At 37.7% G+C, this 60,948-nt stretch overlaps 1 protein-coding gene and 2 long non-coding RNA genes across 4 annotated transcripts; 1 reads left to right on the top strand and 2 right to left on the bottom strand.

The window, feature by feature from the left end:
- Positions 1-1,424: 1,424 nt before the first annotated feature.
- On the bottom strand, positions 1,425-7,726 carry LOC117660573 (uncharacterized). Its single transcript, XM_034408737.3, has 4 exons — positions 7,662-7,726; positions 5,154-5,297; positions 2,863-3,360; positions 1,425-2,376 (listed from the first exon to the last, which is right to left on the bottom strand). Exons 2-4 carry the CDS (start codon positions 5,286-5,288, stop codon positions 2,116-2,118), a joined length of 894 nt encoding a protein of 297 aa, XP_034264628.1. The 5' UTR covers positions 5,289-5,297; positions 7,662-7,726; the 3' UTR covers positions 1,425-2,115.
- Positions 7,727-7,760: 34 nt separating this feature from the next.
- LOC117660574 (uncharacterized) lies at positions 7,761-14,006 on the top strand. 2 transcript variants are annotated; one of them, XR_009621575.2, is made up of 3 exons: positions 7,761-7,919; positions 8,996-9,161; positions 13,898-14,006. It is a non-coding gene; the product is annotated as an uncharacterized LOC117660574 (long non-coding RNA). The 2 variants fall into 2 exon arrangements; XR_004589706.3 differs by lacking the exon at positions 13,898-14,006 and having other exon boundaries at positions 7,763-7,919; positions 8,996-9,214.
- A 41,787-nt stretch (positions 14,007-55,793) lies between these two features.
- Positions 55,794-58,651, bottom strand: LOC148115470 (uncharacterized). The gene is made up of 2 exons (XR_015732571.1): positions 58,407-58,651; positions 55,794-56,783 (listed from the first exon to the last, which is right to left on the bottom strand). It is a non-coding gene; the product is annotated as an uncharacterized LOC148115470 (long non-coding RNA).
- Positions 58,652-60,948: the final 2,297 nt, after the last annotated feature.

Raw genomic sequence — 60,948 nt, 5'->3', positions numbered from 1 at the left:
ATTTTGTTTTTGGCCATAAATAAAATCTGTTTTTTTTTGCAAGCCTCGTCTTGAGTCTCTCTCTTTGGCATTCTGGTGACTCAAGTGTATTTTGGGACCTTACATTAGCAAGGAGGAACAGGGGCAGGATGACCAAGAGGAAATGAGGATTGACAGAGCTCAGATGATGAGCAAGGACCATCCCCTCCTGATCCCCAAGCACAGAGAGTGGAGAGAAGGCCAGAACAGTGCAGGCCAACCCAATGACTCAGAAGGAGAGTGCCCCGCCCCTTGTCAGGTGTGTGACAAGGCACACCTGGGAACTGAGATTTAGGGAGATGCTTTGGGGAGGGGAGTTTGTCAAGAATAAATGCTGAATTGGTAGAGTTTTGTGTGCTGTTGCAGACATTTGGAGTTTGCAGGATTTCTTGCTTCTTCCTTGCTTCATGGATTCATTGTTTGCTTTGTGGACTCATTTCCCTGTTCCCTTGCTTTGCTGGACTGCAAGCAGCCAGAGGCTGCCGTGTAGGTGCATGTGCTCTTTGCTCTAGGACTTGCCAAGAATGTGGGAGCATTTGGGGGAAAGTTGGAGCATTAAAAGGGAGTTTGAACTCTCGGCTGGCTGTGTGGCCTTCGTACCTTGTCCTGGATCATCACAATCCCTAGGGAAGATTTCCATCGATCACTTTTAGGTGCTCCAACTCAGGATCAGCCTCAGTTGTGCAGCACTGCACCAGACTTAGACTTCCCAAAAGAACTTTCCCCTCATTGCCATTTCTGAATGCGATCAAGGCATGAGATCATGACTTTAGCAACAGAAATTGTGGGCTCGATTGTGGTCGTAAGTTGAGGACAATTTATCACCCTCACTTTAGGCTGATAACTATCTATATTCATCCTTCCCTTTAGATTATTCTCATAGGGTAGGGTGGAAACAAATGTATTCTCTTATCTTCAGCTTCTATAGGCTGTCCATCTGCTTCAGTTTATTAAAACCCAAGTAAAGTCTTGCCCACCAAATTTCCTCTGGATATTTTGCAAATCCCAGGGATAAAACCCAGGGATAAAACTAAACAAAAGCCAATGAAAAGCCTTCTTTCTTCTATTGAGCATGATTTCCTTAACATCAAATGTGTGAGCTTCAATCTTCAGAATTCTCAATTCTGGCCAGTTGGGGAGTTGTAGGAAGCCCAAGTTTGAATACTGCCCTAAAGGATATGGTTGGATACATTTACTCCAGGTGCAAACAGTTGATGGAAAAGCAACATTGGGAGACCTACCCAAGCCTCTGGTTGAGTGTCAGGAGCTAAACCAGATCCCTTTCCCCAAAAGTTAATTCCCTTTGTGATAGCCAAAGTTAAAATAAATAGAAAAAAAAAAACCTTCAAAATCTATGGAAGCAGAGACTTGTTGTCAGCAAAAATAAATAGCTGATGTACAGAAAAATCTTTTTGGTTTCCTTTTTATTTGGTGGAATTGGGCTTACAGAGAAGGGTAGGCTTTCAGGGACCATTTCTGGTGGAATTGATGATATATGAAATTAAATAAATTAAGATACAAAAATAAAATTAGTTGCTGCTGAATTATGTATTGCACATTCACTTTCATCTACAGCATCTCACTTTCCATCTTTTACATTTGAACTCTATTATTATTATTATTATTATTTAAAAAAACATGTTACCTTTCCATGGATGGAGTGTATATAGAGGAAAGGAATCTTTCAATCTGGAATCTCATATTATTTTTAACAATTAAAAAAAAAATCATCCTTATCTGAGAACATGTCCAATCAGGACAACAAACCTCTCTCCCTTGTTAACTGATTTTTTGCCTTCTTTAGCCTCTGATAAAGAAAGAGCTTTTTTTTTTCATTTTCACTGTTGTCCGTCCACTGCAAAAATTAATATAAATAAATAAAACTGCAAATAAAACTCATATATCTAAGTTCTTTAAAAAACATCCCCTGAGATTCTATAACAATTTCATAAATGAAGATTTAAGTATTAATTATAATTAGGCTGTAATAAGGCAAACTTCTTTAAAACAATGCCCGTGACTTCTGTCTCACTGGAGTCAACACACTGGACAGATGGATTTGCTTCCCTTTCTAATATCTTCCCTTTTCATCTCAAACTATCCCAGTGTATTGCCACTAGGGCTGAAGTTAATTAAGTGTTTTGAAGTAACAATTAATTTACCATATGTCCGATAGTATGGAAAATAGCCATTGGAAGAGGAAGGTAATTGATTCCGGCTTAATATTTCTTCTAAGAGAAAATTCTCAGAATCACCAGAATCTATTGTGGAATTAGTGGATAAAAGGGTTTCAGTGAAATCAAAATTCTCAAGACATTGGCCAGTATCTTCATTTGCTATACTGCTTTCCTGAAAGTCCTAAAAACAAAAAAATGGACAAATTGTCAAAATGGGTTTTATGTGAACTAACAACTAGTTCCTAAAATGTGTCTTAAAATTGAAATGGGGCAGCCTTTCAAAATATCTATAGAAAGAGCAGGATTACCAAACTATAGGTGTCTAACCCGTGTTGGAAGAAGACTTCTCAATTTTTAAAATGAATTGAAAGGATTTGTGATAGTTATAAAAATATAAAATATTGTAATGACTGCTAAATTTGAAAATGAAGAATTATCTGTAAAAATAATTAAATGCCTTAATTCCAATTCCCCAAGTGAATAGAAAGTACACTTTCCATATTGGTAATTTTCACTTTTTCTTTGAAAAAAGTAGTTGTAATACAATTTTGCAATTTTGCTGGCTGTAAATTCTAGAATAAATTTAATAATAAATTTATCACCACATTGGGAAAGTTACTCCACTGGATCAAATATAAATAAGTTTTGCCATTCTCATGCAACTTACTGTATTAGCATATTCAGTCTCAGCATTAGAGACAGCTTCACTCCTTATTTTTTCATCACTGTTAGTGGTAGCCTCTTCATTCTGCTCTCTACTTTTAATTTCTTCAGAGGGATTTGAGCTGGTCAAATATTCTTCATATGTTCGATAATATGGGAAATATTCAGTGTCGAGCTCTCTTTCATTTGTGAACTCTTCTTTGTGTTTTAACTTAAAAACACAGCAATTGCTTTGAACTCTATCTTCTCCTTCTGGGCTGTTCTGGTTCACTTCGGAGTTGAGGCAGGAAGGGCTTTCCACAAGATTGGTATCAGTTCTATAATAAGGCATGTATTCAGAACAGGTTGTTGGGTTGGACCTGACAAGGTCATTAAAATGTGTCAACTCGATATTGAAATCCTCAGCACCATCTTCAGTTGACAGTGGTAGGAGTTTTGAAGTTTCTGGATGGATTAATGTTGGAGGGCTTTCATTTCTTTCCTGAAGACTGTGGACGCCATTCTAGAAGATATTGACAGATGAAGACAAAATTCTGTAATGTATTATTTCAAAGTGTGAAGGATAATCAGTGGGATGGAAAATGAGTTTAGGTATCACTTTCCCCTTAGAAGCCATTGGGAGACCTAGTTTAGTTTAATGATGAGTGCCTTCCTATAAATGCAGAAATGACTTGGTTCACTAGTATGGATGAAGGCTCCAACATTAGTTGATTAAAAAGCCAATTTTCCTCCAGCTTTTATCAGGAATCACAGAATCTAGAATGCTTTACTTGCAATATATTACTGGTGCAGTTATTTCTCTTCAGTGGAATCCTAAATATTCTATTGATTGGAAACTGAGTGGTATCAAACATGATCTACAGGTAGTCCTCAACTTACAACAGTTCACTAAGTGACCATTTGAAGCAGCAGTGGGTTTCATATTTTCTTACCACCGGTTTGCCGCATGTGCGCACGCTCGCTTTGTGTGCACACTTGCTTGCTTTGCTCACACATGCGCCTTCCACCCATGTGCTCCGCCTCAAAAATGTGCCTAAATAGGATGGCATAGAGCTGGGGCAGGGGGGCGGGGGGCAGGCCCACTCACGATTTCCGCTACCGGTTCTCCCAAACCGGTCCAAACTGGCTGAATACCACCTCTGATTTGAAGTTACAACGGCACTGAACAAAGTGACTTATGTCCATTTTTCACACTTATGACCATTGCAGCATCCCCATGGTCACATGATTTACATTTGAATGCTCAATAAGTGACTCACATTTATGATGGTTGCAGTGTCTCGGGGTCATGTGATCACCTTTTGTGACCTTCTGACAAGTAAAATCAATGGGGAAACCAGATTCAGTTAACAACCGAGTTACTAATTTAACAACTGCAGTGATTCACTTAACAAATGTTGCAAGAAAAATCGTAAAATGAGGCAAAACTCACTTAACAAATTTCTCACTTAGCCACATAAATTTTGGGCTCCATTGTGGTTGGAAGTTGAGGACTACTTGCATTTAATTCTAATGGAATGTATAAGAGAAATTGGAATCTTTATCTTTCCTCTCACTCCTTTATTTAGAATATTGTGCAAATGTCATCTAGGTTTATAATGTTGGAGAAAGAAAGACACAGAGAGATAATACAAGAGAAAGTACACTGGAAAATTAAAGCAAAAGAACATATAATACTTCCCACTCATTCTGAAAAAAACTATCATATTTTGTCTGTTGATAAGTTTCAGTAAGTTAAGTTAATTCAATAAGTAGGATGCAGCATTTTGTGCAAGAAAGCAATAGTTAGAATAGAAATGGAGGAGGGGTTAGATTGGCCTCAGTGACACCCCAGGTCATTCTCAGCCACAGGAGATCAGGAAGTGACTTTGCACCAGTTACTGTCTTTCAACCCAGCCTAACTAGTGTGGTGGTTGTGGGAAAATTGAGAGAAGGAGATAGCAATAGCACTTTGACTTATATACCGCTTTATAGCCCTCTCTAACCGGTTTACAGAGTTAGCATATTGCCCCCAACAATCTGGGTCCTCATTTTACCGACCTCAGAAGGATGGAAGGCTGAGTCAACCTTGAGCCTGGTAGGATTTGAACTGCCAAATTACAGGCAGCCGGCAGTCAGCAGAAGTAGCCTGCAGTACTGTAGCCGAGGCTCATATGCTAAGTATGCTACCTTATACTTCTGAAGAAAAGGCAGAGTATAATTGTAACAAATAAATGTTTAAAATGCTGGTAGAGAATTTTTTTAAAAATAAAGACCTTCTGCTTCTAATACTGAGTCTGAGAACATATCTCATACCTTTCTATTCTCAATTTTCTGCCATGGAGAAATTCCATTTTTTGTTTGTCTCTTCATTAATTTGTATCTCATTTTTTTGCTGTAGGCCTTTTCATGTATCATCACATTCGCTTCTACATTATTCTCCTTTTTCATCCTGACCAGCTTTAAGATGGACAAAAAATATCAAAACAAAATAATTTATTTAGAAATCAGTACAGCTCTAAAAGCCCGGACATTGGATATAACAATGTATTGCCTAGTATCAAAGGTCTTCCATATTGGAGCCTCCAGGATATTTAACATCTTTGTATATTCATCCCAATTGAATAGGAGCTGAAGTGGGTTTCAGCAGGTTCTGACCAGTTCTGGAGAACCGGTAGGAGAAATTTTGAATAATTTAGAGAACCGGTAGTAAAAATTCTGACTGGCCCCACCCCTCCATCTATTCTCTGCCTCCCAAGTCCCAGCTAATTGGGAGGAAATGGGGATTTTGCAGTATCCTTCCCCTGCCACACCCACCAAGCCACACCCACAGAACCGGTAGTAAAAATTTTTGAACCCACCACTGAACAGGAGTGTTGAAAGGATTATTTCTGCTATTCTATATGGGGTTGGAAAAGGGATTATCTAATTGTAAACTTTATATCAATTGCACAAAATCTCTGGACTGAGTCCTTAGTAGAGATCTAGGAGAAGAGTTGATCCCGTAGCTATAAGTCTTTCTTACAACCACACTTGTTTGACTAACAATTATTTTGGAAATTGTGAGAGAATAGGATGGGAATATATGGTGCTGAACTTATTTATCAAATTTCTAAGCCGCCCAATTGCATAATGATCCTAAATAGCTTCACAATATTAAAAAGAGAAGAAAGAACGTCATTTTAGAAAAGAATACAATTGCTCCGTGGGAATAGATTTAAAAATATCACTTTTTAAGCCATCCAGTTGAGAAGGTCATAAGTGACAATATTCTATTGATGGACTCTGCTCCCAGAGTTAAGCATGAACCTCACATAGGCGAGGAATATTTAAGTGATATAAAGATTTAACAGTAGGACTCCCTCATGAAATAGAGAAGGAGAACAATGTGGTCAAACTAGAAGGCTTGTTAGCATCTAAATAGTAAGTCTCCGTGTGTGTTTGTGTTTGTGTTTCATGAAATTAAGTCCTGCTACTTCAGCCGAGGAATGTTTCTGGATTCAATTCTCGATCATTACTTGCAAAGCAGAAAAATATACAGCTGTTGTTAACTCTAAATTAATTTCATATTTCCATTTGTTGTTGCTCTTTCCTTCATTGTTCTTAGCTTTCCAGTGCTCAGTTCAATCATCCATGGAAATGGTGGTTGCTGAATGCAAAGCAGTCCGAATAGCATATTATAGATTTCCATTTTTCCATCAGGTGTGCATAAATCTATTTATGGTACCGTATTGCTCACTGATTTAAAATAGTTTTACCCATGCCTATAAACATTATCCCATAACTTTTTCCAGGATACTTTCTTTGTTTAATCCAGTTTGCAATTTTTCTCTGCCCTACAAACAATTTTAATATTCTGAAGGGCATGCAGGAAAATTAGCAGGGGTGAAATCCAGCAGGTTCTGACAGGTTCTGGAAAACCAGTAGCGGAAATTTTGAGCAGTTCGACGAACCAGTAGCAGAAATTTTGAGTAGTTCGGAGAACCGGCAAATACCACCTTTGGCTGGCCCCAGAGGGTTGGGAATGGAGATTTTGCAGTATACTTTCCCTGCTACACCCACCAAGCCACACTATGCCCACCAAGCCATGCCCACAGAACTGGTAGTAAAAAAAATTGGATTTCACCACTGGAAATTAGATTCTTTGGTGCCTTCCTATCCATCTCAAAAGTGCACTTGCAATGAAAGCAAGTCACAGTTTACCACAGTCAAACATTACCATTTAACCTAGCAGATATTTAAATCAGTGTTTAATGAGCTCAGTGTTTGTAGCCATTATGTTTGCATATGAGAGAGCTTAAATGAGCTGAAGGCTAAGAAATGTGCATAGCTCAATCCATCTTTAAATTATTGATGAAGTTTCTATATTATTTTCTAAGTGGTAACAAAATGAATCTGATCTTCTTTCAGCTATAATAATAATTTTAATATATAGTTGTATTTTACAGGAACATTGAAAGACCGTTTTTTTCCTCACATAGGATTATATTTGAAAATTTTGACTTATATCCATTCCTAAACAACTCTTTATTTTCCCTACCAATTATAATTTTTGGAGCAGTATTTCATTGAAGGCTGTTTCAGTTAATCCTGTAAAGATTTTAGTATGCAGTAAAAACTCACACTTTTTAAAGTTTATCATGAGACGAAGAAGTTAAAAGGGTATCTCAGCTCAAGGGGTTGGGAGGTTTAGAATCTAATCACATAACTTCATTTCATTTCTTATGAAACTTCATTTCATTTCAACCTTAATTGTGTGTCTCTAAATTTTGTCCGTAAATCATATGCTTTAGAGATAAGTAGATAGTCTCTTTCCATGCTTACCTCCTGTTAAAGCTGTGAATAATGGAAAGTTTCAGCTGTGATATCAAAGAAGCAGTTTGTACTCTTGTGTGAGGTCATAAATAAGATTCCAAGGGAGTTCTAAAATGACTGGTCTCAGTAAGTTGAAATAATGTTGATGGAGTTGACTGGTTTTATTTCCTTATCGCTTTTATGAGCAGCAGCATTTTTATGCAACATAACATCATAAGCGTGTAGTATGATAGACTTGCGTGGCCGGTGCAACATATTCATATTGGTGTAATATATCATAATGCAATGTTACGTACATATATGTATAGAGGATTGTGTGTTGTTAGTATGATTTATTGGGTTAGGGATTTTTCTTCTTTCACTGTGAGTTATTGATAAGTATTTATGTTGCCGGGGGTGGGGGGGTGCACGAAGGGAGGCTCAGCCAACCTCATTGTAACGTGTTGTGCTTTGACAATAAAGGTTGAACTGAGGTTGAATTGAATTGAATTATAACAAGAACTTTCCAATGTTACATTTTTCTACTTGAACCATTATTTATTACCATATTGTTCAAGACTGGAGATTTTAGATCAGGAACTCATGGCATCACAGCATCGTCACAGGATGTATTTGATGAGCTGGGTTCAATGTCAGCGTTCCAGAAAAAAACCCAGCTCCAACTAAAGACTCTGAAGCAAGCATTTTCAAAGTTCTATTTACTAGCATAGGCAAACTGGCACATCTGGGAAAACCTGAATCTGAGAGGTCTGGGTTTTTCCTCAGTAAATCAAAACCCCCAAAACTATCCCCTCAGTCCTCAGTCGATCACATGCTCCAATCAACCACCGTCCCATCTCGAGACATTACTCCGACCACTCCTTCTCCAGATGCAGGATCGCCCTGACCTTGATCGACAGGAAGAATGCTATTATGTCTTCAGACAACCCCTCTACTAAATCCCCGCTCCTACTTTCCCACACATGAGAAGGTGGCAGCATGGAAGCTTCCGGCCTAATATGGTTTCCAAAGCTGACATTCAAAGTTTCATAGACAACTATTGAATAGTAGACAAGATATATTTTTTTAAAAAAAAACCTTTAATATTTTGCTAGTATTTAGTGGTTGTCTGATTTGTGCAACCCAGATCTTAATATTGTCTTAATAAAACACACACCCATACACACACATTGCTATGTGACTACAACATGCTAAATAACCTCGTCCTATTACAACTTTGCCCTGGGATTTTTCAAACTAACCGTAGAGAGCTGTTTCCTATTAATACGGTTGTGTGATAGCAAACTTCCCACTCTAACCTCAGTTAGATCATTATTTCCCTCTTTTGTCTTTCCCCCCTGCAGAAAGAAATCACACAACATATCCCCAAACCATGACAAACAGCTAAGATGTTATAGATGTTTGAAAACTCAAGAATTAGAAGGCCAATCTAATCTCTGGGAACCCCAGTGATAAGGGCAGCAATGAAGAATCTTGACAATTGAGTTTGAGTGAAATCAGCAATTAATGGTAACAATCCCTGTAGTCATTTTTTTTTAAAAAAAAATAGTGTTGGGCCATCAGTTGTTTTGGACCTTAAGCGCGTCTCTTTAGATATCATTCTAGTCTTGCTATATGTTCTGCTACCTTTAGACTCTGGTGTGGAGAATGCTAAGTGGCTGACCTCTAAATTTTCCTACTCCTGATCTTCTTGGAAGTTGCATTGCTAACAAAGTGTTCTACATAATGGGGCTACACATGGCAGGCTGAAATGGAAACCTTCCTGATGTGATTAGCAGGTTCCATGGAAATAGATGAATGGGGGAGAGGAGAAGGTTAATAATAACAGTAACAGAGTTGGAAGGTACCTTGGAGGTCATCTAGTCCAACCCCCTGCTCACGCAGGAGACCTGTACTAGGGATTCAAACCATCTTTCTGATCGACAATCTCAGCATCTTAGCCACTGAGCCACCTAATCAGTTCTTTTTCATGAAATCCAAATTGGAAAAAGGATTCAATGATATTAATTCCCAACCTCATATTTGAAAGAAAATACTATGAGTTGCCACTACCAGGCTGATTTTAGCATAGACAAAAAGACATAGAAACATCAATGTCCAATTTTCTTCTCTCCTTATAAAATCCTCAGTCTGTATGTCTGCATTTATGCAAGTGAAGAAGCCTGTTCTAGCTTATTTGCAGCCAAGAAATGGCAGTAGGGAAAAGAGAGCAATGTGCATGCACCAACATTTGCAACGCTCTCTACATGGGGCTCCCCTTGAGGAGCACCCGGAGGCTCCAACTGGCGCAGAGTGCGGCCGCGCGGGTGGTAATGGGAGCGACATGGCGTTCCCATGTAACACCTCTCCTGCGCGAGCTGCACTGGCTCCCGGTGGTCTTCCGGGTGCGCTTCAAGGTTTTGGTTACCACCTTTAAAGCGCTCCATGGCTTAGGACCCGGGTACTTGCGGGACCGCCTACTACCACCAATAGCCTCCCACCGGCCGGTACGCTCCCATAGAGAGGGGCTCCTCCGGGTGCCGTCAGCCAAACAATGCCGACTGGCGGCTCCCAGGGGGAGAGCCTTCTTTGTGGGGGCACCTACTATCTGGAACGAGCTCCCCCCAGAGATACGGAGGATCCCGGATCTGCGCACCTTCCGCCGCGCCTTAAAGACCTTATTATTTCACCAGGCCGGCCTGGCCTAATTTTCCCCCTCTTTTATAAAAGATTTTTAAAATTTTAAATATTTTTTAGTATTTATATATTTAATTTTAAATTGGTTTTAAAAGTTTGGGGTTTTAAATTTGTCGGGGCCAAAATTATTTAATTTGATTTTATTCTATTTTTTAAATTTTGTATTGTATGTGTTTTTATTGTTTGGCTGTGCACCACCCTGAGTCCTTCGGGAGTAGGGCGGTATAGAAATCTAATAAATAATAATAATAATAATAATAACATTATTTTCTTTGATTCCTAGGGAGCCTCCTCATTACACCATTTTATTAGGGCTATTGTAGCTGCATGAATCTGTATGACCACTAGCTGGCAGGAAAGAATCTGAGTTTTCTGTAACTCTTTACTGCCATCTTTTATTTATTTATTTTATTTTATTTCCAATTTATATACCGCCCTTCTCCCTGAGGACTCAGGGCGGTGTACAGCCAGAATTAAGAACATGAAATACAAATATTAAAAAACAATTAAAATATATATAAATTTGGCCCAAAAATTAAAAATCACAAACCAATTTAAAACTTTTTAAAATTTCTTCTTAAGCCAGCCCGGCTTGCTGGAAAAAGTGGGTTTTAAGGCACTGAGGTCTTGGATTCTCCTTATCTCTGGGGGCAACTGATTCCAGAGGGTAGGTGCCCCCACAGAGAAGGCCCTCCCTCTGGGGGTCACCAGCCTACATTGTTTGGCTGATGGCACCCTGAGGTGGCCCTCTCTGTGGAAGCGCACGGGTCGATGGGAGGTCGTCGGTAGCAGCAGGCGGTCTCGAAGATAGCTAGGCCCTATGCCATGGAGCGCTTTAAAGGTGATGACCAACACCTTGAAGCGCACCCGGAAGACCACCAGGAGCCAGTGCTGCTCGTGCAGGAGCGGTGTTACATGGGAGCGCCATGCAGCTCCCGTCACTACCCGTGCTGCTGCGTTCTGGGCCAGTTGGAGCCTCCGGGTGCTCTTCAAGGGGAGCCCTATGTAGAGAGCATTGCAGTAGTCAAGGCAAGAGGTGACGAGGGCGTGAGTGACTGTGCACAGGGAATCCCGATCAAGAAAGGGCCGCAACTGGTGAATCAGGCGAACCTGACAAAAGGTCCCCCTGGTTACAGCTGTCAGATGTTCCTCCAAGGACAGCTGCATATCCAGGAGGACTCCCAGATTGCGAGCCCTTTCTGTGGGGGCCAAAGACTCACCCCCAATAGTCAGTGATGGAGTCAACTGACTATATCGGGATGCCAGGAGCCACAGCCACTCAGTCTTGGAAGGGTTGAGCTTGAGCCTGTTCCTCCCCATCCAGATCCGCATAGCCTCCAGGCACTGGGACATCACTTCAAGGGCATTGTTGGGGTGGCCTGGGGTGGAGATGTACAGCTGGTACTGGTGGTATCTCACCCTGAAGCCATGGATGATCTCACCCAGCGGCTTCACATAAATGTTGAACAGAAGGGGTGAGAGGACCAATCCCTGCAGCACTCCACGATGAGAGGCCTCGAGGTCGACCTCTGCCCCCCTGCCAACACAAACTGCGACCGGTCGGAGAGAAAGGAGGAGAACCACCACAACACAGTGCGTCCCACCCCCGACTCTTCCAGCCAGTGCAGCATGATACCATGGTCGATGGTATCAAAAGCCGCTGAGAGATCTAACAGGACCAGAACAGAGGAGCAACCCCTGTCCCGAGCCCTCCAGAGATCTATTGGCTGAGAAGATTTTTGAAGTCCAATATCATAATCCTAAACATATAGAACAGAGGTCTTCAAACAAGGCAGCTTTAAGACTTGTTGTGGACTTCAACTTTCAACTATGCTGGCTGGAGAATTCTGGGAATTGAAGTCCACAAGTCTTAAAGCTGCCAAGTCTGAGGACCCCTGATATAGAATGAGTACATACATTTAAGGGTTATACAGTCAGCTTCCTCTCCTGCATTTTCTTTCTGAACAACTTTCTCTTTCAAGCAGCTGCACAAAAGTGACAGAAATGAAAGTCCTGAGCTGATTTTTTGAATTTAGCCCAATAGCCAGATAAAAGCAGCTGATGATTGCATGGGTTCTAGGCAAAAGAGAAAAATCAGAAACGATGGATAGATTTCCTTTGGGCAAATACAATTATTGGTTGTTAACTTTTTATAATAAACATAACATTGTTGTCTGTCTTTAAACAACACAAAAATATAAGAAACATTGAACAAATTATATTTGTAAATGGAATAAATCAACACCTGTTTTCTCCAAAATTATAATCTACAGGTTTATAGAATAATGTAATAAAGGTCATTCTGCAAAATTTGTCAAGGAAGCATAAGATATCAATAGTAGAGCACCTTCTGAAATTCTTCAAGCATCCTCTTGTTCCTTTCAAAACATGTTGTCACTAAGTCTCTAAATCCAGGTGTTTTTCTTCAGGATAGATATATGGGAGTAATCTCTTTCTAACCAGCTGTGACAGCTTTTCTGTCTTAAACCATTTGTTTAAAACAAAGGTTTTTCTTATTATCTTACTTTAAAAATATATGGATGTAGGCTTGTCATTTTTTATAGAACCCATAACATCTGTTTTGCTTTATGAGTTCTTACATAAATCTTTTTTTGAACAGATATTTTTCTTCTATATGAAATCCATCATTTAAAGCACTTGCAACCTATAGAAATGTAGGGGAAACTGGTTCTTGTGGCAAAACCTCATAGTGTCTGTCACAAAGACATTTTAAGCAAGGATACGTTGTGTTCATTCCAAAAAGTACACATTGTAAATGAAGCCTAATTTGAGAAGCAGGTCAGATCCTACACAAGGAATGGCATGCGGTAACATTCATATGTACTAGAATCTGAGAGAAGGACAATTTATACCTCCATTTCTTCCTCATCATAAACTTCCTTTCTTGACCATAATAAGTATGACACTAGTTGCTAACAAGACTGATATTGTGAATATCATGACATTTTACTTAACTGATATCAGATGATATATTTTGATTGTCTGTCTGTCTGTCTGTCATATATATTTTACCTAACTCATGGGTGTCAAACTGGTGGCCCGTGGGCCAGTTGCATCACAAGCAGGCCACACTCACCCCAGCTCCGCGAATGGGAAAAACATTGTGAAACATCACAGGACAGCAACGTGACACGGCAAGTTTGACACCCATGACCTAACTGGTATCAGGATGAATAGGATGGAATTCTAACTCTACAAAATGATATGAGCAGCTTACTTAAAAAATAGATTCAAACAACTGCAGTTACAATTTACACATACACATCATTCTATTCCTTTTTAAAGTAAGCCGTGTTATGCAAACTACAGAAAAGGAGTGAGGTATTATAAACCCTAGAAATAAAAGTATTCGATAGAAAAAGAGACATATAACTATATTTAATTTACACCCATTCATCTCTGTCTCATTATCCTCATTATCTCTGCTTCCACAGTGTATTGGTGGAATAATTGTCTTTTGTTCTTTAAACTTCTTATCTCTTTCTTTTGTAGGGCCTTACCACCTCCATTCCCACTCTCAAAAGTTCTTTGTCCTTTTCATTTTCCAGATCCATTCATTCTTCAGATATTATGAAGGCCCAGAGTTGCTTCATTGGTGAGAATGGATGCCATATAAATGCAACAAATAAATAAATATGCTTTGCAATTCAGTCTCTATTCACTCTCTCTGTGTGATTAAATTGCCTCTAGTTTCGGCTTTTGTATCAATCGCAAACTCCATTCAAAACTCTTATCAACGGATAATCAGTATTGACTTCAACTGCTAGAAGTCAATACTGACTCAAAAGCATGCTAATTTGGATTCCCAGCCTAGCCAATAACCTGGTCTCCTATCTAAGTACTAAATATTGAGTTGTAGAGTTTGGGGATCATCCAAAGTTGGGTGGGTACTGTCATCTCTTCAGGCATCGAGAGAATAATATGCTTCAAACAGAGAGTGTTAAGAAAAGGAACAAGTCAGTACATACTACCTATTTAAATGTTTTTTTTTTAAATGCAAGGAAAGGCTGGATTAGAGTTGTGGTTGAAGAACTTCATGAGAGGAATTATGGCAGATCTATTTATTTGTCAACACCGCTCAAGTATCAAGTTTAAGAATATTGCGTGCACAAAGCCAGCAACCAAGTATTCTGGAAAAAAATCATCTGGCTCTATTGTAATCTTTACAATCTAGTAACATTCTATTGTGTCATGCCAGTGCAGAAGAAAAAGGGGACACATGCTTTTGTATTTTCAAAAGTGAGAGAGGAAAGTTACCCCATTATTTTTGTCTTTGCTGGTGGAACCTGACATCAAAAACACCTACCAATGACTAATCTGTTCAGCCTACAAGCTCTGTATTTATTCATTGTTATACAATGAATAAATTGCATACATATACATATAAATATGTATCCCATCTTTCTAATAATGGCTATGAAAAACCTTTGAACAAGGTGCTTTGGAATGTGCAGGAATGTGAATAAAGCATCTCTTTCTGAATTTTTAAAGTAGCCATGAGGACTTCCCAAGTCTGGGAGGAAATCACCCCATGGTTTTTCTAATGAATCATACATACTCCTTTATGTTTCAGAACATCTTTCTATAGTCTTTTTTCTAAAGAACTACTCAGAGCAACTTGAATCTGATTTTGATGTACAGACCTCATACATAGATGAAAACTTTGGGTATATTTTTGAAATCTTTTGTGCCATTTTGCCATAAAAGTATTATAATTTGAAAGATATTGGGAAACCGTTTCTTTACTATATATCTAAGTAACTTTAGCTTCTACTATGGTATATATTTAGGAAGGCTTTATCCATAACCCATTTGAATACTTCCAATTGAATTAATCTCTAAAATATAGTAATTCACTGTATCTTTAAATATTAAATGTGTAGGCAAAATATTCCCTGAAATGGTGCCTTAAATTCTATTGTCATGTTTGACTTTTTCCATGCTGCAATAAATTCCAGTAATGTTTTCCATGTTAAATCATGCTATTTATACATGCACTTTAACAAAGAATGCCATTTTTATCTATACAAGTCTTTTTTAAAAAAAGAAACTGAACTCTGTCTGATTATCGTTATGTTTTTATGCATCAAGTTTAATTTCCATAAAGAAAGCTGAGGCACAAAGTTGTTGCCACAACATGTTAAGGTTCTCAATGAGAATTAAAGGAGGCATTCTGGACTGTTATGGAAATGGTTTCCTGGAACACCATTTGCTGAATACCAGATGTTTTAAGGGGAAAACATTTATTGTTTAGATCACATCCACTGCCCATCAGTCGTCTACCTGTTTGTCTTGCAAAACTAAACATTCAAAGCAAAACACTGAATACTAATCCAGGACCTCTAGTATTATCAGTGTAGCCACTATACATTTGTTCAGTAGCAGCCTACAATATAGTGGGTTATTTTTTTTATTTTTTTTAGGAGATGGGAACTTTCCAAGAGTCAAATGTCCAGAATGAAGTTGGCTTTTTAACATTTACAAAGCAGGTAGTTTTCAAATAGCCACATTTTTAATAATATTCATTCATTTCATTTATCTTAAAAAGTGTTATTGGGTATATTATAATTTTGCATCTTAATTTATTTTTACGGGCAAACATAAGGAGAGATGCTTCTTAGGTTTTCAGAAATTAAAATGACTAGTATTACATATCACTCATCTCAACTTTAGAGTATGAAGGGGCCACAAGGAGACCCATTCAGGCAGAAATATGGCTTGAGACAGTCCCAGCCTATTTTATGTCTAGTGTAAGGTAGTTACACAATCCAATCAAATTGCTTTTATACCAAAATCAGTAGTATAAATCCGCCAATGCATCACTAAATTCTTAAGTTTCTCTATGTGCAAATCAATACTTACACAATAATTATATATAGTCTTAATTTGAAAACAGTATATGAAATAAATCCCTACTTAACCTGAATCTCTGTTCTCAACATCCATCTAAATTTGTCAAATTAACTATCAGTTAGTGTAGCCAAATTAACAAATCACATACTGGCCCAAACTGAATATTATCAAATGACTGGACAGACCACAAATACAATTCCAAAACTTTATGCTCCTTAAACACATAACCTGACAATTTGATTGTATTATTGTATTATCTAAATGATGGTAATAAATAAATTGGTCGACAAAAAAAAAATTGAAACACTAAACACAGAATTTACAATGGAAACCTCTATATAATTAGATTGTTACATTAAAAGTTGACAAGGGGTTGCAAGAGAAATTATTGGACTTGCTTTCAGGTATGAGGCTAGTAGAGGGAAGATCCCCCCCTCCCAAATATCAGGTGCATCAACTCATTTCTTCTTCTAGTTCAGTGTTTTGTGTCATGGTGTTTTCAAACAGATGCTTTTGAGCTGCTCACAAGCATGTTTAAGAGGGGGTTGTTTCCCAGAAGATAGTATTTAAGGTACAGTATATGACAGAAAAATTGTGTTAAATTTTTCCTGTATTATTTTCTATACCAGGTTACTTGTGTTCAATCTATTAGGATTTTCCTGGCATGTTTGTACACATGATTATTACTGCAAACAATTTAGAAGGCTAATATCCAGCAAACACAGGGTACTTACATACTGTTACAAATTCTCCTCAGTTTGTTATGCTTGAATGAATGCCCGAAAGAGTCTATGAAAGGAAGCTGCAAATGCATCAAACGATCTTTCATCTTGAACATTCTACTAGACCAGTTGCCTCCTGGAAGAAGAAACAGTTATGGTTGCCCTGACAGATGACCTCTTGCAGAAAAAGACAAGGAGTATGTTTCTGTCAGTCCTGCTTGATCTTTTAATAGCTGTGAATTCCGGAAACAGACGACTACAAGCTGAGTAACAGATCGACAGTATGACAAAGGGAATATTAATAAACTGGAGGGAGGGAGGAAAGGAAGGAAGGAAGGAAGGAAGGAAGGAAGGAAGGAAGGAAGGAAGGAAGGAAGGAAGGAAGGAAGGTTGTTTCAGGTATCAAAAACAGCTATAGTATTGCCATATAATCTCACAGGTCCAGAGCAGGCTCTGAAATGGCAAAGCCTTTGTGTAAATACTCACTGTATATCTCAAAAGCAGATGCTACTACAGGTAGTCCTCGATGTACAACAGTTCACTTAGTGACTGTTCAAAGTTACAACGGCACTGAAAAAAGTGACTTATGACCATTGTAGCATCCCCATGGCCACATGATTTACATTTGGATGCTTGACAACTATTCACATTTATGATGGTTACAGTGTCCCAGGACCATATGATGATCTTTTGAGACCTTCTGACAAGCAAGGTCAATGGGGAAACCAAATTCAATTAACAACACTGTTATTAATTTAAGAGCTGCAGTGATTCACTTAACAAATGTGGTGAGAAAAGTCGTAAAATGGGACAAAAGTCACTTAATAAATTTCTTTACCAACATAAATGCTGGGCTCAATTATGGTTTAAGTTGAGGGCTACCTGTACTAGGGAAAAAGCAAACATGCCAAGACTTAATGGAAAGCAAAAGAAAACAGCAACAGCAAAGATTGTTGATCATAGAGCATGGGTGTCAAACTTGCGCCATCACGCTGTCATGTGACGTATTGTGAAATTTCCCCCTTCGTAGAGCTGGAGTGGGACTGGTCTGTGCGTGATGCATCCAGCCAATGGGCCACCAGTTTAACACCTCTGTCATAGAGGATGAATCCTATTACTCACATGTCCAGAGTGATGCTTTAAACATTTAATCAGTGTTTGTTGGCTTTCTATTTCCAATGACTTCTTTGCCTCCCAGGTCCCTCATTCAACCCAGCCTCTGATCTATGCCTGGGATTCTTTTCCATCTGTAAGGTTGGCCCAAATAAAACGAAGGGGGCTGATAATGTTAATAAAATTATCTGCCACAATGTCCTACCTGTCAGTGACTACTTCAGCTTCAACCACAACAGTACACGAGCAAACAATAGATACAAACTTAAGGTAAACCGCTCCAAACTCAATTGCAGAAAATACAACTTCAGCAACAGAGTGGTCAGTGCACTACCTGACTCTGTGGTTTCTTCCCTAAACCCCCAAACCTTAAAAGCTAGACTGTCGACTGTTGACCTCACCCCATTCCTAAGAGGTCTTTAAGGGGCATGCATAAGCGCACCAGCGTGCCTACCGTCCCTGTCCTAATGTTCCCTTTTATTTGTATCCATCTCATGTATTCATAATTATTTTCATACTTTTATCTATTATCTTATATATGCTTGACAAATAAAATAAAATAAAATAAAATAAATAAATAATGGCTGTGCTGTCTTCTATGCTGTATTTCATGTTTCTTGTATGATTATCGTTCAGATCCTACTCCAAACAAAACTTTATGAAAGTAGGCATTCTGTGAAGATCAGGGATAAAGCGCAAGCAGAGTCCTGATGACTTGAGGAAAATACCTCACGTCTTATTGCTGTCAAGGAGATGCATCTATACAAGCTGTTTCATGTGTGTGTTTCTGGCCTCACATAGCTAGGGGTGAGGGCCAGATGATAGTTGAGATAGAAAAATATGTGTAAAAACATGTTACTTCCCCCCTCCTCACCCACTCCCAAAAAGACATGTGCAAAATCAGAAGAGATTTATATACTCCCCTGTAAGATTTAGAAGACATGTTTCCTGCATTATCTGACTATAATGTATTGCAAGCATTCAAATGACATGGAACTCAAGATATATGGATTGTTATCTTTTTTTATTAACTGCATTGGAAATAAAACTGAAGGGAACCATAAAATTACTTCTACTACTGAGTCCAGTCTACCCAATGGGAATTATGCCAATAGTGAAGTAGCAAAGACAGCTGCCTTGGGGCCTGGCTCCCCTTGCCTCATTTCTTGCCGCACAATGAATCTGTTTGCATAGGTCTCTAATAGTGTGCTGCCCAGTGGTGAAATCCAAATTTTTTTACTATCGGTTCTGTGGTCGTGGCTTGGTGGGCGTGACAGGAGAAGGATATTGCAAAATCTCCATTCCCACCCCACACTGGGGCCAGCCAGAGGTGGTGTTTGCCAGTTGTCCGAACTACTCAAAATTTCTGCTGCCGGTTCTCCGAACTACTCAAAATTTCCACTACCAGTTCTCCAGAACCTGTCAGAACCTGCTGGATTTCACCCCTGGTGCTGCCCCACTCCCTCACACACACACAAGTAACCGTGGTTTATGAATTTATTAATATTCCCAAACAATTCCCTTCATCAAAAAACCCAGAACTGTCCCAAATAAGTGCAGCCACGAGCAGACCAATGTTTGTCCATAGAGCAATGTCCAAAAAGTCCACAAAGCACTTGAAAGTTTCTCAAACAAAATAAATCCGCCAGGCAAACTTAAGTCCACAGCACAAGAGAGCTCACGAGTATAGAAAAGTCCAGAGTTTCCAAGGCATGATTCAAGTCAAGGCATGGTATCAATCCAAAGTGAGTCAGGAATCACAATGACCAGAAAACACACAGCTAGGAAACAAATGTGTTGTTCTCAGCAATGCCTCCCTCTGTCTGCTGTGCTAAATAGCCAGTCTCCAGTGGTGCCAATCAAGAAAGATGAGGCTTTCTCCTCTCAAGTAGTCTGGATGACCTTCTCTGTTCCTGCCTTTTCTCTGTCCTATGTGTTCTTGGATCAGGTGCAGAAGGCAGTTCCTCCTCCTCCTCCTCACTGAGAGCTGCAACTGCATGCTTTCCCCAGCTGGAGCCAGCCCTTCCAGATGGCTGCTTCTCGGAGTCATCAATTAACTCAGCTCCTGACCTGCCCAGAGCTGGTTTAGCCTCCCCTGAGCTGACATCTAGAGAGGTATTTGTTGAATTGTCCAGGGGAAGTCAAGTCATCACACATAGGATCTCTAGCAGAGGAGTAGAGCAGAAAGGAAAGAGTGAGTGAGAGAGTTGCTGTCACAATTACTGCTGCTATATCACTCCCACACCTGCTATTTATTTGATAGTGACTCAGTCAACAGGAGCTGCATTGCTCTTCACAGACTCATCTTTTTTCTTATACAGGTAGAAGTCAACTTACAACAGTTTATTTAGTGACCGTTCAAAGTTATAGCAGCACTGAAAAAAATGACTTATGACCATTTTTCACACTTTTGCAGCATCTCCATGATCAAAACTCAGATGCTTTCACAACTGTCATGTATTTATGACAGTTGCAGTGTTCTGAGGCCATGTGATCAACCTTTTGTAACCTTCCAACAAGCAAAGTCAATGGGGAAGCCAGATTCACTTAGCAACCATGTTACTCACTTAAAACCACAATGATTCACTTAACAGTTCTGGGAAGAAAGATCACAAAATGGGGCAAAACTCACTTAACAAATGTCTCACTTAGCAACAAAAATGTTGGGTCAACTGTGGTCATAAATCGAGGGCTTCCTGTAACTATATAGATCACCTGAAATGGGGCAAGGCAGGCAAATCCATAGGGTGAAGTCAGAACACTTGGACATCCCTGTGGCTTCTCCAGCATTCACCATTGGCCACTGGCATCTTTGCTCCCAAGCCTCTCAGGCTATGGGGTGGGGAGGAAATAAACAGCAGGCAACCTTCCTTTTGCTTTCTCATCACTGAGGATCCCATTTTACCTTAGGTTCCAGAGTGTTTTTCTTAAAGGATGAAGATTCATCCATTCCCATCTAGAGGAAAGAATGAAATATTTCTAATCTAGGTATGCATCAGGGGTGAAATCTAAACATTTTCCTACCGGTTCTGTGGGCGTAGCTTAATTGGTGGGCATGGCTTGGTGGTCAGGTGACCGGGTGGGTGTGAACAATAAATAATAAAAATAATAAAAAGTACACAAAACAATAAGAGGTACCAAAAACCAACTTTCGCACTTTACACACACACAACAAAACGTAACACAACTGACTCACACACAATGCAAAAGCAGCTGCACTTCACCCAAAATGGCCCCTGCAACAAGCAGGAACCTCACACAGCCACAAAAAGCTCAAAAAACAACTTTCACACTTTACACATACACAACACAACACAACACAACACAACTGACTCACACACAATATAAAAGCAGCTGCACTTCACCTAAAATGGCCCCTGCAACAAGCCACAAAAAGCTCAAAAACCAATTTTCACACTTTTTCCGCACAAAACGCCACATACAGCTTTGTGAGATTTTGTGTGTTTGTGTAGTTAGAGTGAAACACTTTAGAAACACACCAAATCTCAGAAAGCTGCACAAATATTTTATTTTATTATTTTATTTTATTTATAAAATATAGATAAAAACGGCTAAATTTAAAATTTCCTTAACTTTAAATTGCTATGTCTAAAAAAAAAATAAAACTCTTTAAAAAAAAACCAATTAACTATTTTTTTAAAGCTCCCCCCCCCAAAAAAAACCCAAAACCCAGTTACTTACCAAATTGAAGGCACAAGGCAGGCAGATTCAGTTGCTCACCGATTGGATTGATTGCAGGCAGGCAGATTCAGTTGCTAGCTGATGCAATTGATTGAAGCAGTCAAAGCAAGGCAGGAAAAGCGAGTGAGCCTGAAAAAAGCAACAAGCTGCCAAGTGGGCAAGTGGGGACCGGGTGATTGGGTGGGCATAGGTGGGGCAGCCAGGGATTTTTGCTACCGGTCCTCCAAACCACCTGCTGCCATCACTGCTACCAGATTGCCCGAACCGTTCCGAACCGGGAGCATTTCACCCCTGGTATGCATGAAGAAAGATGCCGATGTTCCTACCAGTACCCCAGGGAATCCAACTTTACAGTATATCTATGGAGACTCTCAGTCATCCAGGTCATGGTTGTCCCAAGATGCTTTTTCAAGAGGCAACTAGACTTTGTGGTTTTTCTTTGAAGATGTTTCACATCTCATCCAAGAAGCTGAAGATGAAAACTTTTCATTTTTCCTTGGATGAGAAGCAGAATGTTTTCAAAGAAAAAAGAACCAAGAAAGTCCAATTGTTTTTTTAAAAGCACCCTTGGGACTAGTGGAGGTAGAGAGGGAGAAAAGAGCAATAAAAAAATGATTCCAGGCTGAAGAGGCAAAGGGCAGTTTAAGATTAAGACTCAGTGGGCAGAATGATCCAATAGCCTCTAGAGAAACCCTTCCCTTTTGTGTGTTGTCTTCTGCCCCAGGCTATGCTGTTGCCTGCAGGTTAACCAGGGATAAACACATTACCCTCTCTGAAGAATGTTGATGAATTGTACGGCTGGTAAGCAGGGATAGGAGTGATTTCCTTGCCTGAGTTTCCTTTTCTTCCTTTCCTGGGTTACCACAAATCCAGGCTTGCAAGAAAAGCCCAGTCAGGATTCCACATGCAGAAGAAATGGTGGAGGGAAGAGAGTGGACGGGACTTTGTGTACAATCACTGCCTGATGGCAGATCCAGATCGGATATTATGGCATCTTTCGTTTTGGAGGCTGCTGTTGTGGTTGTTAAGCAACCCTTTATTTCCCCCACCACCAGTCAAAAAGGTTCCAGAATAATTCACATGTAAACAGTGGGAAGGGAAGAGGTTGGCTGAGGAGGAAATTCAGTGTACACACACACACACACACACACACACACACACACACACACCACACACAACCTTCCCCATTACGGGCACACACATGTTCTCTTTCTTTCTCTCCCTCCCTCTCTCTCACACACATACCCCACAAAAGCAAGGAGTGGGGGAGGGAAAAGGCAGTAGAGCATCAAGGTTTGGGGAAAGAAGGCAAGGCACTGGGAGTAATTTCTGCAACATTGTGAGCTGAATTTTATCTTATTTCACCACTTGGCAGATGTTTTGGTTTGAGTGGGTAGTAAATGTGAACAAGAGGAGAAAAAAAGAAAACCCCAAAATAAAAATAAATGTGGTAGACATTGATCGTACTTCACCTCACACCCTTCAATCTTGCCTACAATCTGCCGGCCAAGCTTAATTTGCAAACACAAGTTTAATGCTTTCTCAAAACAGTGATAGGCTCTCTTTCAGAAACCATTCAGCTGAGAGGTACCAGGCACAAAGACTTTGGCCAGTCCTCTGCCAGTTAAAACCCCCACCCAGGCATTCACCTGTACTATGTCAACATCTAACCCACCCACTCAGTGGTGGAATTCAATTTTTTTTACTACTGGTTCTGTGGTGAGCGTGGTGTGGCTTGGTGGGTATGGCTTTGTGGGTATGGTAGGGGGAAAATACTGCAAAATCTCCATTCCCACCCCACTCTGGGGCCAGGCAGAGGTGGCATTTGCTGGTTCTCTGAACTACTCAAAATTTCCTCTACCGGTTCTCCAGGACCTGTCAGAACCTGCTGAATTGCACGCCTGCATCCACCCAATACACACATCTGTACATTAAGAGAACAGTCAATAGTTTTCCTATGTTGGATCAACTGGGCAATGAAGCTGAGGAATCTGCCATTCATTGCCTTTGAATTCTTCTTTTATTTCAAGCAATAAGGTCAGTGCCATGCCCACTCTTATTGCTGGGGCAGATTAGAGTTTGACACTCAGAGAAATTTATTCCAGCATGTTTTTCTGCCAGTTGAAGGACTGGAGTGTGACAATGATAACTAGCAGCCCCAAGTCAATACTGTCAGCTGATCTTGATAATGCTTTTGATGGCCTGAAATGTCAATATCTTTCATTGTCAGATGGAAAAAAAAATACTGATACAGAAATTTCAAATTACTACCACAAATCTACCACAAATCCTACCACTTTAAGAGCAGGATTCTTGAGCATTTCTTCTACCTTTAACTGACAAGAATGACTAATAAACTTTAAGATTTCTATTTTTTCCTGTTCCCTTCCCACTGTTTACATGTAAATTATTCTAGAGTCTTTTTGAATGAGCATTCATTTATTTATTTAGCATATGGCATATCATAGATGAACTAGCAATATACTGTATATTAACTTTTCACCTACATTAGTAAAACACAATAAAATATAAATGTTAAAAAGATCTGTGTTCAAATACAAATTCGACAGAGTACTACAATAAAACAAGAGCACCAACTAAATATATTTCCAAATAAGACAAAGACAGTTTGATCTTCTTTAACCTTTCTTTGTAGGAGAAAAGTGTTATATATCTCATTATTCTTAAGTATTTTCAGCATCTCTCCATCATTGTGAAACAGAACATTAACAAGATTGGCTTCTAAAGATTAGCTTGATCTGCCCAAAGGTCTGGACCAGATTAAAGGATGTTTTCACTTTCCACTATCAACAGCTAATCTTCATGCCACATCTTAAATGTTTTAAATCCAATTCAGTTAAAAATGTAGCTTGTTTCTCAGTATGTTGAAAAACATGAGCTCTGAGTGCCTTTAACCTGTTGTTGGAGATGAGGATGGTGGAGTTGTTTGCTCTTTTTTAAAATGAATGAATGAATGAATGAATGAATGAATGAATGAACGAACGAACGAACGAACGAACAAACAAACAAACAAACAAACAAACAAACAAACAAACAAATAAAGTGTCTTTACCTGTATTTGATGGCCCTGTCGATTCTGTTTGCATTTGAGGATTCCTCTGCAGCTTTGCTACACCTCACTTACCAAATGTTCAAAACCTTGAAATATTTTGAATAATGAGATGTTGTATATGGAGCTTCAATTTGCCATGAAAGCAACTGATGCCTGCCACAGTGGAATGGGAAGCCTAAAACTGTTTTTGATTGCTGACATACAGTATAATAAACATTTCTCTGTTTCTGTTCTCCAAACTTTCAAAATGTATTCTGTGGGACAGAGATGAGCTATAGAAGCATTTTGTGGAATGGAGTATCATTGAATATTTTTTAAAATCTCAATCCTATAAAAACATAGTTGAATAGCTTTTGGCCTTTGTACCACAGATTTTTTTTTTTAAATGTAGGCCTTCATTTTACATTAGGTTAACATTTCTAGATGTTAACGGATACCAATGGGAACAGCTTCTAACAAAACAAGGTAGCACTTGTATAAACCACCAATGTTTACATGCCCTGGTGCAATAACAAAACCTGTAGCATTTCTTGGTTTATTCATAATAGAGTCTGTATTGGGGTCCTTTAAAGAACTGGCTAAATCCAGAAATATTTTGTTACATTGTTATGTTTTCTCTCATTGCAACAGGAAACTGATTACAATTTGTAGAAGCTTATAAAAACTTTTGCGGAGGCCGCATTGAGGAAGTATGAAATGGAACTCTTCAATTATGCATGTATATGAATCAATATATAAATGTATACAATATACATATGAATATTATATTTCAGGGATGTCAACTATTTCTGGATGAGAATTTATAATATCCTTTCTAATAATAGTTACGATGTCTTCTAACTTGAAGGGATGTCTCTCTTAAAGCTAAATTTGGATTAGGTTGAAGTTGAGTTGATGATCAACTTGATTATCTCCCATATCTGGCTTAGTTTAATCCATTTATTTAGTTCACACTGATGATGTGGTGGCTCTTCCAAACTTCATGGAATTTGCTTTTGCAGACCTGTGTATTTGTATGTTATGGATAGGTTATAGTTCCAGCCTGATAAAGCATGTTGCATCTATCTGGCAATATTCCACCTTTTTGCTAATAATGACTATGGACACTGACTGACCTAGTCTCTTTACTAAAATTGCAACCTCTCTGAATACTCTTCTTTGTTGTACTGGTTTTCTGTGTTGGATGGCAATTTAGAAGGACCAATGTACATCAGCAGAGAATGAAAAGAAGAAAAGCCAGCCTGACTTGGCATTCCTTCACCCCAAACAACCCTTTTCAGCAAGGATACACAGGGTTTCAAATACCCTTCTGGTGCAGATGTAAGATGGACAAGTACCCCAAGAAATAGCAATAGCATTTAGACTTATATACTGCTTTATAGTGCTTTATAGCCCTCTCTAAACAGTTCACAGAGTCAGCATATTGCCCCCGATCTGGGTCTTCATTTTATCAACCTCAAAGGATGGAAAGCTGAGTCAACCTTGAGCCGGTCAGGATCGAACTAATGGCAGAATTAGTCTGCAATACTGCATTCTAACCACTGCACCATCATGGCTCATATGCCCAGGCTATCTTTTGTTTACTCAAGAACCTGAGTAAACCAAGATGCACTGGACTATGTGGTTCTTCTTTGCAGTAATTTCTTTGTACATAGGAGGGACTGGATCATATACAAAATCTGAGAACTAGATCTGTCATCCAGAAGGCAACGAAAGGCTGATCATTTACTTGATACACTTTAAGGGAGTTGAATAAATTGTTCCAAAAGCATAAGGGGTTTCCAAGGAGGTGCTATAGTTTTCCTTCCCAAACCTGGCTCCAGAGTCAGCTGAACTACAACCTCAGCTATCCTGGTCTGGAGTTTCAGATAGGATGCCCAAATCAGATTGGGTGGTCATTTTTTGTTTCTAACTTTGGCTGTACCCAGAAGATGTTCAACTTACTGGTCGAAGAACAAGGAGCTGGAAGAAGAGGAGGAAAAAAACCCCAATTAAATTCAAAAATGGTATACAGGGTGTTTTTGTTTGTTTTTTGTCTCATAATTACAAGACGGATCCTCCAAAATGATTTTGTTTTGTAATATTGTGGAAATGAATGTTTCTCCAGCATAATCCCATATAGTAAAATGTTTAATTATATTTACACAGCTGTCCATTATAGGTATGATGTACTAAGTACACCGCAATCAATGAATAACAAAATGGCATTCTTCCAAAAAAACAAATTCAAAGAAAATAAATGAGAAAGAGAGGGTGAGTGAGTGGCAGAGTGTAGGCGGAAAGACGATTCCACTGTTCACCTCTTTGGCAAGTGGACCAAAGGAACTCTAACATCAAAGAAGTAATTACTCATCTGATATCAATTAAGGTGGGGGTGGATAGAGAAAAGGAGGAAGGATTCCTTTTTTAAACTTACAAGTAGATCTGTATTTATGACTGTCAATTCCATTAATGAAAATATTATTCTTAGGAAACGAGATATGAACCTGGCAATTAAGAAGTTACCATAATAATTGCCATTTAAAATTGGTGTTCTTTTGTGAGACAACCAAATAAATGTGGTCATGTTTATCTGAAATCCATTGGGACCTTAAAGTATCATTTTCCTTAAACTTGTTTTCATTAGTATCCACTAAACTTAATTTATGCTTTGCCCTTAGGGTCCATGACAATGAAGATGAAAGTATTATAAACACCCCAGAACAAGGACACCGAGATGGAGGAGAAAGATGTCACCTTCATTACTAATTAATCCAAATATCATCCTAAAGGAGAAGGAGAGGGGGAATTTTTATTTTTATTTTTTTAAAGTGACTACTGATTTGATATACAATTGAGTATAATATTATGGACCTAGATCAGTGCTTCCCACCCAAGTCCCAAAGGTTCTTTTTCAAAAGGCAACTGGGCTTTGTTTTTCCTTGAATACATTTCGCTTCTCATTTCAAGAAGCTTCTTCAGTTCTGACTGAAGTGGATAGCCATTCAGTCAGAACTGAAGAAGCTTCTTGGATGAGAAGCGAAACATCTTCAAGGAAAAATAAAGTCCAGTTGCCTTTTGAAAAAGAACCTTTGGAACAACCATGATCTGAATGACTGAGAATCTCCATAGAATCTTCCCACCCAAGGTTGACTATACATATATCTGACACTTTTTGTCATTTAACTTCTCTAATTCATACTGTTTCCAGTGTACTGGAAACTTTTTTTCCAGTGTACTATCCCACTTTTGCAGATCATAGCCTACATCTTTAATTCTCACAGTATGAAAACATACATAGGTGTAAGCAGTTGGGGCCCTTCCTTTTCCAAAACCATTGAAAACTTTGTAGCCCACCCATCTCAGGTAAGTGTGGAATCACAAAAACATCAAAGAGACATGGCATGTTTTCAGAAAAAGCATCTTCACGGGTCCAAATCTTCGCATTCTTGGGATTTTACATTCCCCCTTCTTCTTTTCCTATTTGTAGGAAATAACACCTGTGAATAAAAAAGCCATCTGCACCATTTGGCTTGTGATCTGCTCATGTCAATCTATTCACTGACAGGAAATACAACTTAATTTGCTTCATGCATTACAGAAATAGTTCTAATCCAGCCTTAGGCACAAAGCCAGCTGGATGACCTTGGGCCACTCACTTTCTCTCAGCCCTAGGAAGCAGGCAATGGCAAACCACTTCCGAAATCTTGCCGAGAAAACTGTAGGGACTTGTCTGATAGTTGACAGGAATCAACGCCAACTCAAAGGCAGCAAAAATAGCTCTTAACTATTAACTCAATGCCTAAAGCCCATCCTCTGCTAAGAGAGAAAAGAAAGAAGCCTTTAAATATTAGACCTTATGCTACAGCATCTGTTTTCTATCCATGTAATTCATAAATGTACCAGAGAAGCAAATTGCTTTGACTGATTGGTGAGGTTGCTGAAGTGATTCTCTTGCCCTTGGCCTGAATGATATGCTGCATCAACACCTTGAAGGAAGAAGGGATAGAATCCTGCCTCCTTATATCTATGTAAGTCCCCTTTGCTCGGTTACTGTCTACCCTACCCAAGTCCTGGACAACAACATCTTCAATCCATACCATTGCTGGTAGTCCTTGACTTACAACCATTCATTTAGTGATCATTCAAAGGTACTGAAAAAAAGTGACATTTCTTATGCTTTCTTATGTTGCAGCATGCCCGTGACCTTGTGATCAAAATTCAGATGCTTCACAACTATCATGTATTTATGACATTTGCAGTGTCCCAGGGTCAGCTGATTATCTTTTGCAACTTTCTGACAAGCAAAGTCAATGGGGAAGCCACTTCGCTGTGTTACTAACTCAACAACTGTAGTGATTCATGTAACAACTGTGGCAAGAAAGTTCATAAAATGGAGTAAAAGTCATTTAACAACTGTTTTGCTTAGCAACAGGAACGTTGGGCTCAATTGTAGTTGTAGGTGAGGACTACCTGTTTAGAAAATGGTTCTCCAATTTTGAAAGGAACTATAACTGTAGGGATGCGATGGCTCAGTGGCTAAGACGCTGAACTTGTCGATCGAAAGGTCGGCAGCTCAGCGGTTCGAATCCCTAGTGCTGTGTAATTTGATGAGTTCCCGTTACTTGTCCCAGCTTCTGCCAACCTAGCAGTTCGAAAGCACGTAAAAATTGCAAGTAGAAAAATAGGGACCACCTTTGGTGGGAAGATACCAGCATAATTTAGTGATAGTTTTGCACAAGAGCTAAAGCTGGACACAACCAAACCCCAATTGTCCTGGATTTTGAATGCCCAAGAGACTTTTTAAAGTCTTTTATAAGTCTTCCTATCACCTAGAAACAATCTATCCTCAAATAGCATAACATTTGTTTTTCCAAAATAAACCATTTTCAGACGTCACCAGTCTTAATCATCTTGAAGATGTTTATAGACTTATTTTTGCTTAATGTTTATTTATCAGGCACAAATGACAATCTATAATACAGGCTTCAGAAAAGGAATGAAGACATACAGTATTCACATTTTTCCTACTTCCTTGAGACTTTTCAAAACTTGCCTGAAGTAGATCTCTAAGTAACCACTAATGTTTCTAGATGCCTGTATTTTCATTGAGCAATAGCTTTCACTTAGATGGCTTTCATATCAGTCCTAACAGCAGTACCATTGGAAAAGTGTCACATCCATTTTTAGGGATCATTTTAAATTTTCAAAATCGTGTCTGTGTCTTTCTTTCTTACACACACCCCTGCATTCACGCACATGCACACATAAGGTATATCCTTCTAAAAGTAAAACATATATTAAGTATTCCTGGGTGAACAAAATTATAAACACCTACACTAACATTCGATTCTGTTGTTAAACAGTCTATGCATCCTAATACGACAGTAATTCAGGATAGATACATGTTATTAACATGTCAGCCTACACCATGAATCATAATTTATAAATATTTATAAAATATATGTCATAAATCTGTAAGAAATCATGACAGCTGCCCTTCCCAATAGGAGAGAGGAGAGAGGACCCAATATAATTCTTCACAACATATTTGGAAGTGCTAATCTATTTGTGTCAATTGGCATTCAACTCACTGATCTTTATATCAAGGACAAACTGACCCAAAGCTACTATTTTGAATTCCATCATGAGCTGTCAGTCAATCACTTGAATTATCCACAATTTTAAAGTAGAGAAACCTAAACATTTAAAAACTGGGCCAAGCCTACTGTTAATTCTTAAATATTTCTTTTATAATTCAAAATTTAGCATAAAGCTCTAGGCATTTGGGTCTTTGCTCCATTAAATCCCCAGAAGTCACCCATTTGAGCAGTGTAAGATTAATATTTACCTGCTTTTTTTCATTAAACTTTAAGAATGTTGTGCTTAATAAAAGAAGTCTTAAATATCTGAAGACTTACATAGTTATAAATGACCACCCAAATGCTAGAAGTCCTAGACTTTGATCTCAAGTCCCAATGTGTGTTTTGCTTCTTAACAAAACTTATTCAATATCAAGAATGTAAAACCTGGCTGAAGAACACAAAGTCTATGAGTAACCGCCCAAGAGAGAGACAGAAGATGGAGATTTGTGGCAAACAAAAGTCTATTGTTGGTAAATGCCTTGTGGGACAGCACTTGTGTTTCTATTATGTGTTATCTTTTTAAAATAATTACGTACTAAAACACTGAGGACACAAATACACAAAACCAAGTTCTCTTCTCTTTCCTTTTCTCTGATATTAACTCACAAAAGAGGTCTAAATATTTCTATTTATGGATATTTGAAATGGAGGAGAAAATCATCAAAATAATTCCTTTATTCATTTCCTTTATCTAATCCTAGGTATCTGGTGTCAGAACACCTGGCCTCAGTTGTTGTTGGAAAGCTCCACATCTGCCTCCAATAAGACCACATCCATATTAGTAGGACATGAAGGGTGGGGCAATGGGGGAGGTCATCTTGAGTATAAGCATTAAGAGGTATATTGTCTAATGAGTTGGGGATAATAAGGAATAAACTATCTGGAGGATCAATGACAGGTGTGAAGTCACTGCTTCTGGCTTGTCGATCAGCTGTTTGCCTTGCTCTTTCCTTAGACACAGGATGTCCAACCTTGGCAACTTTAAGACTTGTAGACTTCAACTTCCAGAATTCCCTAACCACCCATGGCTGGCTGGGGAATTTTGGAAGTTGAAGTCCCCAGGCCTTAAAGTTGCCAAGATTGGACACCCCTTCTTAGAGGATGGTAACAGTCAGTTGGGGGGGAAAGAGCAGCTTAGCGGTTGCTCCCTTTTAAGTATTGGATAAGCCTATTCCCTTCCGCCTTCTCCTCACTGGAATATTTATATGGGGCTATTGGGAGAAGCAGCCCAGTTGTTTGGGGTCTAATGCAATCAGTAGAGGCAGTTTGATGTAGTGGTTAAGGCCACTTGTAAGCATCCAAGACTTACGTTCAGTTAATAATGTGAAGAAATTAGTCTAAACCTGCAATGCTAGATGTACTTAACCTAGAAAGAAGCTTCATTTGACTCAGACAGTTTACTTGCAGAAAGCAGTTACTGGATAGCAGGAAAAAACAAATCAGCCCCAGACACTAATCTTTCAGCAATGTGACAGAAGCATTTTAAGAACTTTTAGTTCGATCCCGCCTCCCACCCTCAGGAGCTTTCCTTTCCATAGCTGCTCTACTAGTCTTCTTTCTTTTTTTCTTTTTGGCATAAATCTCATTCTTATCAAAGTGCCAGAAGATATATCTCATATGCTAACATCCTTCAAGCAGCAATTGTCCTTTCTACAGGGTCAGTAATGAGACTCTTAACCACAGTCACTAATTGTGTTCAGGGGTGGGTTTCACTTACCTTTGCTACTGGTTCGCATGCGCAAAGCGTATTTGATGATGTCCGGGCAGGTGGGCGGAGCCTCCTGCCACTGCTGCTACCAGTTCTCCCAAACCGGGGCGAACTGGTAGCAACCAACCACTGATTATGTTGTCATAATTATTAACAGTTATATAACAATCATTGTATTCCTTTGTCATTGTTTATTTTATTGTTCTATTATTTTACTTCTGGTTAATCTCTTTTCATTTTTCTTCCTTTTTATTATTATAAGCTGCCTAAGAATAGCCCACAGTGTGATAGGCTGCAAATAAATTTAACAGATATAATTATGACAATTATGTTCTGTGCATCCACTTTCATTCCATAGAGTTCATTGATCTAGCCCAGGGGCATCAAACTCATGTCATCACGGCGGGATCACGTGATGTATTGGGATCTTTTTCCCGCTTTGCTAAACCTGGCATGAGCATGGCCAGTGGATTACACACCCTGCCCGCAGACAGTGATTTTGACAGCCCTGATCTAGCCAAAGTCAGAAAAACAGAATGGAATTTTGAACGAAAGTGGGTTACCTTTGCTCCAGATAAGGATCTATCATATGATGAATCGGACCGTCAACCTTAGCAAGCATTAAGAGAGGTCTGCGGGGAGTCGCATGTTTTTGGTTTGTGTATTCAAGTAGTCACAAATGCAGGAAAAACAATTAGTGACATTTAGGATGAGTAGCAAAATTCAGAAAATGCAACAAATAGGAGGCTTCCATGTTCCTATTAAATAAGAAACAGACTGGTTTTCAGGAAAGGAGACTCAGAATTCTGAGATATCCTATTTTAAAGAAAACAAAAACCAGAAGAACTGTCCTGTTTATTTCTTTTCTGGGCATGCCGTTCTCTGTCTTTCTGTCTCAGAGGTAACAGTAAGAGATTCCAGATTGTTATAATATTCATTCATCTAGCAGGGGAGAAAAAGCAGATGGTATGAACATGTGGTTCTTTATTTTAATTTCAGAGTATTAAAGGCCTAGCTACATAGTCATTGGTCAATATGACACTTTAATTTCTATTATTGCCCTTCAGCTTAGTCACTGCTATACTGTATACCTAAATGTTAAACTACAACCAGTAGGTTATCTGTGTGGGCCATGAGTCATTGGTGGCATTCTGCATGCCATACCTTCTCTACTATAATGTGGCACCATATAATGTGCCAATACCTACCACAGCTGTTTTCTAATCATCTGTTACTTTCCCTAGCACTCCCTTCACTTCCTCCCAAACCCCATAGGACCTTTCCTTTGACCACAAAGAATTTGACCCACACAGTTCAAGCATGTTAATTTAGTAATAAATCACACTGTATTCAGTAGGAGAATTATTCTCATGTAAATTTGTATAGGATTGCAGCTGGGGTAGCAGAAAGATGTCGCTCAAAAAGGAGTGTTGTACACACAAATCAGTTACAACAAGGAATAGTTTGAGACAAGATTTCTAGTTCAGACAAGCTAAATGTAGGTTTGCCCTGAGGTTTGTTTTGCTTTAAACTGTTTTGGTTCCCCACCTGTTTGTTTTGGTTTTGGTTTGGTTTTGTTTATCTTTTTTGGAACATTGTAGAAAGGGAGTCTATTTCAGTTATAGGTTCTATTCTATATTTACGTTTTTCTCATAATGGGAAAATTCTACCCAGAAGAAGAAAAAAGATCCAGTTTGTTTGACTAATACTGCAGAAGTGGGGAAGAGAAAGAATTACTGAATTGGTGCAAAGTAGCTGCACAATTACTTTCTGAGCTAAGGGTTCACTAAGAAGATTCTTTTCCACTGCTGACAGACTACATCTAAATCCATTACAATAAGCACTCCTTTGATTAATGCAGCACAAAGAACAGGGAGTGTTTTGCTTAAAGCTAGGCTAGAAAAAAAAATTTCTTGAACATATGCTAAAATGAACAATTCCTATGGCTTAAAATAGAAAACTGAATATTATGTGATTGGGTATGAACATTTACAAGTATATTCATTACACTTCCACACAGCCACTACATTCAATGTCGTAATTTACATGATATGGGCAGCAGGAGGCCCTTAAAAGCTAAAGCAATGACAGTGAGGGAGAAGATGTTAAAACTCAATGTCTCCTGAGGAAAAAAGAGAAGCCAAGTTCAGCTATTTACTAGGAATTAATGAAATTCCTCAACCAATTGGAAGTTATTCTGCTAGCAGAAAATGGTTGGTCATAATTATTTTTTACTTGCAGATTACGTTACAGCAGAATAATTTGTGAGGAACTCTAGCAGTTTGTTGCTTATCAACCGTGAGAAGTATTTGAAGAAATGTGTCTGTTCAGAGAACTAATATTGTTTTGGGTTTTCTTTGCAAAGTATTTTAAAAGAATCTTTTATGAAAAAGAATAGCAATCGTTTCCACAGTTTGGCATTATTAATTTTAACTAGAACATTGAGAAATGTATGGGCCTGACCTGAGCATCTTTCTGCTTTTATGTAACTTCAAAGAACAGGAATGGAATAAATAACAGGTACAACAAAACCCATACAGCAAGGGCCTCTTTTCCTACATCTCACACCTTGAATATGTTTTATAAAGCAAATACATTAATTACACATATAAACATTTAATAGGTATTAAGAAATTTGCTGAGAGTCATATGTAGGGTGTAGGATTTGGTAATTTTCTATGAATCAGCTAATTGTAAAATTACTAACCAGATCTTTGCTGAAATGACAAGTCCATTGAAAGCTCTTCTGTAAGTTTCCAAAGGAACTGATGCCCAAACTTCATTTGCATGCTCTTAGTGACTCAAAACTACTCTGTGGGAGTTGTATATCTTCGATCAATCCTTTTCTTCCTTTTCTTATTTTTGGGGTTTGATTAAATCTGTTCAAAGTAGCATTAAGGAAAGATCTCTGATATTATCCAAATGACAAAACTTTTAGATTAAAACTGTTTTATGCTGAGGCAGCTGTGGAACAGCCATTTTCCTGTGATCTATTCCCAGACTGGCAATGTTTAAAATAATATAGACAAGGCATGAATATTTCCCTCTTGATTTTCTCACACAAGGTTGCTGTTCTTCTGTGGTACTATGGACTTGGTAAACCTACATAAATTAAATAACTGGTTGGAGGGACTGCCATGTCTTTCTGTGGGTGAATGGGCACTCTATCTCAGATATCATATGCCAGGACACCACCTAAAATGCCTCTCCATGACAGTAACAGGAACTACTAAGCTGCTATCCCAAATCAGGTGGTGGAACCAAGGCAGGAAGACCCAGGATTCTTCTGGCAGATGCGGTCTGAGCCGCTTAGTCTCCCTGCTTAGTGGCTTAAGCTATTTTCACTGTCCTGATAAGGTCACCATTGTTCGTTTTCCTTTCAGCTGCTATTTTCATAAGCCATCTCTTCATTTAATACCATTTATTTTTTTAACCTTCCCCTTCTCTTTGTATCAGTCAGCCAACTTGCTTACATTAGATAAACTTACAATTCATTGTGAAGATGTTTGACTTCTTTTCCTTGTTTTCTTTTATCTTTACATTAGTCCAAGTCAGAGCCATCCAGATATGGAACTAAAGCCTCTTCAAAGTAGTGGGCTTTCTTTCAAACAGAAAAGCATTGATTATAAAAGCACCACACCTGCACTACAAGTGTAATTCTAACACCTAGAAAGAGTCCTTAGGTGTTTGCATTATTCTGAATTTCTTTCATTGAGATGATACCCTCTTTGAGAGCTATTCTGACTCACCCACAAGATCTGGTCTTTCAGATAGGATTGGTAATGGGGAAGCCTGAAACAAACACATTCATATGCAGAGGATTTAGGGGAGCCACTGCCAAGGCAATGCCTATTGGATTGGGCCACTGACATCTCTTAGTCTGCCTAACCTTTTCACACGCTGCTTTAGACACACTCATATGTTCAGTTTTGGAAGACAATTTTCTTTTTGCTTCTAAACTGCCACTTACAGAAAAAAATGGTGGAAATTATCTTTTTCTTCTTCCTTTAGTTAATTCTCCTTTTATGTAATAGGAGAGTTTATACAGTAGTTTAATTGAGGTTAAATAGGAGCATCACATTTTGTGGAATATTTAATCTAATGTTATCCAACTGGAATTGCATACACTTTAAGGAAACCAGACGCGGTATTCAGCAGGTTCTGACCAATTCTGGAGAACCGGTAATGGAAATTTTGAGTAGTTCAAAGAACCGGTAAATACCATCTCTGACTGGCTCCACCCCCATCTATTCTCTGCCTCCCAAGTCTCAGCTGATTGGGAAGAAATGGGGATTTTGCAGTAACCTTCCCCTGGAGTGGGGAGGGAATGAAGATTTTACAGTATCCTTCCCCTGCCACACCCACCAAGTCACGCCCAAAAAGCCATGCCATGCCCACCAAGCCATGCCCACAGAACTGGTAGTAAAAAAATCCCACCACTGAAGGAAACTAGTTTAGTTTCTAAGATATGTTCTAAGCATATGCAATCAGATTATCCCGCAGTTTCCTAATTTTCCATAAGTAGATTTTAGAGACAAACAGTATTAGTACTGTTAAAAAAAATGAAAACTGCTACCAACAGATATAATCCACCAATTTTGCAAATACATGCACAAACAATACAAACAATTGTTAACTGCTTCAAATAACGTTGTGACAATATGAACAAATTCCATTTAAACACACATATAATGGTGACATCTCCACGAGGAACTTCTCCCTGGAGTTATCTGGTCCTCCAAACACTGAATGTTTTGTGCATATCGTTACCTACTGTATATTGCAGTAACATCTAAAAAGTCTTCCTCCTGAATATGCCTGAATGTGTTGAAACAGTTGGCGCTTCTAGCAATTGTTATACTCCAAAAAACTATCCAATCACATCTACCATTAAAAATTCTGGTGGCATAATTAGTGAAGAGCTGGAGGTCATCATATTTGTGGTGAACCCATTGTGAAATTTTGCACTGCCCCACACAGTAGGATGCATATTTTACCAATTTGAAGAACTTGGTAAATAATAGTTGACCTTTCTTTCATGACGTACTATGTTTTGAAATAGAATTATGGTAACATTTGGAACATTGCATGCATATTCAGGTCCAGGCTCTGGTCCACCTCTGGTCATTGAAAAAGATGTGCAGCAATTAGAGCCCTCAAGAGCAGTGAGTATTTCTCCCAAGTGATGTCAATTATTGAGTTTAAGGTGTACATTCAAATATACCTCTCTGGTTCCTATGGAACGACTCTCTGTGTGCCCAGTTTCTTACCATCAATTGGAGTTATTTATTTTTGCATAAAAGGTTTTGTATTTATTCCACTAACAGAGGAAATGGTTCTTTTGGTGTACGGAAAGTCATTTAGTTAGTCAGATATTATTAATTGTAGGAGATTTGAATCAAAGAGCCACGGTCAGTTTGTAATAGATAATATGACCATATTCATAAAGCAGAGAGAATTTATTCTAAATGATAGTTGATCAATACTTGAAAAATTAGTACAGAATTGATCAGGGGATTCCACTGCTAAAATGAGGTGTTTATTTCAAATTATCATTTGCAAATCTGCTATAGATAAGACTTGTTTGACTCTTGACAACTCCTGATATCCATGTTGTTTTCTTGTCAACACTGCTTTCTCAATCTAGTGTACTGTCTTGTGGTTTCCAGGTCATCTCCTTAAATAATTTCACTAATCTTTCTTGTTTTTTCAAGATCAGTCAAAGTTAGCTGGGTGTTGCCACTTGGTCAATATGTGATTAAGGCCCATATTATTTTGCACAAAGCATCTGTTTGGAATGCTACAAAGCAGCCACATGTTTTCCTGAACTTGTCTAGCTCCCCTTTGCTGCTGGTATATATTCCTGGGAAAATATGCTTTTGGCTTAAAGTGATCCACATAGGTGCTATGTATGCGCTCACTGTGTCTTCCGAATTACATCACAAACACTGACTCCACATAGTTCTTGCTCCTGGGCTGAAAATCCCCATAGGTATCCTCATTTGAACATATAGACAAGTGTAATGAGATGTCTTGTCTTGTGACTGGATTCCATCTTTCTCTATTTCTAAGCCAACCATGTATGGCTTTGCTAAGGAAAAGTCAATATCTCATCCTCTTTTTTTCATTTCCTCTGGATTGCATGGATAGATTTATATAAATTCCTGATCAGAAGAGTTCCCATTTAGCCGCAATTTAATACCTTGCAATTAGTTATACAGTAATTATCTCTTTTGTTCACATCAGTAAGAAGTGATTATACCATTTAGGGAACATTGGTAGATCAGACTTACTCCCCTTTATGTTTTTAAATTAAATTCCCTGTCTAATGTTAGTTTTCTGCCATTTTTTTTCTTGATTGTTTCTTAATTTATTCCAAATTAACTTAATCGGGTTCACTGATTAAGTCAGTATAATCAATGACATTCCTATTTCCTTTGCTGTAAATATATATGCGAGGGGGCAGAGAGAGAGAGGGAGGGAGAGAGGGAGGGAGGGAGGGAGAGAGAGAAACATACACAGAATATATTAAATCTCAAACCTCATAAGCCAATGACAGTATTTTATTTTTATTGATTTATTTAGAGATCATGTTACTGCTCTTAGGCACATTCAAAGGTAATGTATTAATTAAGGAAATGTTTAAAAGAAAATGGCAATGAATTTGAACATTTAATGTAAATTATATTAAAAATACTCTATGAGTGACCCTGTTTGTATCTGGTCATGGTTTAGATAACAGTCCATAGCCTAATAAAACGTGCAACCTCAAAATTGCTAGAAATTCCAAAACAGAAGTTGACTTTAATTGCAGTTGGGGTGGGAGGTAGTTTAATTAGGACCATGAGGAGGAATCCTGGACATGCTATTGCCTCAGTCCTCTGAGGGTGAAGAGGGTAGAGAGGACCTTATACCCCCAATCTGCTATTTCTTTCTTAAGAAAAAACAGATGAGATATGAGTTTCTTGATTCTTCTTATTCAACCATGGTAGCAGAGAAACTCTGAACATACTCCAGAAGGCAATGGGTCATCACAGGATTAGAAGAACAGTCCAACCTTGACTATGGTCACATCCTAATAGATATCAAAAACCTCAGGAAGGTTTCTGGCCCATGTTTGATTGGCTGATATGTTTCTTGTTTACCTTGGTACTTAATCAATTGCTGTTATGTCTGCTGTAATGTAAGATCTGTCTTCCTGCCCTATTCTGCCTTGAATCGGTCATTTTTTTATTTGTTCCCTTCACATAAAGCAAGGAGAAAAATTAAAATGTTAATAACTTCCATAAGCCAGGGTGCATTGATATAAAAACATATAATCACTTGCTGTGCCTAGACTGGATTCACTGATCTGTCAATTTATGTAAGGATATAACAAGCCAGAAAACGCAATAGTGAGATTTATGAAGCATCAATAATTTATGAATGTATACCAGACAGATTGAAATTTAAACAGCTGGGAAATAGAGAAGTCCACCATAATCTCAATTATTTAAAGAAGACATACTAAACTGTTGTTTTCTCAAAGTCATCAATGTCTCAGCAACAATTTGTGGAAATAAGGAAGGGGAATTGATCTTCTCATTAGTGAGAGATGGGCATTGTTTCCTTTTTGAACTTGATATGTCTGCACAGCTGAAGAGCATCTGCTCTTAAATTATTTCTTCCAACTAATTACTTGCTGGAGTACATCACATCACAAGGCAGGAACTTGCAGAACTAGCAAGCAAGCATGATCAGAAAATCCCAAAGTTCTTTTTAAAATATTTATTTCAACAGGCAGATTAAACTGTACTATATATTTTAAAGTACAGTATTTATGATTTTATTTATTAGAGCTGAGTACCCAGGAAAAAGAATTGGGGGGAAATGATGTCATATGAATGCAAGCAAAACCTGTCTCTACAATTCTTTAGAATGGCTCCACTTTTTCCCTTTTGGTACAAATGTGGAAGAAGAGATGGTACCACTTCCTTAGGAATCCTTGAATTTTATGAGTGGATTTGTTAAAGCAGAGCATTTTGTGGGAGAAATGTGGTTGCTTTAATGAGTAGCTGAGAGATGTTGTGTTGGGTGCAAGGTCTAAATAAAAATTCCCCATTCATTTTCAAAACATGTCCATACATCATGTTTTGTTTCTCAAAACAGACCCTCAAAGCAGCTAATATAAAAATGCAATGATGTTCTTTACAGGGTTGTTTTTCTGTGTGGTGGGCAATAGGCATCTCTTACAAAGCTGGAGCAAAGCAAGTTCAGTACCTTGGACAGTACTGCAGATATTGACCCAAAGGAATTGAAAGCCACCTTTGCGCATCAAATGTTACCTGTACAGGACTGGTGGTAAGTGTCCATTGGAGTTGTCGTTCAACATATTGGAGGACACTAAAGTACTTGACTTTGGACTAGAATATTGGCTAGCCATCTTGGATTTAAGGTAGGGACATGCATGTGTAAAATTCTAAAAGAAATTAAACTCTAATTTTTATTTGCAAGCAATATCAAGATCAAGATAGCCCACTTAAAGCAAATCACACCAATCATGGCAGATTTGTGATTTCCACATTTCCGAGTTTTTCACCTGGTAGTTTCACTAATTAGTTTCACTAATAAGAAAAGTTACTGTCCTCTTCCTGGTTGAGAGGAATTTGGATCTAATTTGATAAACACCTAAAAGCCTTACTTCTTGAAGGAATCTGGACTCCACCACCCTAGTATCAAACAGCAGTGCTAATGTTTCTGGAATTAGTTGTGAGGTGCAGAATCCAAGATATACTTGGAGTAAAAAGTAATGTACATGAATCAAAGCTGGATACATTTCTAATTTCAGAGCAATAAGAGACACTTCCATCAATTAGGCCCAAGAAGGGTCTTTCAAATCTGGAACAGATTTAGAAACATCATTCTGAGGACCTGCAGAGAGAAGATTGATTACTGAGGGTCTCTTTCCTCTCCATTCTACTGAAGAAGACCCTATCAGCAGAGAGACAGCAAGAGAAAAATATGAGGAAAATGTAACAGTGTAATCAGCAAATAGCTAAAGAAAAGTATTCAAAGTCTCAAACAACCTTCCTCAACTTTGATGCCATTCTGAAAAGTAGTTTCTTAATGCAAAAAAAGATGTAACTTTTTACTGTATCTAAATACAGTAACGATATTTGATATCATTACTTTGATATTGTACTTACTTCAAATTGTCAGTGATGTAACTTAGTTGGGTAGCAAAAAACTGCAAGCAAACAACCAAGCTCAGAGAGCACCAAGGACTCCAGAATTCAACAATAAGCTACATATATACTCTTCTATTAAAAGATCTTTTCTCACCTTTTTTCCCTTATGCAACCTTGGACTAGAAAGAAATTCTCTCTTCTATAGTACTGAATAACAGATGTTGCTTTGTATTCATTCTCTGTAGTCTTCCCAATGTTTTGCTCAGAATTGGCTCATAAAATTTTTGAAATTCTCAGCATCCAAAGGAACATGAATGAAGTACCTCTTTGCTTTGAATGCTGTCCCCAGGCATTCCATATGGCCAGTGCATATACAGAAAGTTCACTTTGGAATTTTAAAAAAGGTTATTGTCTTAATTTTATGATGGCATATTGCACCCTCTATAAATCTTTTGTTTTTCAAAACTGAAACATAATTCCAATAAAACAGATCTCTTGGGAGGGTCTATTGGTTTGCCTGGCACCACCAAATTCCCTCCTAGCTCGGAAATATTTTTTTTTAATTCTCTCTTCAATTTATATATAAGAGGTAATGTGACTAAATAGAAGGGGAGATACAGAACAGCACAGTCACTTTGTAACATTTAAACAAAGAATGTAATTAATGTTTATAAAATAAACAGGTTCCCTCAATATTACAGTGCCTTAATAGATGACAAATACTTGAGTAATCTGGCACAAATCTCTTCACATGAACCTTTCCTAAGACTAGGATTCAGAACTTGCTCTCACTACCCATCCATTCATCCACACCACTTAAATCTCAGTCTTCTCACTTCCCCACTCCATTCACCTCCAATGCCATGCTTTGAGTGAGTGAGCAGTCTAATACCCGGTCCTCATATATACATTTGAATGTTCTCTCAATTATTTTTGTGCAGTTGAAATACAAGTTCAAGTGTAATTCTCTCAGATAACCTAAATTGAAAAAAGTAAACATTTAAGGCATTTTCACTTCAGATTTTTGTATATAATTATTTTTTTTAGTCTCACCAGAGAATTTGCAAATTAATTTTGCAATTATTTTTTTAATTAAATTAATTAAATTAAATTAATTAATTAATTTTGTAATTAATTAAGTACTGGATCTTGAAGGTCAGCAGACCACTATTCTTCTGCAGGAAAATTATTCCCTGCACACAGAATCAGAAATGCAGTTCTTGGGTTTTTCTTATAAAGCTGAGTTCCTGGGACAGAAAACTTTCGAACAACCATCACAATCAGGAATAAAAATACTGTCCTGCCATTTAAATTCTAATATTAGTAATATTCAGTATACAAACCAACAAGCAGATCTTGCAATATATTCATTCTTCCAAAAGCCATCTTTAACTGTTAACAGTTGCCAAAATGCTTTCAACAAGCAGAAAAATGCCTCCCTTACTTTAAGCAAATCCATGGATAGTTTAACTATGGGAATGTTAAATTCTTAATTGCAAACATGCTTTGAGCTGTACTGTTTCTCCATTAAATTTTTCATCTATTCTTTCTATACACACTGCATAAATCAATTTTGTTTATTATATTTACATTGTGCCATAATCTCCAAAAAAAACCCCTCCTGACAATTAACAATAATTATAACATTATCATATAGTAATACATTCAAGCATCCATGGTAGACAACAATATCAATTATAAAATGGTATTAAAGAGAGGGGCTTTCATTGTGGTGTTGGTGAAGACTCTTGAGAGTCTCTTGGTTTGCAAGGTGATCAAATCAAACCTGACTGTTCTTTGGAAGGATAGATACTGAAGCTGAAGCTCAAATACCTTGGCCATCTCATTGAAAAGATCCTGATAATGGGAAAGATTAAAGACACAAGGAGAAGAGGGTAGCAGAGGATGAGATGATTAGATAGTGTCATCAACACAATGAACATGAATTTGGGCAAACTCTAGGAGATTCTGGAGGACAGGGCAGCCTGGTGTACTATTGTCTATAGGGTTGTGAAGAGTAGGACAGCTGCATAACAACAACAATTAAAGAGAGCAAAAATGCAATTAACAATCTGGAAACCTAGTGCCTCAGATATAACATAGATTCCTCAGTACATTCATTGTTTAGATTAGATAGAGCCAAGGTGGTGCAGTGATTAGAGTGCAGCACTGCAGGCAACTTCAGCTGACTGCTAGCTGCAGTTTGGCAATTCAAATCTCACCAGGCTGAAGGTTGACTTAGCCTTCCATCCTTCCGAGGTTGGTAAAATGAGGACCCAGACTGTTGGGGGCAATATGCTGACTCTGTAAACCGCTTAGAGAGCTGTAAAAGCACTATGAAGTGGTATCTAAGTCTAAGTGCTATTACTATTGCTATTGCTATTACTTATTTGCATTAATCACTACCAAAGATTTGCTTAAGGCTTAACTTATTAATCAATCACATTTATTGAACATCATTTTTTTTTTACAGAGAGAGATTCTTTACATACATATTTGGCAGGAATCTGTTTCTCCAGAGTATGCATTTTCTTAAAACTGGGTGTGCAGGTCAACAAAACAAGAAAAAGGCAGGGCCTAAACAATGTAGGGTCTTTGACATCCAACCTAAAAGACTCACATAATTATCCTGATTCACATTTAAAAAAAAATAAATTGTGTTTTTTCTGAGAATGAGGACCAATAGGGAAAATTGGACATCATATTTTTATTTACTGTAGATATTATACATATATTTCTCAAGTACAAAATAGCAACGGCTTCTGTCTAGTGGGGATATCACATGTACATTTACTTATAGGACTTGCCTTTGCTGAGAAAGTATGAGCACTTAATTTGATGTGAAAAAGAGAATATCCATTGTGTCCTTTGATGGATGTGAAGATGACATAGTAATGTCAACAACATGAATAAGGTTGTGGGTTTTTTTACCTTCTAAAATGGTTAAAAATATTAAACCCGCTTCTTTAATATTCAAATTATGAATGAAAATAAGAAACATGTTACAAACTGTATTTTGATAGCATACATACATAGCTAAGTGCAACAATGAACAATAGACATGGTTGCCAATAGAGCAAGGGGGGCGAAACATGGGGCTGGTGGTGAGGCAACTCTAGCCCCTGTATAGACAGCTATAGACCCTTTATAAGAGCTGTGGTGGCACAGTGGTTAGAATGCAGTATTGCAGGCTGACTCTGCCCACAGCCAGGAGTTCAATCCTGACCAGCTCAAGGTTGATTCAGCCTTCCATCCTTCCGAGGTCAGTAAAATGAGGACTCAGATTGTTGGGGGCAATATGCTGACTCTGTAAACCGCTTAGAGAGGGCTGTAAAGCACTGTGAAGCAGTATATACATGTAAGTGCTATTGCTATTGCTTTATAGTTTCGTTTAATGCATGGATGTCAAGTGAAGTTTCATATTATAAGTAGTGAAGTCTATGCTCCTAGCAATAGTAACTATTTTTTTAAAAAAATGTGGAGTTCAAAACAGTAGCTTTTTTTATATTCGTGGAAATGTCATTTTGTCACCCTCCACAGCAAAGGGAAAAAAACCTCAAGTAGTATGCAGCATTTTTCAGTCGTGCTGCTTAAATAACAGGTTTTAATGTAGAAAAAAAAAAGCCCAAATCATTTATGCCATCACAAAGATCCAATATGAAATGAATCACCAAATACAGTTCATAAATGATGTGAATGTCAAATACAAGATCAATTTGATGTATTATTTTCAAAGCGAACCATAATCCTTCTCTTTTTAACATAGCTATTATCTTAGTCTTTCCAGGGAAAAAGAAAGAAGTTCACTAAGGCTTTGTGTATATATCACTTTTTTGCTTCTAACGAGGGATGTCGGAAGCAGACAGACATTTGAAGCTTTATTTTCCCAGAATAGTGATGTCCTGGGGCACGGAGTCTGACTGATTTGGGACTTTAAAGAACACGGAAGTAGCAAATCACAAGTTCCAGTTAGTTAATTATAAAGACCTTTCATGTCCGAATCATTTTAAAGCAATCCTATTCGTTTTTCATGCGATACATTTGCTTCTAACTATATCTGTTGCAATACCCAAACTTCAAGGTCAGTAGGAATCCATTTTTTCTAATTGGGATATGAGTTTTGCCAAATGTTTGAAGCATCTGATTACAAAGAACATATTTAGGACACCTAAAAGAATTATGAAATATATTTTGGATTAAATTATTGCAAACAGAATGTAAATGTTTCCTGGATACATCTATGACAATTGTATTGAATTTTTATTTTTAAAAACTTTTTGAATTGTTGACTTTGGGTTATTTCCATATGTAGTAATTAACCTGGTTAATATGGTTGCTGCTACACAGTTACGGGACTCTAAACTATTTATGGAAGGATCTGGAAAAGGTCCATTGTTTAAAAATGACTCTTTGATCATTAAATTGGAGGAATAAAAATAATATTGTTTTTTGACTTAAACAAAAATCTACTTCTTAAAGGATAACTTACTGCTTACTTTAGGTAATGTGGTTCCTTTATTGCCTGCCCATTCATATTTTGGAATACAATTTATTATTCTATAATATCCTGCAGACAATAAGATTATATCCTCTCAACAATAAAGTGTGCAAAGAATTTTAAATGACTTCATTGCAAAGAGCAAAAAAAAAAAAATATGTGAATTTTGCAAACTTTCTCTACTATCTTTCTGATTAATCCCCAACTAGATATATTGTATCTTTGGGGAAAGAGTGAAGAGGTAACCTGGAAAAGAGCTTGTGAAGAGCAACCCACAAACTTCACTGTGATACAGCATCTTCCCATTCTACAACCATTGGTGTTCTGAAGTCATGCTATATTTTCTTAGTATTCCTTACATGCTTTTATAACCTTCTTTCTTTTAAGGCTTCTTTTCTACTGAAGTACCTATGCCAGGATCATATAGCCTTTAATCCCAAATACAGAGCCAACACTACATCTCACTTGATAGCTGGAGCTACAGCATTTTTGTGCTTAAAGTCGCATCCTCAATGAAAGAACCCGGAATACACCTTTTGACTGAAACACATAGATTCCATAGAGTATCCTTATTCGCATCTCAAGAAAAAGTAAGCTTTTCTTCTTACAAAATCAGGCTTCAGAGACTGACATGCTCAGATGAGTTACTGCAACTTGAAAATGTACCCTATAAAATAGCATGTGATAGTGAACGTTTAAATGCAACCACTTAAAAATAAATAAATTTACATTCATTCCACTTCATAAAAAGAATCTTAGTTCAAAAACTCCTGGTTCTGATTTAATATCCTGTTACAACTCTTATTGTTATATTCTGTATTAAATACTTCTTTTCTTTTAGCTTGAGCAATGTTTTTCAAATATAAAGAGAGGCATACAACTGAAATATATAATGCACTAAGCTGCTTTAACTTTTTCAGCTTTATCACATCATAATTGATAGTTAGCTGCCACCAATGAAGATGATAAGATAGGATGAGATTGGGTGGGGTGGGGTGAGGAGAGGAGAGGAGAGGAGAGGAGAGGGCAGGACAGGGCAGGACAGGACAGGCCAATCTTTATTGTCACTTTTCTGTACAATGGCACACATTATATATGATATCTGGTTTTACACACACACACACACACACACACACACACACACACACACACACGGTTTTGAGAGTGGGCATTGGAATTTCATTTTAATGTGTGCCATACATACATACATACACACACACACATATACATACATTTAGTAGTTTTAAATAAACTTTTGTATCTCATTAACTTTACTAATATCATAATATCTTTAGTTTTCATGAAAATAACCCCTACTCAGAGAATAATCCATATTGCAATCTTTTTCTTTTTTTCTGAAAGCTCCTGAGGGGTTTATATGAATAGAAAATACAAACCAATACTGGATAATATAAGCAGCTTTGGATGAAAAGGCTTTCCAGGGTTGATTAGCTTTTTAGTATGATCAAAACACTGCTGGGGCTTCATTCGGTATATTGGTCTTTCACATCTGTTTTGCCTACTAGCATCTGTGAGCCAGATTAGAATAAGGGAGGCTTTCCCTCCTTCTGAGAGTTTCCTATTGTTCAAACATGAGCATTTCCTAAAAATAACTGAAGAATTGTTTTTGACTGGGTTGCTGTTATTTTTTAAATTTTAGAAGATAGGTTTAGGACATTTTAAATCTTCTTTGGTTTATAGAAGAACCCAAGAGAAAGATGCTCTTTTGGAAGGGGTGTTTGTGTGTCTGTGTGAGTGTGTCTATAGGATTAATTTTACAAATATTTTCTTTCCCCTATAGCCCCTAGCTCCATCTCTTGTTGCTCTGAAGTGCCCTCAAATCTTCTTTAATAGAATAACAGAGTTGGGAGAGATCTTGGAGGTTTCTAGTCCAACCCCCTCCTCCTGCAGGAGACACTTCCAGACACACGGCTGTCCAATCTCTTCAAGAGCACAAAGGCCTACCAATCATCATCATCATCATCATCATCATCATCATCATCATCATCATCATCCTATAACTAAAATGCCATGCTTGAGAAATCTGAATTCTCTTTCACAATTGGTATCTCAATGTAATCCTAAAAGATTAGAGGCAATCAATATATTATTATAATATATATTATATATTATATAATATATAATAAACAATATATTATTATAATTCATAGCATCTTGTTTTTCATACTGGGGAATGTTTATCAGAAATCTAGCAAATGGGTGAAAGAGGTTGCTTATTTTCCCTTTTCTAATATGATTGGTGGAACCAAAACAACGATCAAACAATTGACTCATTAGCACTGTTAAGGATTTTTTCACAATCTCCCAGCCACCCAACTTGCCTACAATTTACCAGGAAATCTAAGATACCAGCTGAATGTGCCAAGCAAAGACTTTCAGTGCTTGACCAATTAATAGTGTCTGATTGGTATTCCTATCCTATGTACTTGACACAGGAGAAATCTACCTGTTTCACATGTAGAATACACATGTGCATTCTACCCATTTCTGTATGGAAATTACAACCATGTATGGAATTTTTCAAATGCAACAGGCATGATACCTGCATTAAACAATAGCAGAATTCAGTGTTCTTACTTTTGAAGACTAGGAAAACCACACATCTGTATTTAATTCATTGCTACTAAAGAACAAGGAAGATATTAAAACTGTTTATGATTTTCCATCTTAACTACCCCACACAATTCCTTGTCTGCAATGAATCAGCCTTCCTGTTTTCAGTGGCTGGTTCATATTATACTGATTCCAATTGCGCAATACCTAGAAAATTAAAGGGCAACTATCCAGTATGTCTGTTTAATTCGTTCATTTCAAAGTTAATGAATGTGGACACAGATGATTTTACATTAGGATTATCTGGCTTTGCAAAGAAACATGGATTTTCTAAATATATTGGGGATAGTGAAATATATTTTCCTGAATTAACATTCTACAAAAGGGATGAATTGGCTCAAATTTCAAGATTTGTAAATATTTATTCCATTTTTCAAATGACTTTATCTTCATTTTTAACGTGCATTATAGAAAGGTTAGGATTATAGTAAAAGAAGAATGAAACATACACACAGTCTCCTCAAGTTCACCTGTTCCGTTTGTAATTTTAAAGCTAAATATCAGAAAAGTTTATGAATCTTCATAAGTTTATGAAACTCCTATAATTGCTCCTTAGTTCTTCAGGGAGGAAACTGCTGGTAGGAAGTGTACCGGAGGAACAGAGCAGACCAGGGTAATGCCATGGTGGAGCAGGTTTATATCCTTGTCTGTTACCTGCTGCTTTTCAGACATTTCTGCAGCAGTGACTTACCTTATGCTGCTTGTCTCACATGCTAAAAGTGGCTGAAGATGAAGCAGATTAAGCCATTGCTATCCAGATTTTTATCTGTTCTCCAGCTTGATAACAGTGTGGTCTGGCTTCATATCCAGAAAGAAGTTCTCACAGTTTCCGATTGGTATATTCTTTGTCCTTCCTATCTGCATCAGTAAAACAATGGCCATCTCTTTCCTTTCCATTGATGGGTCTTTGAAGACATCTGGAGTCCACCAATGAAGTTTTTGCCTGAGACCGCCTCCACTGACTTCCAATTCATTTGCCTTTGAACTTGTTTATCCACCTGGCATGTCTCTTGGTGATTAGTGAAAAAAGTAAAATCAAAGGCCACATTTTCATTCTTCTTCTGTTTCTTGGGATAGGGAAGCTGATGGAGTTCTTGTCAGTTTCACCATGTTCAATAAAGGAAAAAAGGGCCCTTGGTTTCACTAGTCCATCTCTAGCTGGAAAAATATGGATTTCATTGGTTCAAAATTGGGAGTAATAAAAAGAAAATATCCAATGGTTTTGAGGCCCTACAGGACATGTTCTTCTCTTCTGATACAGACATCCCCAAGATGGCTATGGATGGCAGTGCTCAAGGAGGGGACATTGCATATAGATATATTTATAAGAAAGGAGGGATGAAATATTCCAGTATGCTGTACAGTTTGTACAGATATTGCCTAGATAAAATTATCTAGGCCTCAGCTTTGAATCCCAGCATGATCACAGTTTGTCTTTCATGCAGAAAAGGGCAAGATAAAAAGGATGTCATCAATTCAAATCCTCTTGGTGAGACTGCTGAAATTTTCCTCACCTGATATTAGCAGGTCAAGTGGTTCATCTTGAACTTTTTCTCATGGTTCATTCTGCCCACCTTAACCAGAGAGAGGAGGATAGCAGATCAGGCAAGGTGAAACCACTGTCCCGTGCAGGCCTCCTGATGCTGTGCAGCACTTAGGACATCAGAAAATGGCAGGAAAGAAAGGCAGAGACTGAAACCAGTTGCAGTGCAGTATTTGTCAGCAAGCCCAGAGAAACTTGACCAGGGCACTTCTAGAGCAGCCACTACCAGCCATGCCAGCAGTGAGTTAGCAGGCCTGGATTAAACTGTGACAGTATCTCAGTGTAGAATATAGGTTGCACAAAATGTCTGCAAGGCTGAACACAGGACTATAAATCTGAAGTCCCCTTAGAGAAGGTTACTGGAGACCAAAGTGTCACCTTGTTCTTCCAGGTTTTTGAGTGCAATTGTTTTCTTATTTTCTTTTCTAGAAATATCTGCAGCTGCACAAGGGGAAGTTTATGCATTTATATGTGAATCATCATAAATCAATAGCTGTCAACAGAACAGACACATTTCTTTGATGCATACCAGCACAAAATGAATTACATACAGTACATCTGTGCTATCAAGCCTTTTTCTAATTTGAGAATATGTAACACTATAGAGAAATTCTATACACTCCCTGAAAATTATTTTCCAGTTTGAAAATGGGTATTGCATGCATGTAGGTACAATATATATGTAGAGACACACACATATATTCTCTCTCTCTCCAAAAAGCTTCATATTCAGTGTATTAGTTTACAGATAAGTAAGTTTAGAACTGCAGACTCAAATAATTTTCAGCAGTTTATTTTTTGCATTACCTGCCTGAAATCCAAGGGGGGAAAATCCCTAAAAATATGATTTTCAATTTTGTACTGGTCTGTGACTGTAATAGATTGATTAATAATCTTCAATTTTTTTCATAAAAGATTAAAACTGAAATAGTTTACTGTCTCCCCACTCCCTCCTCCCCCCCCCTCTGGCACTGGGAACCTTTTATAAACCATTGATTGAGGCCAAATGTTTGTGGAGATAGTAGAGTAGATAGTTTTTCATTCATAAAAAACATATCCAGAGTTCTGCTAGATTGTGCCGAAGAATGATTTAAAAATTAACTTTAATGTTTTACAAAGAACCTTAGTCCATTGTTAAAAATATTATTCTGATCACAAAATCTATGTACACACAATATCTGTTGAGTTACATTATGAAAAAAAAAAATGTTGAAACCTGTACGGAATCCATAATTTCTTAAATGTTCTATGGATGTTGACATGAACTGCAAAAATGACTGATTTCCTGATATTAAGGCCTCAGATGATGCATTCTTGAATTGCATAAAGAATTCTATTATCACTAATGGCAAAATAAAACAATACAGGGATGCAGTGGCTCAGTGGCTAAGATGCTGAGCTTGTCAATCAGAAGGTGGGCAGTTCAGTGGTTTGAATCTCTAACGCCGCATAATGGAGTGAGCTCCCATTACTTGTCCCAGCTTCTGCCAACCTAGCAGTTCGAAAACACGTAAAAAATGCAAGTAGAAAAATAGGGAGCACTTTGATGGGAAGGTAACAGTGCTCCATGCACCTTCGGCATTTAGTCATCCCAGCCACGTGACCATGGAGATGTCTTCGGACAGAAACGGAGATGAGCAGCGCTACTAGAGCCGGAAACGACTAGCACTCATGTACGGGGGAACCTTTACCTTTACCTTATCTAGTTGGTGACCCAAAGATGCAGGCAGAGAAGAAAGAGGAAAACAAATATTACGTACATTGGCTTGTGAACAACACATTTCAAGAAGAATTAGACTGATAGACTATTATAAAAAGAAAACCCCGAAAATATGAACGATTGAGAACAATGACTAAAATAATCCCAAATTTCAATAGTTCTAGAGGGATCAGGTGAACTTTCCAGAAAAAGTTTGGGCAGCCTCTGTAACTTTAAATATTCGAGATACACAATATTTTTTCCTGAAAAGGAGTGTGGGTCAAGTTAATCCATTGTCAGTACCTTGACTTGATTTAGTTAGTGTATAATGCATATATGCTGAGAATCTATAACAAATTAAAAAGAAAGCTAAAGACTCTCTCAAGCCAGGCTCAGTTCCGGGTCACTAAAGGAGATAATAAAAGCTGATTGATAATTAAATGCTTAATTGGCTATTAGGGGGAAAAAGAGGTGTAGGTTTATCTGAGAAACTGAAAGAACTTTCTAGAATATTCTAGAAGGCAATAGTAAACCATAGTTTCCACAAAAATTATATAGGCCTCAAATTTAGTTTGAGAGAGTCCTTTATTTACTTATGTTATTTTCTTCAGAAACTTTTGAAATTAATGAACATAACAATAACTTCAGATTTTGAAATTGACTGAGTTGGCAGAGATGGTGAAACTAACTGGATTGATTAGAGGCAATGGTTTGGATAAGTTTATAAGAGATTGGGAACTATTTGTGGAGTTTCTATGAGTTACAAAAATAGAATATAATAATGGATTGTTAACAGAGGGCTTTAAAATTTATTTTTTTTGGCGGAAGGGTTAACAGTTAACAGCTTTCTTACGGTAAACAGATATTTTGGTCAACTTGATTAACAAACAATAGATTTGTATATTTGGAATATTTGTTAAAAGAACGTTATGTAAAGTAGTAATTTAGCAAGCATAGATGGAAAATGTACAACTATCTGTAGACCCATAATACAAAGGGGGGAACCTATTAGATTTGTTTGAGATACAAGTATCAGCATTCAACCAGGGTGGAGGAGGTTATATGTTTAATGTTAAGTTTATATTTGAAACAATAAACCTTCAGTCCTAGAGAAACATAGGTAGATTATTCTTTTCTTTTAAAGCAATATGGGAATTTTCTGTTTCTACGTATATATGTCTATTGCTATTTCATTAAGTGCTCAGTTGTCATATCCAGGATTTGGTCTTTAATTAAAGGAACAATGTAGTCAGACTTGGCAATGGAGCCCGAGGCACCATTAGCTCCCCAGCTGTGACACTCTTCCATTTTGGCTCACACCCTGGTGTCTTCAGGCTTGGAGCCAAATGTTAAACAAATGTATCCCGTTTGTACTTCCCACATTCATCGCCAAACTAGAATCTGTGTTTGAACAAATAACTTCACTCCTGAGAGTCTTATGACTTGGATTAAAAGAAAATATCCCCCACTTGAGATAAAAGCGCCCACAAAGAAATATGAATTAAGGCACAATAATGTTTGTGAAAGAGTATACATAATAAGGAAAGGGCAGGCAAAAGTATGTGCATTATTTTAAACATGTACAATAAGGCATACCTTTTACAAGGTGGATTGATCTGCATCAGGGGTGAAATTCAGCAGGTTCTGACAGGTTCTGGAGAACCAGTAGTGGAAATTTTGAGTAGTTTGGAGAACCGGCAAATACCACCTCTGGCTGGCCCCAGAGTGGGGTAGGAGTGGAGATTTTGCAATATCCTTTCCCCAGGAGTGGGGAGGGAATGGGAATTTTTCAATATCCTTTCCCCAGGAGTGGGGAGGGAATGGGGATTTTGCAATATCCTTCCCCCAGGAGTCGGGCGGGAACGGGGATTTTGCAGTATCCTTCCTCTGGAGTGGAGTGGGAATGGAGATTTTGCAGTATCCTTCCCTGGAGTAAGGTGGAAATGGAGATTTTGCAGTATCCTTCCCTTGCTGCACCCACCAAGCCACGCCCACCAAGCCACACCACGCCCACCAAGCCACACCACGCCCACCAAGCCACACCCACAGAACTGGTAGTAAAAAAAATTGAATTCCACCACTGGATCTGCATTCATAACTGTATCCCTCAATAGGCATTTTCTATTTCTGGCCAGCTTAGCTCCAGAGTCAAAAGGAGCTTCTTCCTTGGGATATTGCAGAGATTCCTTAAAACTTGATAATTCTTAAAGGTTGTCAGGGACCTCAGAATTGAAAGAGATACAATATCACAAATGAACATTATAAGGGGTATTTTACATCTTCTGTTAATACTGCTTTGTCTATTGTTTCTAATGTGTTGCTAGTCACCCAGAGTTGCAACTGAGAGATGGGCAGCCATATAAATCAATTTCATAAATAACGCAAATCAATATTACTGTTTTAATAAAACAGTATAAATATAAAATTTTTCTTACAATGCCTACATTGTATATTGTGGGATTGTAGGCTGCACTATAATCAAGTCTCATCGATATACACATATGTAGTCATTTTTTATTTTACTTTTTTTATTGCTAAAATAGTGAAATATAAAAGAAAAAAGATTCTACAGAATGATGATAATGGAGTGGAAAAACCTAAATAGTTCATGGAATTAAAGTAACCAAACATAACAGAAAAAATTACAGAAAGAAAGCTCCGTAAGGTACATGCTTACTATACATAGAATTAATTCAATTGTTGATCTTATCATTTTTTTTTATTGAAAAAGTTTTCAAGTACAAATTTTTCCCCCTTTTCCCCCCCTCTCCCTCCCCCTCCCTAACCCCCCCTCCCCACCCATCCCCTCCTGTGACTTTTTCATGACAAAAAAAAAACCTAATTCATAACAGATTACTTACTCCCTCCTCTAAATATTGACCTTTACTTACTAAAAATATTATTAATATTATAGCATCCCCCTTTATCCATACATTTCAGAAAAGAGAAAAGAAAGGAAAAAAAAGACATTATACTATAACATTATAAAATAACTTCTAATTTAGCATAATAGTATTATAACTCCCAATTTGGCAATAATCTGCCCTTTTTCACCTCTCCCAAGCTTGTATCTATATATTATTACAACAATTCAAGACCTCCTTCCACTTTAAAACTATACGATAAATCCTACTTTAACATTTAATCTTCTATATATATTACTATAACATTTCAAAGCGGCCTTCCCCATAAAATCTAGTTTAACATTTATTCCACTCTATCCATTTCCTCCACTCCCCTAAATATATCACTTAAAAATCCCTTTTCTTAGACTAATCAATCTACTAACTAGCTTATTCACCCACTATCATGCAAAATTACCATACACAACAATTCTTAATATCTTTGATTCACTGCCCACACTACTTAAAAATATATGTCTATATATTCCATTATATCTAAATAAAAAAAAGAAAAGACAATGACTTTAAATTTATAGTCCATATAATATCTTCTTTGAGGTCTTTCGACTAGATTGGTAGAACCAACATCCATAATAGGGTAACATAACTTGCTGGTGCAACAGTTTATTCAGAATCTTCAATCATATCTGCCCCCATCAGTAGTAAATATCTTCTTATATGTATAAAGGTAAAAACAACCACCCGAGTGACATTATAATTATATTCCAAATAGTAATAATTGTGGATTTCATCAGGATTATTGATTCCCATCATCGTAGTGGGTAACAACCCGATCTTCTGCATGCCCCAGCATAATTCTCTTGCCTTGGGATTCAAGATAATTATAATATGTTTATCAACACAAAAAGAAATTCCAAAGTGGATAATTCAAATCCATCAGTTTAAGGCTCTTTTCATGTCCCCAGATTACGGCCATGCAGAGATCTGCCACAATCCTCAGGATGATATTAACCAATACGTCGCCTCTTCTATGTTTACACATAATCATTCATATTTTAAAGTCACTGGCTTCACTGTTGCTTGATTTAAAAATTTCTATTTTTATGCGACCTATTTCTTTTTTTCTTTTCTTTTTGTGGGTTTGGTTTCCATCCTGGTTTCCTTTCTACAAATTGTGTATCATCTGGTCGGTTTACATTCTGCTTTGTAGATTGGTCTTGTTGGTCTTGTTTTTGTGTCTCATATTTCTTTTTTATCCCTTGTGTATCCCCTAATTGATTTCCATGCTTGTCCTTGCCTTGATAAGTCATCACATTAAGGTTAGATGCCACTTCTCTCAAATTTGTAGATATAGATATTTCTATATAGATCAATTGTTGATCTTATCATTAAAGCTAGACCATATAACAGCACATAGCAATAGTTAATAGTTGACCTGGTTGAAAAACTTCCTCTGCCTACAATTTCTTATTTTTCTGTCCCTGTAGAAATTTCTTGAGAGTTTCATATCAAGAGTGTGCAGAAAGTAAATAAATCTTTCAATAATTTGGTTGTGGTTTTGACTGTTGTTTATCCCTAAAATATATAGTCTGTGCTTTCTATGCATAAATTTATATCTGTTTTCCAATGCAGTTGGAAATGGCTCTAGAAATCAAATCTCTGCCTTGCAAACTATTGTAAAGTATCATTTACAGTGATGGAGTAATTCAGTAATCTGTTGCTTAATGGATACAATTGTACTGTAATATTTTTATCAACATATTAAGCAACATTAAGTTTGCTCTCCTTGACAACATAGCACTTTCTAGTTCTCAGTGCTCTTATGAAATTGCAGATAATATAGCAAGATTTGTGGATTTTGCTCCAAAAACATTTATCAGGATGCTATGCTGTGTTTATTGACTTATTAAAGCCCAAAATGGAGTGAAAAACTTCCTTCACTTACCCCTCTGGTATCACTGGTTTCTCCTCACATCTTACTTGCCACATTATGAAGATATCCTTCTAACTTTGGTGACGACATCTCCTCATATCAGAAACTCCAATTTAATGGCACTCTGCTGCTGAGGCAGGCAGGCAGAAGCCAGACTAAAGTTATCTAGAATGAAAATTTTCCTTGCCATCATGGCTGAAGATCCCAACTCACAGTACATGGAAGAATCTCCAGAGGTTGGTGATCTCTTCACTCCAGTTGGCCCCACAGGACTGCCATCTGACTGCTGGGTCCTCTGTCTCTATGGTCATAGATATTTGGCTGTCAGAGAGACTAGAAAATTCAACTCCTCTCCTCTAGAAAAGAATAAAAGCTAACTTTTGGCAATTGCGGTCATGTGATTTATAAAATGGGGATCATTTCGAACTAAGTCATGAGTATCTTTTGGGTGATGTGCTAGGTGACAGGTCATAAATTGAGGACTACACATACAACTCCCTGGAGGGTGTAGGCAACATGTATAAGAGCTCTCCTCTTCTACTGCTTAAATGCAAATTATAAAGTCTTTACGTCTTACAGGAGTAAAAGTGTAAACTCTTACAGAACATTCATCCCATATGATTGGAATAAAACCACGATGCATGCATAGGCTCTGTTTCTTGTAGAATTCAAGTACCTTCATTCTGTTCTGGTTTTTGGGGACTAGACAACAGTCTCATCCTCATTGTTTGTTTTTGATTTTTAGCTCTTTCCTTGGATTTTGGATTTTGCCCAAATGAAGGAAAGATATTACATACATTTTAGTTGGAGCTTAGTAATGTTTCTCTTGAAAGTAATGGCTACATTCAGCTCATACTCAGGTCTCCCTTATTTGAGAATTCAGTGCAAACCTTAGCTTCAATTCATATCAGAGTGACCCATATAGCTGATATATGAATTTCCTTGTTATTTTTCTGTTCATGAATAGAAGCATAGGATGTATATCTATGCGCGTACAATCTGCAGCATAAAACCTAAGATAGTGTTTTCTGGTTGCTCAAAGTATCTTATGGGTATCTTATTCTATTGAGTCAACATTCCTGCAATAAAAACCAAAAATATAAACTTTGTGTTTCAGCTGACGGGCCAAACCTGAAAATCAGGTCTTGCCATAGAAATACAATTTATGGAAGGCATTTGGACATGCACAGGGCTCGACTGCTGAAACATATGCCCTGTTTTAATTTCTGGACTATAAATTGTGGGGAAGTTGAAAGGAGTCTGTCATAATTCAGAGGGAAAAATGTCAAGAAAATAATGTGGTAATAATTTAGCAGAAATATTTGTAGAATGGGGGGGTTGGGTTAGAAAGTTATTTCTGTGTACAACTGATTAGCAGTGCTTTCAGCACTTCTGGTGTGCAGTCATCAGTTGTTAGACTACCGTATTTTTAGAAATGTAACTTCTGTTAACTTTTATATCCAGATCTGTACAAAATATTTTACATGGTGTGAAGTGAACGGGACTGAAGAGATGGAGCAAAGGGTTGAAAACTAGCTCCAGACTTTTGTGAACCCACAACATTGCCTCTCTTCAAGAAATAAGTTGATCTATTTTCAGTTCAGCTGAGTGCATTTGAAATGCTAATATTTTCTTTTACAACAATTTGGAATGGTGAGTTGCAAATGATCTATTTTTCCCGTAAGTAGGACCACTTTGCTCATCCTACTTCTTGTCTCCTAAATCCTACTTCTTGTTTCCTAAGACAACTATTTTTAAACACACACAAACACACACACACACAAAGAGAGATCCAGTTTAGAGTGTATATTATTCAAGGGGTTCCATTTCAAGGCAGCCCCCAGGGGGAAAAAAAAGTTCCAGTAGCAGCTTAGGACTTTGAAACAACATGAAGGAAAAACAGATGTAAATTTGCCATTTTTACCTCAGCATGCTTTGCCTGGGCTACTGTGCACCTGGGAAGAATTAGATGGATATGAAATGGAGGGAAATAGCTTGGATCAGTCTCAAATGGCACTTCTCATTTCCATCACGGCAGTACAAACATGGTAGAAGCTGTTATGAAAAGCATAATGATTGCAAAAAATGACAATGCATGCATATCTTTTATTTTAGCTATTGAAATAAAATACTTAGTATTTCTCGGTAATAACAATGAAGCCTATGAAATCTAAAAAGAAAAAAAGAAAAGAAAAGGCTCTTAAAGCCAGCATTACCAACACAATACCATAATATTAAAAAGTTAAGATTTTTTTATAGGAACTCTTAATAGTAAAACCTAGGGGGAAATTAATAGAATATAAAATACTAATATGCTGTAATTTCAGTTATACACTTCAATGTGTTTCATAAAAAAACTTGAATTATAATTTTCCAGCTAGATAAATTCTCCTAACGCAAACTCTCCGATTGTTATTTTTTGACAAATGGCCACAACCATGTACAAAATAAGACTACGCAAAGTTTTGATGGAGCACTTTATTTTGATGAACATTTGACTGAAGCTCCTTCTGAAGTAGCTCAAAGAAACAAAGTACTTCGTAGAGTGAGGAGTGAGGAGCAAAGCAGTTGCCTAACTGCTCAAGAAAACATGAGGTACTCAGAAGCACTGAAGCTACTTCCTTCGAAATGAGGATGCTGTTGAGGCAAATTAGTCTCATCTCCTTACTTCTAAGCCCGCATTGAGACTGAGGCTGTTGTTTCTCCTCAAGACGGAGCATGTTGTTTCTGCTGCATAATACAGTATTCTGAAATCTGCTTCACCCATTGCAAGCACTTAACATGGGATCAAAAATGTTGATGGAAGGAGTAACTAGTACGTGACTTTTCTAATGTTTTGTATAACATGAAAACAAGGTGATTATTATTATTATTATTATTATTATTATTATTATTATTATTACTCTGGGAGCTGCTAAAGAACAGGGCATTGAGTTCCACCTCTAGATCACCTAGAATAGGACTGTCAAACTCACTTTGTCACAGCGTTGTCACGTGATGTATCGGGACCTTTTCTCCCGTTGCTAAATCAGGCATGGGTGTGGCCAGCACACGATGCATCTGGCTGGCGAGCCACAAATTTGACCTAGAAGGACAACTGATTTGCTAATGATCCTCTCTGCCCATTCTCACATTTCAAGATCAAAGCAATAGAGCAACCAGATGTGGGCTGCAAAATTCTGCAAATGATAGCATTTTCTGCATTTGTTGCCTACCCTGTAGCTGTTAAGGCAGTTGAGCCCTGCTGTGAAGAAAAATGGCAATGTCCTCTCAAACTTACTCTTAGTGATTGTTTTCTAGATTCAACCCTATACACTACACTACACAAATAGAAATCAAGCAGATCGGCACTCTTGTTTTCAAAACACTTCACATCCGCTTCTGTGCAAAAGCACTTTGAGCAACTGTTCCTGATTTTTGCTTCAGCTGACTTTAATTTTAGTGGCATTCTTTTCTACCCCCAAAAGTACAAATGTGCTTATTAAAATCGATTTTCTGGTAATAGGATACATGCACATCTTCATGTGCTCCATGTCTCTTGTTGCCAAATGCTGTTTATTCAAAAAACCTGTTTCCACCAAAAATACACAGTAGCCTCCACCTTGATTCTAAAAAAGAAAAACAAAGGGAAAAATGTACACCTATCTGCCCTGATCAAGATACAAGAAAAAGATGTGTTATGAAAATATACGAGGAAAATTGTTATGAAACTCTTCTGTGTTTCCATTTCCCCCTTTCACACCTGGTGTAGAAAATAAGGAAGATAATCTTGATGAAGATAGACGAGATCTGTTATCAAAGCAACTTAGGCTGAAATGTATCTTAGGACCATATGTGGAAGAAGTTCAAACATAATTCACAAGCATATAACAAAGGGAGAAGGCACAACAGAATCAGACTTCTATTAGCCACTTTGAATAAAAGTAGTTTTAGCTTTCCTGTAGAATTGATTTACTGGCCAGGCCCACCTAATCGGGCTGACAGTTGGTTTCCTCAATTAATCTCTTACAAACTATTGAGTTATTTATGTTGAGCCTTCTTTTCACTATTATTTTTCATAGGCCATGCCATCTCAGGACAGTAATTCTAAAGGGCACTGAAAACCATACACGGCTTACTTAGATAGGGTTTTTGTAATGAGATCATTTTTGGAGTGCAATTTAAATCCACTAGGGGCTTTATATATGGCAGCCTTATATTTCTTTAAATCAAATGTCCAGAATCCAGCCATAGGCATTGTGTTCCATGAAAAGCCTCCTTCTCAGCCCCAGAATCTTAAAATGAAATCTCTGCCTCCATCCTATTATACTTAGAATTAAAATATGATCATCCCCCCCCCCATGTAAGTAGTTTAGTTTGGAGGCCAAATGCTGCATTTCATGAAACAAGGAGGAGATCATCAGCTCTACACTGCAATATACAAATTGTCTCTTCTTCTAAATTGGTCTAAATTCAATCTATTGCCC

This window comes from Pantherophis guttatus, chromosome 2, assembly GCF_059756535.1.
Source record: "Pantherophis guttatus breed Tessera chromosome 2, ASM5975653v1, whole genome shotgun sequence".
NCBI lineage: Eukaryota > Metazoa > Chordata > Lepidosauria > Squamata > Colubridae > Pantherophis > Pantherophis guttatus.
This window is presented reverse-complemented; position numbering and strand designations above follow the sequence as displayed.

Coding starts and splice junctions, on each gene's coding strand:
- LOC117660573 (XM_034408737.3), bottom strand. CDS start 5,288: ATGAAAAAGGAGAATAATGTAGAAGCGAATGTGATGATACATGAAAAG. Junction 3,361..5,153: donor AGAAAATTGAGAATAGAAAG/GTATGAGATATG, acceptor AATATCTTCTAG/AATGGCGTCCACAGTCTTCA. Junction 2,377..2,862: donor AGACTGAATATGCTAATACA/GTAAGTTGCATG, acceptor TTTTGTTTTTAG/GACTTTCAGGAAAGCAGTAT.